Source organism: Podarcis melisellensis (assembly GCF_964234715.1).
Source record: "Podarcis melisellensis genome assembly, chromosome: 4".
Lineage (NCBI taxonomy): Eukaryota > Metazoa > Chordata > Lepidosauria > Squamata > Lacertidae > Podarcis > Podarcis melisellensis.
In genome coordinates this window covers 28,468,856-28,540,944 of record NC_138531.1, presented here as the reverse complement: position 1 = coordinate 28,540,944, position 72,089 = coordinate 28,468,856, and the positions used below count along the sequence as shown (strand labels likewise).

Sequence of the window (72,089 nt, the reverse complement as noted above, 5' to 3'; positions counted from 1 at the left end):
CTTCTCAAAATACACTGTACCAGAATGAATCAACCCCCCAAACTGCCCCAGGAAGCTTTGGTAGAACACTAGGAACGAAAAATCATCATGTTAGTCTGTCAAAATCCTTGGGGAAAGGGGAAGGCCTCTCAAACAACGAAGTCACCAGGCAGACCTCACCAATGAGAGAAGGGGTGCCAACTTGAATAAAATATAGGGGGGAGGGGCCAGGTAAGTCCTGCCCCACATAACTGATCACAAGCACACACACATACGCCATTTGAACGGCAATGCCCATCAACTTTGGGAGGCTCTTGGCTCCCTAAATATTTTAGTGGGGACGAAGGGACTTCGGCCCCTAAGAGTTGGCTCCTAGGCAGAGAGCCACCACTGTAAAGGCCCTCTCCCTTATCACCACCTGCCGAGCCTCCCTCAGAGGGGGGGGGGAATGGGAACCGAGCCTCTGAAGAAGATCTAAGAGTCCAGGTATGTTCATATCTGAAGTGATATTCTAAAATATATTGGGGTTCTGAGCCGTAAAGTCCTTTATGGGTCAAAAACATCACCTGAAAAGCATGCAACCAGCCAATGTAGTTATATCAGAGAATTGGTGTTATATACCTGTTTGCCTCAAAACTGTCAATAATCAGGCAGCCGCATTCAATACCGACAGAAGCTTCTGAACCATTTTCAAAGGCAGCTCTGTGTAAAGTGCATTGCAATAGCCCAATCTTGAGGTTACCACCAGAGCACAGATTTGTTGTTGTTGTTTAGTAATTTAGTCATGTCCGACTCTTTGTGACCCCATGGACCAGAGCACGCCAGGCACTCCTGTCTTCCACTGCCTCCCGCAGTTTGGTCAAACTCATGCTGGTAGCTTCAAGAACGCTATCCAACCATCTTGTCCTCTGCCGTCCCCTTCTCCTTGTGCCCTCAATCTATCCCAACATCAGGGTCTTTTCCAGGGAGTCTTCTCTTGAGGTGGCCAAAGTATTTGAGCCTCAGCTTCACGATCTGTCTTTCCAGTGAGCACTCAGGGCTGATTTCCTTCAGAATGGATAGGTTTGATCTTCTTGCAGTCCGTGGGACTCTCAGGAGTCTCCTCCAGCACCATAATTCAAAAGCATCAATTCTTTGGCGATCAGCCTTCTTTATGGTCCAGCTCTCACTTCCATACATCACTACTGGGAAAACTATAGCTTTAACTATACAGACCTTTGTTGGCAAGGTGATGTCTCTGCTTTTTTAAAAAGAGCACAGATTACTTTGCCAAATTATCCCTATAAGCCCAGATAGGGTTATAGTTGGGCCACCAGGCTATGCACACTAGCCCATCAAGGCCACCTGTGCCTCACGTGACAGCAATGGATGGTTTTAGATGAGTGGGAGAGCCTATTTCATTTATTAATTATCCTTTTTTTACTTGCAAATACCTATTTCAGCAGAGTTAAAAAAAAACAATGGCGATGCACAGCTTATCTTTAGAAGCTTTTAGAGACAAGGCTTTAGAGCCATTTAGAAAGAATTATGATATCCAGGAGGCTTAGGCAGACTTGGATCACCTCCCTTCTATCTTTCCCTCTTAACAAAGAAATCAATCCCAGACTGTAAACAAGAAAATATAAGATTCGCTCACATTAAAAGACTTGCCAGGACTCAAACAGATACAGCGATGAAAATTAGGAAGGCAATAATCTTTAAAAGTCCATAGTCCAATGCAAAATGCAATGTGCTCCTTACTGCCATCTTTACCTCATCACAGGCAGGAAGAAGAGGGTGAGAGGAAGAAGATTAAGTTTTCTATTGTTCCCCTTCACAAAAGTTTAGAGGATGCAACATCATACAGTCCCCCTGATTCTGGCTCTCTGGCAATCATGTGTTTGTGATTTGGCCTGCAGATACTCTTGCACAGGAGAACCCCCAAACCTCACCAAAAATTGAATCCCAAAGTTTGGGTGCTGTCACCAAAAAGACCCTATTCTATAGACCAGGGTTGGGGAACCTCATGTGTTTGGCTCCAGGACTCTCCCCAGGAACTCCTCCCCAATTACACCTACTGTATCTTTGCAGACCACATCCTCTGAGGTTTCCTTAAAAAACAACAAGCAGCCCTTCCAGGAAGAAAGTTACGGAGCCAAACATAGCACTTGTAAATGCTTTCTGTGAAATGAGAGGGAGGGTGGTCTGGTCACCTTGTCTATTTTTCCTGGTACTGAGGACATAGCTGAATTTCCATGGTAAGCATAAGGTTGTCAGGGTGGCTGTCTCTCTAATTTTGTGTTATGCCTAGGTTCCTCATGGCAGCCATTTTGTGCAATGACCCTAGTACCCACACCCCACCCAGGTACCAGCTATTTTGTGACTGGCACCCCGCATAGCTCTCTAAAAACAGTACCCACTGTTGCAAAGAGGTTGGTTGGCAACTCCTGGTATAGAGAAACTCGAGAATAAGTGAATATACATCTCTCCTAAATATACATCTTTCTCCTAAATTGGCAGAGGTTCAGCTTGGCTCATAGGGCTGTTTTGATAGAGCTTCTTTCTGTTTTGTGATCTGGTAAGCCAGAGAAGTCTGTTCAGCGTTGGCAATTACGCTCTGCTGGTCTCTAAATTCACATTTTCATTTCTTGGCAAAATACTACTTGCCTCATGGCACAATGCTCCAGAGATGCATTACCTTATTGCTCATCACATCTGATGATTAGCCAAAGTCATATTTTTGCCTGTACCTTGGCCCAGTCAAGTCAAAGGAATCTATTCAGAAAGCTATTCTGACTGTTTTTCATGTTCCAGCCTCATTCCCTGAATTTTGCCTGACTCATAAGGAAAAAGTATCCCCCAATGGTGTTTGATAAAATAATAATCATCATCATTTTCAAAGCAAGCTTTGAGAGGAGTGTTTTCTGCAACAGAAAGTTGTGAGCTGTAAATAGAGATGATGATTCCCAGATTTTCTTCTTATAATTTGTTTTAATTGGCAAAATACAGCTTCTGTAACTAAGAAGTGACAGCAAGCTCATTAAGTGAAAACAGATCTTGGAGACATGCTGTCCCCAATTATTGCTAAATTATATAAGCTGAACAGCCTATCCCCTTCCCAGTCACTGAATAAATGCACAAGCACTGAATCTAGTTTTGCACACTATGGATTCTGGAGGGGAAATCATATTATTCAGCTTCCTTTTTGAATTTGGGGATGTTTCTCTCTTCTCATAAGAAGTTGGTTTTGGGGGGAAAATCTCCCCCCTAATTTGTTGAGCTTTAATATAACTTACAGCACAGTTCTATCATGTTCTGTATTGTCCTCTTAGAAGGAAATCCCATTAAGTTCACCTCGACTTTCTCCCAGGAAAGTCTGGAGCAGTGGTGTTGTTTTTTTAAAAAATCAAGGTTTCACTGTGTAAAGCAGAACCCAACCTGGAGATAAAAGAATAAATGATTTAAGGAGAGAGCAGAAGAAGCCCAAGATAGGAAAGGAGGTGACAAGGGAACACCTAGCTACCTGAATTCAAATGTCCCGATGATCTGCACCCAAAAGTACTAAAGGAGTTTGCAGGTGTACTCTTAGAGCCTCTGTCTATAATCTTGGAGAATGGGTGAGGTCCCTGCAGATTGGAAAGAAGACCCAGGTAACTACTGACCAGTAAGCTTGACATCAATACTAGGAAAGGAGCCTTAGAACAGAGAATAGCCATATCCTTAACAGTTAGCAACAGTGGGCTGGATCCAAACCTTGCTCCCACCAGTAGGAACAAGTTCTGAGTAGAGTTCTACTCAGGAGACATTCCCATCTACAGACAAGGGAGGTCATTTCAGGCTTCAGTGCCGCCTCCCATACTGCAATGGAGAAATTTAGGACCTTTGGGAATACTGAGTTTGGTGGAAATGGGATTCAGGAGGAGGGAGAAACCTCGATCAACAGTCTTCCACATATCCTCCGACATTTCTCTGATGAAAATAGGGATTTTCCATAATAATATTATTAATTTTAGTATTAATACTCTACTGACTGGGTTGCCCCAGCCACTCTGGGTGTCTTCCAATATATATAAAAGCATAATAAAACATTAAACATTTAAAAACTTCCATATAAAAGGCTGTCTTCAGATGGCTCGGGGGTCGGATAGCTCCAATGCCTCCAACATTTCTCCGATGGAAATAGGGACGTCCTAAGGGAAAGCGGGACAGTGCGGGATCAGATTAGAAACTGGGACGGCTTCTGTAAATCCAGGACTGTCCCTGGAAAATAGGGACACTTTTCCATGCACAGAACCTAAAGCCTAGATCTAATCCGAGGTTTCTAAAAAATGCCTATGCTGTAAAGTATATATGTTTTTTTAATCTCACAAAAGAATTAGAAGCACAAGAGCAAAAATTAAATAAAAAATGGCTCACCCACGTGCACACATTTTTAATTGTTGATCTTGGTTTTCGCTTTCCATCTCTTAGCCCTTGCACAATAGAACAGAATCGCAAGAAAATGTCGTGTGATTTCTCCTATTTTTGTCTTTAGGGTTTGCTTTTATTTTTCACACCAGCCTGGAGACGAAAGCTAAAAAGGTGGCTGTTAGCTGAAAGAGATCTGTGCTGTGCCCCCACATCAGCAGGAGAGTCTTTTGGGGAAGGAGGGGGGGGGGAATGTTCCCAAAAGGATTCTGGAGAGCTCTGTAATGAAAATGAGGCAGTAATTCTCATCTAGTCTACTCTCTGTAGTTGCTTTTGAAGTGGAATACAATAGAACTAGCTGACGAACAAAGCCAAGCATGAATGCCTGCGTCCAATACGTACATTTCTTATAAAGGCATCAATTTTTCATTTTTCATTTTTAAAAATATATGTATATAATGCTGCTGCACACTTTTACACGGTCTGTGGCTAAGCACTGCAGTTTGCTGACATGAGCAACCGTGAGTCTGTAAACTTTACTTTTGCAATGGCAGGTAATGCCTATAGGGAATTTGATCAATAAATAAGCTCCCTCTTCTCTGGAGCTGAATAGGCCTGCCACCAGATGACTCTGTTTAATGCCCTAAATGTGGCCAATTCTAGTTTGTAATTCAGGAAGGCGGAGGGGCAGGAGTGGAGGGAGACCTGGATATGAAAGCCACAAGCCTACAGACAACAACCATTTCCCTGGAGATCTATCAAAGGGTTTGTGGATAACCATAGAGGCAAGAGAAGCTATGGTCTAGTCATAATCTGCAGAAAGATTGAAAGGCAAAAATAAATGTGTCATATGTAAATAATGGGGTGTATCAACACAGAAAGTTAACTCTTTCCTCTCAGGACAGACATAATAAAACAGAAGTTTGGAAATGGGCATAGGGAATTCTTCCATTAGGGTCTAAGTGGACAGACCTTATTTTATTTCATATTATTTTATTTTTATTTATGCCCCTTTCCCAGGTCTTGTCTATGTAGCTATTCTATTTATTTATTTTTTAAAAAATACATAAAACTTTCCACATAAAAAATTCCAAAGCAATTTCCAATGAAAGGATATTCAAAACATTGCCACAATACAACTAAAATCCCAATAATGAAACTACAAGAAATACAACAATATGGGAAGATAGGCAGAATCAATTTAAACATAGCCTCTGAAAGCATGGGAGAACACACGGCACTTCACTATGCAGTGAAATCCCACAAAGGTTGGAGCCATCTGTGCTTCTAAGGGGAGGGAGTTCCGTAACTAAGGCACCACCACAGAGAAGACCCTGCTCTGGGTGCCTACACAACGATCTACACCCTTTGGTAAAACTGCAGGACACACATTCCTGACCAATATCAGGGCTCGGGGTGGTTGATATGGGGAGAGGCACTCTGTCACATAACTAGGTCATTAAGGGCTTTATATGTTAGCACACTGAATCAGGACTGATAGCAAATAAGTAGCCAGTGCAGATCCTGCAAAGTAGCTGTTATATGACACTGCACACATGCTAGTCAGTACTCTTACAGTATTCTGCACAGTTGCAGTTTTCATACATGTTCAAATAGAGAGCACATTACAGTAGTGTGAATCGGAGGTAAGCAGAGCATGCGCAACTAGGGCAAGGTGATCTCAATCCAGGAACAGCCATAGCTAGTGAACCAACCGAAGTCAGAAAAAGGCACTCCAGAAAGTGGCAGGCCTTGGGGTCCCAAATTTCAACAGCATCCTGTGCAGTGCCAAAATTCAGTGTCCCCCTCCTCTCATGCTCCATTCTACATCATAGTTGTGGTGCCTCTGAGCTCTCCTAAATCTGTTCCCCTAAATGTGCCCCTGAGCCTTGAATGACAGGGCTGGATACAGGAGTACCCTCAAACTGCTTACTGTACCTGTTCCTTCAGGGAGAGTGTGACTCCTTTTAGATCAGGCCAAGTCCCCAGCTCCAGACATGAGAAATGTCTACCAAGTGTGCTGCTGCCTTGTTAGGATTCAGTTTATTGGCTCTCAACTAATCCAATTCCACAGCCAGGGACCAGCTCAACTCCAACAGAGCTTCAGGTGATACAGAGAGATAGAACTAGGTGGCATCAGCATAATTTGGGAGGTGATAAATAAGAAGCCGTCAAGTACAACATTCCTTGTTCTCCTAGAGTGGACATGCAGGGGAATGTTTGGTCCAGCCAGTCCACAACTTCCTGTTTCCTCCTGGGCTGGAACATCCTTCTTTTGCATGTGACTAGAGGTGGGTGTGTCCTTACCTGTCCAGGTAACAAAAGGATAAGGCACACAGCACTCTCTCTCTCTCTCTCTTTGACTTCCTCCATCGTTGGAGCAGCTTTTTAGCTAGAAATGCTCTGTTGGCTTTCTGCCCACAGAGGACACTGGGATTATCTCCATATGGGATAGATCCACATGTATATATCTGTAACTAAGTCTGCCATCAGGGATACCATTGTGAACTGATGTGAGTAAACTTCATTTATTTACTTTAAACAAGATTGTGGTGTGTTTATTCTTTTAAGGGGGATATAAGGGAACTTACCAGGAACCGAATAATGAGAGGCTTACACAAGCCTGCAACCAGCTATCCGCTGTGCATTTAAAAGGGGAATGTAAAGCTCTGCTAAGTAAAAGAACTTGCTAACGCAAGTTAGGAAGAATGCTAATAAACAATATATCCTCTCCTGCCTCCCTGAACATTCCCATACATACTGATGTTTTTTTATGTGCTCTGGGTTGTGTGAATTTAACTTAAATTTGGGAGAAAGACAGAGAGCCCTCCCCATCTACTGTGATATCTGTTGGAGGCCCTTTTGTATTCCTCAACACCTTCGGAAATACATTTAGGGGCAACCATGCAAACGGCGTTTTCAGAGACACTACACGCTTAGAGCTTCTGAAAATTTTTTGAACCGGAACATTTTCAGATGCCCTAAAATAGAGCATAATCTGATTTAGTGTGTTTATTTGACTTATATTTAGTTATGTCCCAACAGCTGTAAGTATTTGAACTGCAATATTTGATTAGGGAGAAATAAAATAAAACAAAGTACATCTACCCATGTGGCTTAAATGCCATAACCAAACAAATTCAAAGCTTTAAGTGGAAATTATTTTTATTGGAATACTTAGGGGAAACGTACTCAATGGCATGCATTACCCCTACATTTATTGTTTGAATTTAAACTGGGAGGAGAAAGAAAGCCCTGGAAACTGTTGACACATCCAAAGAACTTTTAGCACTTGCATGGAGTCTATGCACAGTTCCAAAATTGCATATTTCATTGGAAGCAGAATTACTCATTTCCCCAGGCTGAAAATTTTGTATGATCTAGTTGAGATTTCTGCATTGCAGGGGGTTAGACTAGATGAACACTGGGGTACCTTCTATTTTTTTTTTCCGATATGAATTTTTATTAGTTATTCCATGAAAAAAAAAAAAAACAAACAAAGGTTAACACACAGGTAAAGGAAAAGGTACACAAAAAGGGATAAAAAAAAAAACAATATACAATCAAAATAAATAAAAAATACAAAAATACACAAAATTATTATTTTCTTAACTCTCCTAATTCGTGGCTATATCTTTCAGGACTTCCTTCAGCTTGGCCGCAAATCATTCGAAGCAGTAGATAGGGTTACACGTTTCATCGTTGATATTGCCATTATACCTACTTTTGTTCTCTATTTTCCTTACACAATATCCCATAATCTATCACAGTACATCTTTAAATCCCTTTAGCGTTATTTGCCCTTCACTTATACATTCCAGATAATCTACGTACTTTCCCCAGTCCTTAGTGAACACTTGGTCTTTTATATATCTAATTTTCCCCGTTAATTTATCGAGCTCTGCATATTCCGATAGTTTAACTCTCCACTCCTCCACTGTTGGGGTTTCCTGCTGTTTCCACCTCTGAGCTATTACAACCCTTGCTGCCGCGAGCGCATAGTATACCAATCTGTGATCTTCCTTTTTTATCTCTTGTCGTAGTATCCCTAATAGGAAGATTTCCGGTTTTTTTATAAACGTGTACTTTAGTATCTTTTTTAATTCCGTATATACCTTCTCCCAAAACTGTTTTATTTTTCGGCATTCCCACCACATGTGGTAGAAGGAGCCCTCCACCTCTTTGCACCTCCAACACTTGTTATCCACCTTGTACATTTTTGAGAGTTTCATAGGTGTCAGGTGCCACCTATAAAACATCTTCATAACGTTCTCTTTTATCACAGTACACGCCGTAAAGTTCAACCCGTCCTTCCATAACCTTTCCCAATCCTCGAATTGTATACTGGGGTACCTTCTAATTCTGTGATTCTGTGAGTAATCAGAGGTTAAGTATAACAGTTGAGCACTGTCAGAATTGAGTGAGGCTGATCAGGAAATGAATTTTGTGAAAATGTTTTGTCGCTGAAGATGCCCCATGCACATATGACTTCATAACCAGCTGCTAAGTTGACTCTTAAAAACACACATTTTAAGTGTTGTCAGTTGCGTGGAGTCCGTAAAGCTGCCAAAAGGAAGGATCTGCATTTCTCAGGAAGCATCTGAATTATTGTTGTTTAGTGTTTAGAATCCACATTTTGTACGAGTCTTTCTTTTCTTCCAAGAGCTTTTGAAAGAACCTTTCCAGTGCCATATTGCTGTAGAAAAACTGTACTGCCCCCTATGACCTGAACGCCAGCATGTGTTGTCGAAAAGATGTGACTCCTTCAGTTTCCTATGAAAACAGTGCTTTATGCATTTGGAAAAAAAATCAGAAAGGAATAGAAGCAGCATTGCTTTGAAACAAATGCCTTAGTCCCCTGGCGTAGTATTCACATTTATTGAAACTGAGTGTTTGTCAAGGTCAATACGAGAAAGGCTAAAGCTACAGGCATACGCATTGTTTTTCCGAAAGCAGATATCAGTGATTTTCTTCTTGCATTTAACACATACATCTGCACAGTATGATATTCTGAAAGATGTAAACCCTCTGCCGCAGATGCTGAGGTTCTTTGGCTTCCATATACCAATGGAGCAAAGATACTTTACAAGCATCTGTTATTATAAACTTGGGGACGAGTCAGGCAACAGTATCTCTTGAAAGCACCTAGTACAGCCAATAAGATTTTTCTAGAACAGGTATGGCTGCAGTTCATAGCTCCCTTGACCTTAAAAAGAGAGAGAGAGAGAGATCTAAAACTATGTGACCTGATAATTTGCTGTTCTTTTGACAATGAAATTTATATCTGCTTAAGAGGTATAACAGCTTATGAGACATAGGCTGCTGTCCCTAGGCTGCTGTCTCATTTCTAAATTTGATCCTGTGCTTAACATTTATTTTTTTTGAAGGGGTACCATTCAGAAGATTTCAGTCACAATTCCAAGTCATATCTTTTGGAAGGCAAGGGTAGAGAAAGTCAAGGTGACTTTTAAAGGGCTTTGTTGTTGGTTTTGTTTTGTTCTTTTTAAAGGATGCCACATAGTAGACCCTCCAAGTGTCCCTATTTTTCAGGGACAGTCCTGGATTTACAGAAGCCGTTCCAATTTCTGATTTGATCCTGGATTGTCCCGCCTTTCCTTAGGATGTCCCCATTTTCACTGGATAAATTTTGGAGGATCTGGAATAGGACATCCCTATTTTCATAAGAGAAATGTTGGAGGGTATGTGAATGACCAACAGAAGATCTGGTCTTAAAACCATAGAGCTGGCGAGAACCTTGTAGGCCATGTGGTCTAACTTCCTGCTCAATGTAGGAAACTCAGAGCTAGAGCTTCTCCAACAGATGCCTGTCTTGTCAGTCCTTAAAGATACTGACTCTGACAATTTACCCACCATGGCTAGTAGATAATTGGGTCTACTGTTGTTTTTATTACGATGAAGCTTCTTCCCGTGTTCAATCAAAATGTCATCTCCTGTAACTCCAATGGTGGGACATTTAAAAGCTTTAAACATCCTTGAGCAGGTATCTCAAGGAGAATAACACATGATTGACAAGCAAGGTCTTTAAAAACAGATAAGACAGCCAGGAGGCAGGTTGTTCAAGGGGACTTTAGGTGAGATGCAGAAGTTTTAGTGAGCCTTGGAGGAAGGCTTCAAGGAACAGAGAGAGACTGATGAGTTCAGGGTCTATTTTGGACTATAGCACAGGTATTCTGTTTAACCAGTTATGATTTGTTTTGCTCCAAGCGGAATATTTTGGGTTTCTGTCATTTTGGGGCATCCCATTTCTTTCTCTGCGGCATTTGCAGGTCTTAGGATGCAATCAGATGGCGGTTTAGCCTATCTTTCCTCCCCTCCCTTTCCTGCTTTTTTCATGGTGTTTTCAGATGACGCTGTGGTGCTTCCCTTGTATTTCCCCCCTGGTTTCCCAGTTTCGTGTGTCATGGAGAAAATCTGTTTTGTTTTTTCATGTTGCTAATTTAGCGCATAGGTTCCGCCCTCTGCTTACCTCCTGATGTTTCCAATGGTGAGGCAGCATTTTGGAATTTCACATGACCCAGATTCTTCCTCCTCTTCAGCTTCTATTCTGATGCTAAGATAATCTCTCCCCCACCTCCCAGTTCATAAAACCTTGTCATCCACAAGCGGGAAAGGTCGGGATACCAGAGATAAAATATTAACCTTTTGTCTCGCTTTCTAATTTCCTTTAACATTTCCTCTGGACCTTTCTCCCCAGGAGAGGAAGACATTGCTCCCCTCACTGCCCCTATTCTTCTGCTTTACAGCCACCTTTACTCAGTGTGCAAGGAATAGCTACTACTGGCATCAATTCAACCAAAAGACTGTGGCATGACTAGGAGGTGGGGCAGACAAGTGAGGTGGTACTGGGCAGGCTGTGGTGCTGAGGCCCACCTGAAAGTGACCCAAGGACTCTTGACTGTAGCTTCCATGGCAGCATTGCATTATAGAAAAAATAATAAACCAGGGAAAGGCTCATAGAACCGAGCCTCTCTTGATGTCTGAGCTAGTAATTTGCTGCTAGAGTGGAAAGACAGATACTACTGTATGTTTTTGTGAGCACAGCGTCGGAGAAAGGGGGCAGAGAGGTGGAAATTCATTGGATTTATAACAGTCCCATATCCTTTTGTTTGCGTTTGCTCTCAATGTCACTATTGTTCCAGATGACTGGGGTGCAGAGTGGCTAGGCAGATTTAAAAAATAAATAAAGGGGGGGAGGGACAGGAGCCTGATCACAATACAGGGTCATGGACAGCAGTAAAATCACTGAAGGCAAATGGAAATTAACAGCCTCAGGTGAGATGGTCAGATAAAAGGGAGCTCTGATTTCTTTCTGCTTCAGACTCCCTGTTTGGGAACTGAAATTATTTTTCTTAACAGTACATCTACTCATGCGTGCTATAAAAACTTGGCTATAAAAGCAAAGCAAAAGAATTAAATACATAATTATATTTAGGCACTTTCAGCGACAAGCATAAATGGAAATTATACACAAATGCAAGAGGCGGGGGGTGAGATAATATCTGCTTCCAGTTTTGTTTGGGCTTTTTGATATATATATATTTTTAAAAATCTTGCTCAATACAGTAATGTGGCTAATGCACTAAATGTTATCGGCAATGATGCGATTTTAGCAGCAATTTAGTTTGCCATTTATTTCAAAGTCTGAAGTGAAGCACGTGGCAGAGAAACACCTCTGTTCAGGATTGCTATGCTGACTGATTATGAAGAATTTTGTATCACTTGCTTGCATCTTGGGATGGGTGAATCTGTCAGGTTTTTGTTTGTTTGTTTGTTTCAGTCTCTCATTTTTCCAATCTTAAATTCACTTTACCACATTCCCACATCAGCTTGAGTTAAACAGAAGAAGGAAAGATGTCCCTGCATCAGTTCAGCAGCATTTTAGTATACAGTTCTCCAAATATATACATTTTTGTATGCAATCAGCTGGTGCAGTGATGGCCAAACTTGGGTCTCTAGCTGTTTTGGGACTACAACTCCCATCATCCATAGCTATCAGGACCAGTGGTCAAGGGTGATGGGAATTGTAGTCCCAAAACAGCTGGAGAGCCATGTTTGGCCATCACTGAGTTGTTGGGTCATGGTGTGGCCTAAGGTGGGTTGCAGCAGCAACAAATTGTGCAGCTGTGGAGGGCAGGACCTGAACCAATGGGTTGAGATTGGAGAAAGATTCCAACTGAACATTAGGAAGAGCTTTCTCATGCTTAACAATGGAATGTTTGATAATGGAATGGACAACCTCGGAAAGTGGTAGACTCTCCTTCATCGGAAGTTCTTAAACAGAGGTTTGATGGCGACACTTTCAGAGGTTTGATGGCCACACTGCTTTGCACGACTACCGCACAAATATATGGTGTACAAACAAGAAGTGGTTTCCCAGAGGCCTGTTTGGATGAAAGATGGGGCCCTAGTTTGAAAAGAGTGAGGGCTGTTGGCATATTTTTGCAAGCACGTTTCCATAACGAGATGCATTCTTGGTATGCTATTTTCACTAATATATTATTTTGTATTCACACTTGCCCCCCTGGCACTCTCCAGTTATGCACATTCTTGTACATGTTGCTTGGTTGGAGAACTGCATCGCAACATTCACAGAAGCTTTCATTTTAAAAGATAGCTGCATTTTGGTTAGCATATTGTTTCAGAGAGTGTGAATTAGGCAGCTTCCCATTAATATGCAAACAAAGCTGAATTTCTCCTCAGCCCCTGCGTCCATCATTCTGTCAGGCTGGTATCCTTCAAAATGATTATTCTGCATTATCTAATATTCAGCCTGAGGGAACAATTTTTTATCCTGAGCTGGGTTCTTAACACCAGATGTAAAAGGTGGCCCTTAATAAAAAAAAAATTGAAAGAGGACGGCAGTTGAAAAACAAATTTAATATGATCCCTCTACCCTCCACAGGTGAGTTTATACTCATGTGCAGGTGATGACAACCAATGCATACATATAAATTAATGCTTAAGATCTCTCATGTTTGTTTTGTGGCATAGAAATTACAGCTGGAGAACAAAGCAAGAGTCTTACATCGTAAGGTCATCTTTTCTAAATATAAGGTGCATCTCTCCTGGCAGTTATAGATAAAACTGTGCCAACTGTATGATTCAAAGCTTGGTTTTCTGGCCAGCCTAGATCAAACTAATAACAATAACCAAAGTCAAAACAAAAAAAAATCTTTCCAGTAGCACCTTAAAGACCAACTAAGTTAGTTCTTGGTATGAGCTTTCGTGTGCATGCACACTTCTTCAGATACACTGAAACAGAAGTTTCCAGACCCTTCTATATAGTGAGAAGGTGGGGAGGGGTATTACTCAGAAGGGTGGTGGGAAATGGGTGATTGGCAGATAGCTGTGATGAGCCTGTTGACGCCTGTTGAGTAATACCCCTCCCCACCTTCTCACTATATAGAAGGGTCTGGAAACTTCTGTTTCAGTGTATCTGAAGAAGGGTGCATGCACACGAAAGCTCATACCAAGAACTAACTTAGTTGGTCTTTAAGGTGCTACTGGAAGGATTTTGTTTTGTTTTGACTATGGCAGACCAACACGGCTACCTATCTGTAACTGGAACAATAACCAAAGATTCCTAAGCACCATATATTCCTTCCTTCTGGAGGTCTGGCCCCTTAGTTTATTGGACAATAATATGTCCAGGAGCAACTCTGATAACTGCATACAATGTCTCAGTGTAAGAGTTCAACCTAGAGGTTCTGGACTCACTTCCATGCATAGGTATGTCATCATCCCTGGCCAAGTATGGATTTGGCCTATTCTGAGTCTCTTTACAGTACTCTTGCGTGTAACCACTTGATTGTTCAATATTTCAGGATTTGCAGCTGAATAAATAAACCGACTCCATGAAAAAGCATTGTGGAGATAAGTTTTATTTATTTATCTAATGTGCATTCTGCAATTCCTCAAGGAGCTTTGGGTACTTGGACTTACTACTCCCCCCCAATAGTTTTTATTAAGTTTTAAACAAATATAACACATACTGCAACAAACGTTGCACAACCAAAAAAGAAAAGAGGGGAAAAAGATAGAAAAAAGAAGTAATAAAAACAAAGAATATAACAACAAACAAATAAACACCAACAATTAGCTTAATTATTTAAACTTCCAACCTTATAAACATGTTACTTGACTTCCTCTAGTCCCTCCCTTCTGAATTTCCTTGTATCTGAATGTAACAGTTTTCCAGTATCATTATTAAAGCACAATATTCCAGGTATGATCAAATTTCTTAACTTTTCTTAATGTTCTAAATCCCATTTATTTAACTAACTTCTAATTTAATCCTAGGCCTATTTGGTACTTTAAAGTAACTTCTAATTTTTAATACTACAATATTTATTCAAATAGTCCTTAAATATCCTCCAATCTTCTTGATATTCCTCATCTTTCTGGTCGCGGATTCTTCCAGTAAGGTCAGCTAGCTCTATAAAGTCCATCATCTTCATCTGCCATTCTTCCACAGTTGGTAGTTCTTGTGTTTTCTACTTCTTGGCTAATAAAATTCGAGCAGCAGCTGTGACATACAAAAATAGCTTTACATCTTTCTTGGGCAATTCCAAACCTGTTATTCCAAGAAGAAAGGCTTCTGGTTTCTTCATAAATGCTGGAGTTATTCCTTTTTAGTTCCAAAAGATTATAACAATCTCTGGCAGGCAAGCGGCCTGATAAGCAGCAAGGACTCTCCGTCAGTTTTACGTAAGTCTATTTACAAGAAAAACACATCCAGAGCATAACATTCCACATGCTCTCATTAACAGTAGTTGCTCAGTCTGACTCATTGTCCCTTCCCCAACAAGAAGAACGCCAAAACCCCACTTTTCTTCTCCTTCCCTTCCATTGTTCTCTAAGCTTCTCCAGTATCCTCGTACAGGGACTGAAGGGCTTCCCCAGAAGACACAGCCTCAGACTCTGGCTTATCTGCTGGTTGCCTGGCAAAGCTTTGGCTAACTTCCAACTCTTCCTCTCCTTGGGAGTTAACTGTGTCTTCCCTGGGAAGGAGGGGGACTAGGCTGTCCTCTCTAAACTCTAACAGACAGCTCTCATCTGCAGAGTCAGCCCCTTGCTCGCTCAGCTCAATTTCTGAAGCTGACACTTCTCCTGCGCTCTGGGTGGGGGGCACGTTCCTGACACAGATGTGATTAATCCAGCTTGAAACTGTGAGAGGTCTGAACCTAGGCTTTCCTTGTCCAACTAAGACATTCTATGAACCATATCATGCCATACTCAGTCTCTGTGATACGAAACCTCCATCTCTGGTGTTTGTTCTATGACAGCCTTTCGCACCTGCAGTCACCACCTGGTGCTGAAATATGCAAATGGTGAACGTGCATGTGTAAATGAGTGCTAACTTTCTTCCTCTCTCTCTAGAAATACGATGGCAATTTCCCACCTGGCAGAGCTCTCCTAGTGAGAATGACTGAAACAGGATATCGAAAGGGCTAGGTAATAACAATTTGTTCTGCTCTGCATTTTTAAAGTATCAAGTGTGTAGCAAGTCTGCACTCTGGCTCATTAGCACCTTTCAGAGCCACACTAGTCAAGCTCAGAACAAACTTGTGATAAACAGCAACTACCACCGAATTCTTTTCTGCCAGCCTTTTAAACCTTTCCTCTCGCGCCAGTGAGTTATCATAGCCTGACCTTTTCTTCCTTTTGGGTGTAATGAGCTTGATCCGTAAAGCGAAGATCTGAGACATGTGTCTCTGTGTAGAAAACACAATACATTAACAGGGCAGGCACTACTTATGAGCCACATACTTTTCCAGGACTGCTTACCAGCAAGAACACAAAGTCTTCAGCAGAAGATGCAATTTTCCTGCCTGGACACCATCATTTTTTAAACATAATCAGTAATCTCTCCAAACACATTATCCTGCTATCCTAAACTTTGTAAGGTTACCGCCCCCTGAAATCATCAAGACACATTCCTTTATTCCAAACTGGTTCAATATGCTGCTATAACACATTGAAACAAGAACAGTAAAAAACAATCACCACCTCAGTTTTGAAATATGCTGTTAATATATTTCCTGAAGGATCATCTCCACCCCCATTGTTCTGCCCAGACGCTGAGGTCCAGCACTGAGGGCCTTCTGTCGGTTCCCTCACTACAAGAAGCAAAGCGACAGGGAACCAGGCAGAGGGCCTTCTTGGTAGTGGCGCCCGCCCTGTGGAATGCCCTCCCATCAGATGTCAAAGTGATAAACAACTACTTGACATTTAGAAGACATCTGAAGGCAGCCCTGTTCAGGGAAGTTTTTAATGTGTGACATTTTAATGTATTCTTAATCTTTGTTGGAAGCCGCCCAGAGTGGCTGGGAAAACCTAGCCAGATGGGTGGGGTACAAATAATATAATATATTATTATTATTATTATTATTATTATTATTACTACTACTACTACTATTCCCAGACTTTTATGTTAGCAATTGTCACTTAACTGGAGGCTGTGGGGTGGCAGTGGTTGTGGTCTGGCATGGGCTGTGGGAGCAGGTGTCTGTCCAGCTTTGGCATGGCTGGAGGAGGACATTACTTCCTCCTCTTCCACCAGCTGCACTGACTGCTGGGACTTGCTCACGGTTGCTGCCAATTGCTTGGGGGCATGGCCTGAGGGCCGGCCAGAGAGAAGACTTTGTCTCTTTGACTTCCCTCTGGTCCACTCCCTGGCTATATAAGTGAGCCATGACTAGGCGCTGGTCTCAGTTGGAGCTTGGTCTCTCCACCCATCCAACCGGCTCTCTATGAGCTTGACTGCCTGAGGGTAAGTGGCCCTGCATGAGACCTTACCATGGAAGTCTTTGGTCGCTGTATTCAGGACCAGGAATTTGCCTTCAGACCAAATGCACCCACCTGGGGTTGTGCCTTCCTCATGGCAATCATCACAACTTGATGGCAGCTAAGGCACTGGCAGGATGCAGGGGAATGGTGGGAAGGAACCAGCTAGGGAACCCCCAAAGGAAGAAGGCTCAGAGCCTAGGGATTGGTGGTGGGATGACAATGAGTGGCCACAGGGAGAAGACTGGGAGGAGGAGGTGTCAGAAGTTGAACAGGTAGCAGGGCTTAGTGAGAAAGGAGAGACGGTGCCAGAGAGAAGTCCAGAACCAGAATTGGAAGCAGCAGAGTGGGATGAGGGAGGCCAAGAGGCAGAGAGTCGGGATGGTGAAGAAGCGTGGGTGTCTCCTCCTCCTGCTATGACAGGCTCTCCTCCCCCTGGTCTCCCAGGACCCAGAGAGGCATGAAGCGGGAAGAGCAAAGACAGGCGCAGTCTCTGATCACTTGGGGAAAACCTTGGAGGGGACTTAGGTAGCTGTGGGACAGTGGGGACCTTCAGTCTCAGCAGCTGCCTCATAGGGGTAAGACTACTGAAGAAGAGTTGCTGTGTTCATTAGGCTCGGCAATCTTGTGCAGTTCCTGTTTTTGTTTTCTAATAAAGAGTTAACTTACCCAGTGTGATTTACTGCAGGCTCACTCCTGTCAGTTGGAATGGAGCTTAGTCTAGTTGGAAGGCGGGATCAGAACCCAATGCCTGTATCAAGACCTACTGACACCTGCAATCAATAAAGCTGTGGCTTGTTTAAATTCTGTGTGGTTGCCCTGTGTTTATTTCAATGTCATCATGCTTAGGCCTTGCTGCCCGTTGCTTTGCTGCACCGGGGCCATAGCTGTCAACTTTCCCCTTTTCTTGCGAGGAATCCTATTCGGAATAAGGGAATTCCCCTTAAAAAAGGGGGAAAGTTGACAGCTATTACCTGGGCTCCACAATGTGTTTAAATATTTCTGATATCACACACTATTGTCCTGGACCACATCAAACATGCCAGTCTAATTCATATTCAGTATAATGTTTCAAGAAGAAGAGGTAGCAAGAAATGTGTATGAGCAGAATACAAGCCATATTTTATGGTCTCTTTCTCTCCATCTTTTTTGCTGAGCCTAATATCTGCAGGACTGTCAGCAAAAGAAACTTATCCATGGGGTTTGGTACTGGGGAAATGCAGATAGGTTTCCTCAAGCTGGCAGTGATGGCAGAGCTGAGAAGTCTTAACAGTTTTCAATAGCTATTCAGGTAGTGCAGCCAGCTCTTCCCAGCTCTCTGCATACACTCAGCCATGCAGATAGACATACCCTCTCTTTCACATGCAAACACATGCACACACAAAGAGACACAGTAATAAACTCTGAGCATAATTGAGACACAGCTCATTTCTACAAATTATAGCAGAGAACAACTTCCCATAGCAGTCTATGAATGTGATCTCTTTGGAAAAGACACATTTCCTTGGGAATCATCCATCTTACACGTTTTTATTTTCTTTTGCATCCGAGTCCTCTCATGGGAGCAATGTCATTGATGTATTTCATGTGGCTGTGTTTTTTCTTTGCAGTTGTGATTTTCTCCCCTCCCCTCCCCTCCCTCCCTCTCTCTTTTTTAACGATTAAAGCTTTATTGTGGAATTCAATCTCGTTTGTAGGCAAATGAGAACCATCTCTGGTTTTTATAGAGGCTGCAGCCTTCCAGAAAGGCAGTTCAGATCAATAGCTATGTGCCTTTAATGTTAGTATTTCTCCAGGAAAGTGTCTTGACTCTTTGGTAACAAATTCAGCCGTCAGGCAGGTTAAGTAGGTTATGGTTCAGCAAAGGTAGCTATTGTATCATGCATGCCCATGTGTTACTTCACTTCTTAAGGAAACAGTGTGGTGTAGTGGTGAGGGTGCTGGACTAGGGAGAAGACAGGGTTGTGGTTCCCCTCTCTGCCCTTCCAGCTCTTAATGTGCGGAGTGGCAATTGCAGTAGCCCTCTGGAGAACTACCTTTCCCCCAGTTTCCCATGTGTAGGACAGGATTCAACTAAGATCTGGCATGCACAGAACGTGGTCCACTCGCTCAACAGAACTTTCTGCCCCTCTTCTACCCTCAGTGGCTCTGCAGGTTTAGGGGGATCCAGAACAGAATTCAGCACGTGCCGCAGAGGGGAGATGCAGGGGGAGAGTCTCATTGCATGAACCAACTGAATTATGAGCACTCATACACCACTTAGCAGATTTAGCTGAGTGTCCAGTCAGCGTCTATGGAAAGGGGTGGAGCACCATCCTGTTTTTCACCTTGGTGGCAAAATGTATTTGGGTGGGCACTTATTAAGCTGGGCAAAGAAGCAGGGAGTCATATATTCAGGTAGGCTTCATGCCCACTTTATTCTATATTCTCGCTTGGACTACTGCAATGCGCTGAAAGGAAAGAAACTGGATGTACATTTTCAAAATATATGATAAAAAACAAATAAAATAAAACCTACATACAGCAAGAGTGTTTTGTGTTGTAACTAATGGGCCCCGCCTGCTAGACTGCTCCCTAAAATATCACTGGTTTGCTCATTTCTATATATAGGGTGCCTACATTCTGCATGGACTGGTTGCACGGCAACATGTAGCATGCAGCTGCAAGCTGCAGTGCAGCACAGTTGAGCGTAGGTCAAGCTGTTGTACCTGTTATCTAATATTAAAGAGTGCTTGTAGACTGATGACCAGGGTATGAGCATCTATTCAACACAAAAAACAGTGACAATTTCTTGTTGACAAAGGGCAGCTGGACATATAAAGGGCCCCATTACCTTCAGTAGCTTAGGGCCTCGTCAAACCCAAATCCGGCCCTGGCAGCAGGGCAAGGTTCAGGTCATCCTTCCAAGGCTTCAGGTGTCATCTGTTGGCTCTGTGTTTATTTAATATTTATTCAGTGCAATGGGTGGAAATCACTATCACTGCAGCTTGCCAGATGGGACAATCTCTCCTCTCCTCCTCCTGCATACAGTTCTTGGAAGCGGAGGGGAGGTTCCTCTGACCCTTCCTGAGCCAATTTGTGGTCTCTGTGTGTGTGTGTGTGTGTGTGTGTGCTAGGGGTACAAGGAGAGGAGAGCCTTGTGCAAGCAGAAGTGCTCATGCAGGACTCATACTAATTGGACTTGTGTATCCCACCCATTGGGACGCAGGTGGCGCTGTGGGTTAAAGCCTCAGCGCCTAGGACTTGCCGATTGAAAGGTCGGCGGTTCGAATCCCTGCGGCGGGGTGCGCTCCCGCTGCTCTGTCCCAGCGCCTGCCAACCTAGCAGTTCGAAAGCACCTCTGGGTGCAAGTAGATAAATAGGGACCGCTTACCAGCGGGAAGGTAAACGGCGTTTCCGTGTGCGGCTCTGGCTCGCCAGAGCAGCGATGTCACGCTGGCCACGTGACCCGGAAGTGTCTCCGGACAGCGCTGGCCCCTGGCCTCTTAAGTGAGATGGGTGCACAACCCCAGAGTCTGTCAAGACTGGCCCGTACGGGCAGGGGTACCTTTACCTTTACCTTTATCCCACCCATTATGATTATGATTTATTTTCAGCATTTTATTTTAAATATATATATTCTGGAAGTCCTTTGCAGAAGAGGCACACCTAATACTCTTTGTGCTTCAGGAAATTTGCTTTTACACACACACACACACACACACACACACACACACATATATATATATATATATATATATATATATATATATATATGGTAGGGACGCGGGTCTCCTATGGTAGGGACGTGGGTTAAACCACAGAGCCTAGGACTTGCCAATCAAAAGGTTGGCAGTTTGAATCCCCGCAATGGGGTGAGCTTCCGTTGCTCGGTCCCTGCTCCTGCCAACCTAGTAGTTCGAAAGCACATCAAAGTGCAAGTAGATAAATAGGTACTGCTCCGGCAGGAAGGTAAATGGTGTTTCTGTGCGCTTCTCTGGTTTGCCAGAAGCAGCTTAGTCATGCTGGCCACATGACCCAGAAGCTGTACGCTGCCTCCCTCGGCCACTAAAGTGAGATGAGCGCCGCAACCCCAGAGTCGGCCATGACTGGAACTAATGGTCAGGGGTCCCCCCCCTCTCTCTATATATATATATATTGTATGTGCATTTTAAAAAGTGTTTGTTTTATTTCCTGCATTTCCTAATCCACCTTTCAATCAAAGAGATAAGAGCACACAGCGGTTTGCTGAGCCCAAGGCAGTGAAAACTTTTCTTTTCAATAAAGCTTTGAATGATCTCATCTGATGTGCAATGCATTAGTATGCTTTTATGGAATATTCCATGTTTTGATTTTTTTGGTTTTTAATCATTTTGAGCTTAGGTTAGGTCTTCTTTTCCTAGAGAAGAATGCCAGAAATTTGTCATTAAGTTAATAAAAGCTTAGTCTTGATTGCACCAATTGATCTCAGCACACATTTAGGGATATATTCAGAATGGATAGAAATATTAGAAGAATAACTACTTTGCTTTTCTCATTGTGTCTTTAGTAATGGTTCAGAGGAAGAAGGCAGTGAGTGGGGGTCTCGGGGATGGGGAAATAAAGCCAAAGAATTGCCATTCCGTGCACAATTATATGGAAGCAATGATTACAAAAAATAGGGGGAAAGTGTGGTGCTTTTTTATATACAGAATTTGTATTCAGAAAGCATTACATTGTCTACCAGCTCCACCTGGTATGCAGACTGAGACCCTACCTGCCTGCGGACTATCTTGCCAGAGTAGTGCATGCTCTAGTTATCTCCTGCTTGGACTACTGCAATGCGCTGTACATGGGGCTAGACCCGGAAACTGCAACTAATCCAGAATGCAGCAGCTAGACTGGTGACTGGGAGTGGCCACTGGGACCAAATAACACTGGTCCTGGGAGATCTGCATTGGCTCCCAGTACGTTTCCGAGCACAATTCAAAGTGTTGATGCTGACATTTAAAGCCCTAAATGGTCTCGGTCCTGTATACCTGAAGGAGTGTCTCTACACTGAGATCCAGCGTCGAGGGCCTTCTGGCGGTTCCCTCACTGCGAGAAGTGAGGTTACAGGGAACCAGACAGAGAGCCTTCTCAGTAGTGGCACCCGCCCTGTGGAATGCCCTCCCATCAGATGTCAAGGAAATAAGCAGCTATCCTATTTTTAAAAGACATCTGAAGGCAGCCCTGTTTAGGGAAGTTTTTAATATTTAATGCTGTATTGTTTTTAACACTTGATTGGGAGCCGCCCAGAGCGGCTGGGGAAACTCAGCCAGATGGGCAGGGTATAAATAATATATTATTATTATTATTATTATTATTATTATTATTATTATTATTATTATTATTGCTTTGAAATTAGAGAGTCTTATCTCTGAGTAAGCATGCTTAGGATCAAATTGCACATTTTTCTTTTTTGAAATTCTACGCTTGGCAGCTATGAATTACTTGTTTAGACTCCTGGGCAGGCAGTGATCATAGACCACATTTATATACTACTTTGGGCACCTAGGTAAAGCACCATATAAATACCAATATATAACAGCACATACCATATAGAAATATCAGTATGCAGTAGTACCTCTGGTTAAGAACTTAATTCGTTCTGGAGGTCCGTTCTTAACCTGAAACTGTTCTTAATCTGAAGCACCACTTTAGCTAATGGGGCCTCCCACTGCTGCTGCGCCGCCACCACACGATTTCTGTTCTTATTCTGAAGCAAAGTTCTTAACCCAAGGTAATATTTCTGGGTTAGTGGAGTCTGTAACCTGAAGCGTATGCAATCTGAAGCGTCTGTAACCCGGGGTACCACTGTATAACATATAGAAATTACCACTGTTCCTATATCACTATAAGGAACCTATAGATGGTATTATTATTATTATTATTATTATTATTATTATTATTATTATTATTAATTTCCCCTTGACATGCAGGTCCTAGTGTGGGTTACAGCAATTTAAAACTGAGACTTAAAAACAGTTACAGGAATAGGGTGGGCCCTGAAAACGCACACCTCAGGTGTAGATGGTCTGTGTAAAGAGCTGCATCCCAGCCTTTGCTGATTCCTGTATAGTTAAGAAGCCAGACACACCTCTGTGGGAAGACAATTCCACAGCATTGGAGCTGCCACAGAGAATGACCTCTCCTGGGCTGTAATCACTTGAGCTTCTGAGGGCTGTGGAGCTACCAAGAGGGCCCTTTCTGCTGAACTTTGCACTCAGGAGAATCTGTAGGGAAGGAGGTGATCTTTCAGATAAGGTAAAAAGGTAAAAGGTAAAAGGTAAAGGACCCCTGGACGGTTAAGTCCAGTCAAAGGTGACTATGGGGTTGCGGCGCTCATCTCGCTTTCAGGCCGAGAGAGCTGGCGTTTGTCCACAGACAGCTTTCTGGGTCCTATGGCCAGCAAGACTAAAATGCTTCTGGCGCAATGGAACACTGTGACGGAAACCAGAGCGCACGGAAATGCTGTTTACCTTCCCACCACAGCGGTACCTATTTATCTACTTGCACCGGCATGCTTTCGAACTGCTAGGTTGGCAGGAGCTGGGACAGAGCAACGGGAGCTCACCCTGTCATGGCGATTCGAACTGCTGACCTTCTGATTGGCAAAGGCAAGAGACTCAGTTGTTTAGACCACAGCATCCCTGTATTTGGGGTTTAAACATGAACATGTTAAATTGAAGCTGGAAACAATGACCTGTTTTATAAAGGGGTTATATGAGTTCTAAAGGCAAAGCCAACCAGTAATCTTGCTACTGCATTTTGGACTGCCGGCAGTGTCTGAGTCATCTTCAACGGCATATAGAGTGCATTATATCAGGACAAGGCAGTGAAGAGTTGTTTGGGGAAATACACACCACATGAAAGTGACTTCTTTTCTTTCACGTGCTTGCAGCAAATTAAATTCGCACATCCTGTAAAATCATACACCCCCTGCTAATCTATTCTAACCAGCCTGCATATTGTGATGGCTGCAAGACCTAAAGTTATAGTCACATAGCGCGATCCCAAGCATAGTTACTCAGAAGTAAGTCCTAGTGAGTTCAAAGGGACTTACTCCCTTGTAAGTGTGTTTAGGATTGCCGCTTCCAGTTTGGGATAAAGTAACTCAACTCAGGTTGCACCTGGAGGAAAGCAGAATGCTTTGTGACCTCAGCTGGCCTTCCTGTAATTTATGCTATCCAGTGACACACATTTAAGTGTGTGGCAAAGCATGCCTGGATTTTAATGTAAAACAGCAGAGAAGATTTTATGCCCCAGATTGCAAGTGATTTACAGCAAAAGAGAGGTGCCTTCGGTTAGTCTAGAGGAAACTGTGGGCAGATTCCCCCACCCCTTCATTTGCATGATTATAAAGCTGGGATAATTCCACTGGCTTTACTGGAACACTTCCCAATTTGGACTTATGCAAATAGGAATAGAAAGTGCCCTGCAGCAGCATAATAGAAAAATAAGCAACTTCTTGCTGACAAGTCTATATAATAGCATATTAAAGGATAGATTTCCCAGTCGGTAAGCAAACTCTGAACATCTCTAAATATTTGCTCGCGGCTTTCGTAGCTTAAAGGGGTGAGCGAAGAATCATCATTGCGAATGTTCAGAATGTCAGCTCTCAGCCTTTGCTCCTAAAATCCCCAGAATTACTCTTTGGTGCAGTTGCATCGGAAGAACTTTTCCCGCTCCCAAAGAAGGGAAGGGATAGCAGAGATGCTACCAGTTAAATGGCCGTCATTGAGTCTAAAGTAGGAGCTTAATGCTCTCCTAAGTACCGGATGCAGCCATTATGACCAAATTCAGTAATGATGAATTTAAATTCTTCACCCATTGATGCACCTGTGAAATAATAACAGGTGAGGAACCAGAGGTGACAGGAATGTGTTTCAGGATGTCTGCACTACAGGTGCTGTAAATTGTAGCAGGGATTGTGTTTCAAGGCAAGAAGCCACATGTCATGTTGACTGAAATTGTCATGTTGACTGAATTTTGCAGTCTCTTCCATGAGCTAAGTCTGCAATACCGTCCATGCCTACTGTGAGGAAGTAAATCTTAATAATGTGTTTGGGGCCAACACTAGACAAGTTGTCCTCCTCCCGCCTTTCATGGGATGCCTGTGACCAAGAAAGTGTAGCATTGCCTCCATACAGTCCAAGATTTTTGGATCTGAAACCAGGATGTGTGTCTTCTCAGGCATGCCATATGACCCACGCTACACTCTAGCTCTCCCAAAAGCACACTTTCAGGGCTAGAGGGCAGCCTGAGAGCGAGCGAGATTGAAGCACCCAAAATGGCCTTCAAGACCTCATGTGGAAAATATGGGATATCCCATTTTTTCCCCAGGGCAATTTTCAGGTATGTACTCCACTTGACAGCAGAAATGCACTAGCCCCGCAGCCCTTAATACTTGCGCCGGAAGTGACTCTATGCATATACCAACCCTCCCTCACATTCTGCATTCATAGGCTCTCATTCTGCGCGTATAATTGAATGATATATGCATATGGCTGCTTCACACATTGGCCAATCTGGTAAGGAGAGAAGAACATGTCCTAAAAGTGCTGGGCTGGCTGCTAGTGATCTGCCAGGTCCAAATCAAGTGTTAGTATGAAGGCCTGAATGGCTGCGGCAACCCAATCAGATGGGTGGCATATAAATTGTTGTTGTTATTAAACAGCTTGAGACCCAGGTACCCATGAGAGCGCTTTCTTCAGTATCAACCATCTTGGCAGCATCAGATTTTGGGCTGTGTGGGCAAAAGGACACCAAGCTGAGCTGGCACAAATTTGAGAATATCCATAATTGGGGGTACCAAATGTTGGCCTTGCTCAGGGTGCCATATTACCAAAGATTAACAAAGTCCACTCCTGATCTTGCATTATGATTGGCGGATGGGGCAGTTCCACATTTATTGAATGCCTTCCCTTGTGAAGTGTGGCTGTTTCCCTCATTATTCACATTCAGGGGGAATCTCAGGAATCTGGTGGCTGAAAGATACCCCCAGCACTCAGCCTGGACACTGAGATCCGGCATGGAGGGCCTTCTGGCAGTTCCCTCACTTCAAAAAGTGAAGTTACAGGGAACCAGGCAAAGGGCCTTCTCAGCAGTGGCACCCCCACTCCCTGTGGATCACCCTCCCATCAGATGTCAAAGGGATATATAACTACACAACTCTTAGAAGACAACTGAAGGCAGCCCTGTATTGGGAAGGTTTTAATATTTGATGTTTTACTGTGCTTTTATATCTTCTGAAAGCTGCCTAGAGTGGCTGGGAAAACCCAACCAGATGGGTGGGGTAAAACAACAACAACAACTGCTGCTGCTCCTGACAACCCTGAGATAATGTTTTTAACCTGTTTTAGGATGTTTTTAGTTATAACGAAAACTATAAATGTAGTTATAACCTAGAACAATAGGATTCAGAATGCAGCAGTCTGATTGGTTCTAGAACAATAGGACCCAGAATGCAGCAGTCTGATTGGTCCACAGGAGCCACCCAATCCAGCTCCAGGTGGAAGTGAATCCGCAACCTGATTGGCCTACAGGAGAATCCCGGAATTAGCCAATCCCGTGGGGCCCATTGTGTAAAAAATGTATATAAAGCAGATATTCTGGGGGAACTTCCATTCCTCCTCACCACTATGAGCTGAATTAAGAGCATGAAATCCACTCTCGACTCCGAGTATATTTCAGGCAGGATACAAACAGAGTAATGCTAATGCTAATACTGATACTAATAATTGGCAAAGGACTGGGCACAACCATACTTCCTCATCAGTTTGTGAGTGGTTTCCATAGGTCTGCTCTTCTTGAGGGGAGCTAAAATTATGATACTAGCTTGTAAGACTTAAGAGCACTTTGTAGGGGCGTGGGGAGTGTTGTTTTGGCTTATTCCAGCAGAACTTTATTTCTCCACTCAGCTGCTATGACCAATCTTGCGTCTAAGGGTTCACTTGGCAGGTCAGTGTGGACGGAAGCAGCTGCTCTGTGTTGTATGTTTCTCCACAGAAGTTGCAGACAGTCAGTGAAGGTCTTCTGGAGACGTTGACCCTACATTCATAATCACTAGGAACTTCATGAATAAATAAAGGGAACAGTTGTCTGCATTCTTTTTATCAGTAAGCATGTTGCTTTAAAGTGCAAATGTACTCTGTAAAGCAGAACTAAAAATATACTTGCTGTATTCTCACTCAATTGCCTATGTTCCATTTGCAACTTAGAGCTGAGTAGCTGCTTTCTGTTCAGCTGAACTGTGGGTCTAGGTTTCCAGACTGAACTTACTAGAATTCTGGGTTGTTTTCTAAGCGAAACTGTGATTTGAATGCAACATTTCCTTATACATCCTATGTAAACGAGATGATGTGATGATGATGATTATTATTCCAGGGTCGGTAACAGCAATCTAAAATTTGAAATTATTTTAAATCAGTTAAAATAATTTGCAATCAGAACAATAAAGTGGGTACTATCTATCTATGTTTTCAAAGCCCAGAGAAAAGATGTCTTCTTCTTCTTTGGCGATCACTCGTAGCTGAGTAAGATTGTCTTCTGTGATGGGACGATGAGCTGCTTGTGCGTAAAATGCAAGTCCCTCAGAGTTTGATCAGGTTTTCAAACCTCTGCCTGTGACGGAGCCCCTCCAGCATGGCTGCGTCAATCACTAGTAGAATCCGAAAGTGGCTGCTTTCGGAAACGTTTCCAACATAAAAGCTCCTTAACGGAAACACGTCGTCTGGCCTCTCGGCGTGACAGTTTCCGTCGAGGTGTGGGTGTCCCTATAGGAGGTCCTGAGACCTCCCCACTGGTTTCGCTTGAAGCGTCTCTGAGCCATCCCTCCGACTCACTTTCCCTTGGAGTTCTTGCTCGCCCTCTACTGGTTCCCTCTTCCGCTGCTACTGCTCTCTCAACCTCAGGGAGCCTTTGCACCTGCGGCGCTTTAGATGTCAGTTCCCTGACATCCACCTCCCCTCCAGGGCCCCCTTCACCCCCTCCCGTCTCCTCTCCTACTGGCGGTGAGGAGGTAAAACCCCTGAAAGAACCTCCCTCATCTTCCGACGTCGCGAACACTTCCTTCCACTTGTTGCTGTTCCTACTCTCTAGGTACTCTTCGTCATCAGAGTCCACTCCATCTTCCAACTCCGACTCCGCGAACCCTTCCATTTCCTCTTCCTCATCGGTGGTGCCGAAATACTCCCTCCTAAACCTTGCTATAGGCTGAGGTTTCCTCGGGAACCTTTGGTGGAACGTTTCTGTTAAAACCTCATCATTGACTTCCTCTGCACTTACCCAGGTGTTTTCTGACTCCGGTTCCCCTTCCCACGCCACCAAATACTCCACCTGATTACCCTTCCACCTGGAATCGAGGATTTCCGCTACATGGTTGCGGCGTTCCCTCTCTTCCAAGGCTGGTCCCCTGACGTGCTCCCCTTCACGTCCCCCCCTGTATGGTGACAGTAACGACCTGTGGAACACTGGGTGCAATTTCATGTGGTTGGGTAATCGGAGTTTGAAAGCTACCGGGTTGACCTGCTGAATCACCTCAAAGGGTCCCAATCTTCTGGGCCTCAGTTTCTTACAACCCCCTTTGAACGGCAACCCTTGGGTTGACAACCACACTTGATCCCCCACCCTTATGGTTTCACCTTCCCTTCTGTTCTTGTCTGCCTGCTTCTTATATTGTGCCTTGGCCCTTTCTAAGTTGAGCTGGAGCTGCTGATGGATGGCTTCCATCTCTTCTACAAAATGTTCAGCCGCTGGAACGCTCCATCTCTCCCCTCCTTCCCCTGGAAATGCCCTGGGGTGACACCCGTAATTAGCCAAAAAGGGACTCATCCCTGTGGACACATTCTCCGCATTATTGTAGGCAAATTCTGCCAACGCCAACTTTTCGACCCAATCGTTCTCTCTGTCATTGACATAACACCTAAGATATTGTTGAAGAATGCCATTTGCCCTTTCCGCCTGCCCGTTGGTTTCAGGGTGCCGGGCAGTTGAAAAATTAACTTCCACGTGTAGCAAGCTCATGAGCTTCCTCCAGAACCTGGAAGTAAATTGTTTGCCTCGATCTGAGATCACCCTCGAGGGAGCCCCGTGCAACCTAAAGATATGTTCCACAAACAACTTCGCCGTTTCTTCCGCTGTGACTGCATGTGAGCATGCTACAAAATGGCACATCTTAGTTAACAGGTCTACTACTACCATGATGGCTGTTTTCCCCTTGGACCTTGGCAGATCCGTCATAAAATCTATTGATATCGCTTCCCAAGGCCGTTCTGGTGTGGGTAAAGGTTCTAATAACCCTGCCGGCGCCCTTCTTTCCCCTTTGGCTCGCCGACATTGGTCACACCCTCTTACATACTCCCTTACATCTTCCCTCACCTTAGGCCACCAAAATTCCCTGGTAACCAACCACATGGTTTTGTGTTGCCCAAAATGTCCCGCCGTGGGGCTATCATGCAACTGCTTGAGTACTCTCCCCCTCAATTCACCTTCGGGTATATACAGTGCCCCTTTGTAATACAATGCCCCATTTCTTTCCTCAAAACCTCCGGGGCTCTCGCCCTCCCCCCTGAGACCTCTGAGCTTATCCTGGGCATATTCATCATTTTCCGTTTCCTCCACCAGTTCCCGTTGCCCCACCAGCGCCGCCCCACACACCCAGCGGTCCTCCGGGATGACATGTCTCTCTTCGATCACCTCCTCCCCTTCCCAATATTCTGGTTTGCGTGAGAGCGCATCCGCCCTGACGTTTTCTGGGCCTGGCACATAACAAATCTCAAAGTTAAATTTGGAGAATTCCTGTGCCCATCTCACTTGTCGTTGGTTGAGCACTCGAGCTGTTCTCCAATACTCTAAATTTTTGTGGTCGGTGCACACTTGCACCTTGTGTTGTGCCCCAATTAATAAATGTCTCCACCTCCGGAATGCTTCGTGAATGGCAAGTAGTTCCCTGTCATACACCGTGTAATTCCTCTCGGACTTATTCAGTTTCCGCGAGAAGAATGCACACGGTCTCCACTCCGACGCACTCCTCCCCGGTTGAAGAAGGACCGCCCCTATAGCCCGGTCGGATGCATCTGTTTCCACTCTCATGGGTTTTTGTAAATCCACATGCAGAAGTTGTTCTTCCGAGGCGAAAGCCCTTTTCAGTTCTTCAAAGGCTCGATCCGCCTCCACCGTCCAAACAAATTTCTTCTTGCTGCTGAGGCAGTCGGTGATGGGCGCCGTCAAGTGGGCAAAGTTCTTGATGAACTTCCGATAAAAGTTCCCAAACCCCAAGAATCTTTGCACGTCCTTCTTGGTCTTCGGTGTCTTCCATTCCAGTACCGCTTGAACCTTGCCTGGATCCATGGCCAATCCCTTGTCTGACAAGCGGTACCCCAGGAATTCCACCTCCTTGGTATGAAACTGGCACTTCTCCAGTTTCACCCACAGCTGGTTGGCTTGCAGCCTGCCCAACACTTCTCGAACGTCCCTCACATGCTGTTCCTCATCTTCCGAATACACCAACACGTCGTCTAAAAAGGCCACACAGTTCTTGTAGAGCAAAGGTCCCAGAACGTGGTTTATAAAAGCTTGAAAACAGGCGGAGCCCCCTTGTAGACCGAAGGGCATAACGAGGTATTCAAAGGCTCCCAAAGGGGTAAACATGGTGGTCTTCCATTCATCTCCCTTCCTTATGCGTATCAGATTGTACGCCCCCCGCAGGTCCAGTTTTGTAAAAATCTTTCCCTTCCTTACTCTGGTCAAAATGTCGTCAATTCAGGGCATAGGGAAAGCCAGGGGCTCCGACACTGCATTGAGGGCCCTAAAGTCACACACCAGTCTCGGTTTGTCTGTGTTCTTTTTGTCCACAAAAAACACTGGGCTGCCCCCCACCGCTCGGGACTCTCTGATGAAACCTCGCTTCAAGTTTTTGTCAATGAACTCCCTCAGCTCCTGCATCTCCCTGTCTGACATGGCGTACAGCTTGCCTACTGGGAGTTGGGCCCCTGGGAGTAGGTTGATTTGACAGTCAAAGGGTCTATGCGGTGGCAGTTTGTCTGCTTCCCTTTCGCTGAATACGTTGCTCAGATCTGCGTATTGCGGGGGCACCTTCCCTTTGCCCATCACTTCCATCCCCGCTAGGGTGACTCTGTCTCCTCCCGAGACCTTCCCCTCCTTGCAGTGTTCTAGGCAATGCGCTGACCCAAAGGAGACCACCCTCTGATGCCAGCCCACTAGCGGATCGTGTAGCGCCAGCCAGCTCATCCCCAAAATGATGGGCGCTCCTCCCAGGATGGCCACATTAAACGCTATCTGTTCGGTGTGCCTTGCCACTCTCATTATCATCGGGACAGTCTGTTGGCTAACTTCTCCCCCCAACAGCTCTCTGCCGTCAATCGTAGTCACCTGCAAGGGGTTACTTAAAGGGATGGTCTGTATCTGGTGCTCAGCTGCAAACTCCTTACTCATGAAATTACAGGAGCTGCCTGAATCCAAAAGCGCCTTGACCTTTAGTGGGTGTCCGTTTGGCAGTTCTAGTAACACCTCTATCACTAAAGCAGGTCTGGGAGGTTCTGGCATGGGCACTTTCATTGCTCTTTGGCCTGGCTGCTGTGCCCCGACGGTGGCAGCCAGGCGTTGGCTTTTACTTGCTCCTTGCTTTCCTCTTCCTTTCCCCCAACAGCTCCTGCCATCCCTTGCCATTCCTTTCTTTGTGGGCAGACTCTGGCAAAGTGCCCTGGCTGTTGGCAGAGATAACATCTCTTGGCGCTCTTTCCCTCCTTCTTCCGCCCTTCACTGGGATTTGAAACTGCGCGCGCCCGCGCTGTTCCAACTTCCATCGGCTCTGCCGGCGGGAAAGATGGCTCTGGAATGTCTGGAATGCGGAACTCCCTCCAACGGTCTCCTTTCCCTTCCCGCCTTTCCAAAGCCCTCGCCTCCTGGCGCGCTCCTATGGCCAGCGCAGATTTGGTTAATTGGTCCATAGACTCCGCCCTGGGCCCCCGGGAAAGCTCATCTTTGACGGTTGAAGAAAGCCCCTCTTCGAAAAGCATTTGGATGGGCTCCGCCGATAGGTCCCACCCCAATTTATGAATCAGCATAGTAAATTCAGTCCAGTACTCACGGACAGATCTGCTTCCTTGCTGGCAAGCCATTAACTGCCTTCGCACCACCCCCTGCTCAATATCGCTGGAAAACATCAGGTCCATGGCACGAAAAAACTTCCTCGTGTCCTTTAAGATCTCATTATTCGCTGCCATCAGGGGTCTAACCCAATCTTTCGCCCCGGATTCGAGATGGCCAATCACATACGCCACTCGCGATTCCTCGTCGGGGAAGTCATCAAACTGCAAGTTTAGAGCGTATTGCATCTCTGTTCTAAAGGCATGATAGTTCCTGGGATCCCCCCCGAATTTCTGCACCAATCCTGGTACCTTTCTGGCGAGGGGGTGGTTTTCTCCTTTCCCTTTTCTGCATCCTGAGCCCTCCTCTCCTCAAGCCTCGCCGTTTGCAGCGCCAACTGGATCTCCAACGCTCTGTACCTTTCTTCCAGGCTTGGACCCCCTCCAGCTGCTCCTGCACCCCCGGTTCCGGCTGGGTTGCTCATGATGCTTCTCTCTGCACAAGCTGGCTTTCGGTGACTTTCGGATTGCTGTGATGGGACGATGAGCTGCTTGTGCGTAAAATGCAAGTCCCTCAGAGTTTGATCAGGTTTTCAAACCTCTGCCTGTGACGGAGCCCCTCCAGCATGGCTGCGTCAATCACTAGTAGAATCCGAAAGTGGCTGCTTTCGGAAACGTTTCCAACATAAAAGCTCCTTAACGGAAACACGTCGTCTGGCCTCTCGGCGTGACAGTTTCCGTCGAGGTGTGGGTGTCCCTATAGGAGGTCCTGAGACCTCCCCACTGGTTTCGCTTGAAGCGTCTCTGAGCCATCCCTCCGACTCACTTTCCCTTGGAGTTCTTGCTCGCCCTCTACTGGTTCCCTCTTCCGCTGCTACTGCTCTCTCAACCTCAGGGAGCCTTTGCACCTGCGGCGCTTTAGATGTCAGTTCCCTGACATCTTCCATGAACACGGTTTTAACAGTGAGTCCGTAAGTGACTGTGGAGGCCAATTCTGGATCCACACGTCCTTCCACACTGGGGACATTGGTTTCTGGGCAGGAATTGTACACAGTGTGGATTTGCTAAGCGTGCCTTCCTCTTAGCACCTTTCTCCCTTGCGTCCTGAGTTCAAGCGTCTTCAAAACCCATGGCACTTTTGGTAAAGGCTGTTCTCCGATTGCAGAGCGCTTGCAGGCCTGTGTTTCCCAGTTGTCAGTCTTTATACTACATTTTTAAAGATTTGCCATGAGAGAGTCTTTAAACCTCCTTTGTTGACCACCAGCATTACGCTTTCCATTTTAAAGTTCGAAATAGAGTAGTTGCTTCGGAACACGATAATCAGGTGTTTGCACAAGATGTGGTATATGGCAGAATATATACCGTATTTTTCGCTCTATAACACGCACCCGACCATAACACGCACATAGTTTTTAGAGGAGGAAAATCCGTAGGCATGCCACCTGTAGGCATTTCCGCCATAACACGCACAGACATTTCCCCTTACTGTCTAGGAGGAAAAAAGTGAGTGTTATGGTGCAAAAAATACAGTAAATACTATGATGTTAGACAGACTCCCATGGGGAGGTTGGTGTGGTGCAAACACACTGGCAAGCCAATTTGGCTGTCTGCTGGTGTGGTTGCACAGTGCCAAGGTCTCCACACACCCCTCACTGCCTTGCTCCCCCCTCTCTCCCAGCAAGCAACAGCAGCCTGCCTGTCAGGAAGCTAGCATATCCAATCCGCCCCACCTGGTGAGTCGCTTCTGGCTGAATTCATTTGAACAGCGTACAGCCATGTCTGGCACCAGCACAGCCGTCATGGCGCCCACAGTAAAAGGCAACTCTAGAGACTTACCTTTCAGCTGGCTTGCAAGCCCATTGTATTTTTTTAAAAGAAAAACGTAAGTACAAAAACACATGAAAAAATAAAAAATAAAAAAATAAAAGTACAACATACAAAGGGCAAAAAGAAAATAAGAAAAAATTTAAAACAATTCCATTTTTCATAACTTTAAACTCATTTGCTTGTTTCTTTGACCTCCTCACACCTCCCCTTCTTGTATTCCCATTTACATAATCAAATCAGCAAATCCTTACCCTCTTTCATTTATCTTAACTCTATATCTTAACATTTTATAACTATATTTTCATCCATTATCAATTCATTTTTGCATATTCTTATTAACTTTGTTGCTAATGCCACTTATTTTCAATCCAACATCATTTTAACATTCATTAATTTTACAGTGTTTCTGCAGATAGTCTTTAAATTTCTTCCAATCTTCTTCCACCAACTCTTCTCCCAGGTCTCGGATTCTGCCAGTCATTTCCGCCAATTCCATATAGTCTATCACCTTCATCTGCAACTCTTCCAGGGTGGGTAGATCTTGTGTCTTCCAATACTTTGCAATAAGTATTCTTGCTGCTGTTGTTGCATACATAAAGAAAGTTCTATCCTTCTTTGGCACCAATTGGCCGACTATGCCCAGGAGAAAGGCCTCTGGTTTCTTCAGAAAGGTATATTTAAATACCTTTTTCATTTCATTATAGATCATCTCCCAGAAAGCCTTAATCTTTGGGCAGCAAGCCCATGGCAAATGACTTGTTCACAATGACTTATCCATAAGGTATGTTCTTTTAACCTTTATAGCAGTCGTGGTTTGATGTGCAGAGTTTATTTATTTATCTAAAAGCATTCATAAACTGCTTAATATTTCAAAAAAAACAACTCTAAGCAGCGTACAGTCTGGAAACAAACAATATATCGTTAAAATAGTAAAGCAAAAACACAGCCTAAATCCAATGAAGCAGCAATATAAAAACACTTCAGAGTGCATAAAGGGGGAAAGTTGGTTCAGCTACTACTGCAGCTAGAATCCTGTATGTGCAGAAGGGGAAAGAAGGGATGGATTTTAGTCCCAATGAAAGAAGAATGGATTTTAAATTTATTTTACTATGCAGAAATGGAAAAAGCTGACAGCAAAAATAAGAGATCGAAAAGATGAAAACTTTGTTGAAGAGTGGAGTTTCTTTTCGGACTATCTGAGAAAAAAATAGTCAAATGAAATCCTGAGAAAGATCTGAATAATAGGCAAGGGAAGGAGAATAAATAAATGTTAATTTAAGTTATAATTGAAAAGAAATTGTAGTTATGGCAGCAGATAAAGGAGTACAACAGGAACATCATGGACACAAGAATGGGAAATCAAGATGTAAGAAATGATTATAAGTGAAATGAAAAATGTTAAATTTTGTGTAAACAACTAATAAAAATGTATTATTAAAAAATAAAAAAGAGCATATAAAAGTGAGATTCAGAGGATTCAGTCCTGTAAAGCAGAGTCCAGTGTTATAGGTCAGGGAGAGCCTGGGCAAAAAGGTAAATCATCACAAGCTGTCTGAAGCAACTGATGGTTGCTACTTCACGTGTATAGCAGTGAATGCCTGTTTTTGGATCACCGCCCTATGGTACTCTGTTGGGTGTGGTGCCATGAGTAGAATTCTGCCAGATGAACTAAGCGATTTTACAGATTTATGCAGAGGCAGGCTGACTTGTAGTTCTGGTTTGTAGTGGCAGATAGTATGCCAAATCACTAAGTCAGAGGCGATCAAGTAGGATTTATCATACAGTCAAATGTCGGCATCTTATCTCCATGCCCAAGGACATCAAAATCCAGTGCTATCTTGCATCCTCTCAGTCTGACTGTACGCAGAAGAGAAATCTTCACAACATAGATGGCACAGTGCTAACATTATTTTCCTTATTTACTGCCTAGTAGAATAAGAAGATGAATCATAAGATAGAGAGGGGGAAAACTGGAAAAGAAGGTGTCATGGATTCATGTTGCTGCCAACTACACACCACACATTCACACAGATTTTTCTTCCTGGGAGCTGCAAAAAATGATTGTTGCCACCATCAAAAGTGCTATTTCTAGCTAGCATGAAACCTTGAGCTATACTGTTGCTGGGAAGCTTCTAGCAGAGCACCCTTGAAATCCTGAACAGAAAGTTGTCGCAGCCACAGCATCTTCACGTCAAAACAGAAAGTGCCCATTATTTTAGAGCATTTACCTATTCTCTCCATATATTAATGCTTCCAATATATTAGTCTCTTCATAGAAACCATATGCATCCCTATGCTATTTAAAATCCTTTCACCAACTCCTGTAATCTTACAAACCAGCTTTGTTTACTCATACCATGTTATTTACAGCAATATATACATTTAGGCACACTTTACCTTGGTGTTTGCATTTATGTGTATTTGTGTCAGGGACTGGCTAGATGACAAGGAGTGGTGGGAGGCATAGCTGGGGAATCCCCTAGAGAAGTCCCAGTAGAGGAAGAGCTAGAACTTAAGTCACAGGATGTCACCCAGAGTAGCTGGGGCAACCCAGGCAGATGGGTAAAAGGTAAAGGTAAAGGGACCCCTGACCATTAGATCCAGTCACAGACGACTCTGGGGTTGCGGCGCTCATCTCGCTTTATTGGCCGAGGGAGCCAGCGTACAGCTTCCGGGTCATGTGGCCAGCATGACTAAGCCGCTTCTGGTGAACCAGAGCAGTGCACAGAAACGCTGTTTACTTTCCCACTGGAGTGGTACCTATTTATCTACTTCACTTTGATGTGCTTTTGAACTTCTAGGTTGGCAGGAGCAGGGACTGAGCAACGGAAGCTCACCCCGTCGCGGGGATTCGAACCACGACCTTCTGATTGGCAAGCCTTAGGCTCTGTGGTTTAACCCACAGCGCCACCTGTGTCCCAGACAGATGGGTAGGGTACATAATAAAATTGTTGTTGTTGTTGCTGTTATCCAGCTGAGGGGAGCACTTAGTGGGGAGTAAGAGGCACAGATAATCAGTCCTGGCAATTGTTTGATAGGAGCCAGTCCTGTTTGCAGGCCTTGTATACTGCTTCCTTGAATAAAGAGCTAACTCTGCTGCTCGTCTCTGCATCTTGAGTGCCGACCCGCCTCTGAACCAGCCCTGACAATTTGCAAGGAAGGAGACTGGGGAGAAAACCTAACCTCCTAGGCTGTCCCGCCTATGCGACCTGACCTAGCTGCCCCACCAAGTCAAGGGGTCGCCAGCCACCACTTACTTTAAATGCATGACAAAGTGCACCTTTTCACCCAAGCTTTTGGGAAAGTTTGGGTGTTTGCTCACCCTGTTATTAGCGGTTTTATACCAGTTAACGGTGAAGTGAGTTTAACTGTTATTGGACTGAATTGATATATTGTTTTGTAACTCGCAATGGGACTTTCTGGTAAAGAGTCTGTACTTAAGGCATCCAATAAAACAAAGAAAGAAACTTGATTTCAATACACAAAAAGACCATGTATATAGTTGGGGGAAAGAGATCCATTTGTAGAGTGAAAAAAGCAAAAACCATCTGTGTTCTTGCAACACCAAATGTTGTATTGCATTCAAATGACAGGAAAACCCAAAGAATTTAGAGAGGAGAGTCATGGTCGTGTTTTGACTCTTCAGTCAATTATTTGTTTTCCACAATTCATTCCACTAAAGTAATATTTGAGTACAGAAGTTTTCCCATTATGCATATTTACCGAGTATCACCTAATTTTTACATTATTTATTTTATGTAAGAAGTATTATATCCTGCATATTTACACAATTCAACAGAATTGTCCCCCATACAATGAATTCTGATGTGTGCGGGCAGACCAGTGCTCAAAGTAGTCAAATCCAGCCAGACACAAAGGACCTGTCATGGTGGAGAAGAATCATTGACACCTCTCAGTTTATGCTTCAAAGCTTCTTCTGGAAGCAATCCCTATTCACGTTGATTCAGCCTGCACTGAATAACTTTTAGTTTGAAAGCTTTAAAAGACTAGCTGGTCTAATTATAGGCACAGTTGCTACTTTCCCCCCACCTTGGCAAGTCAGAAATAAATAGTCTGTTAATTTAGAAGAAAATTCTGTGGCGGTTCTTCAGTTACCATGTACTGGAATCAACTAGCCCAGAAAAAATTGGATGAAGCTTCTTTTAATCCACAGTTTGACACTAACTGTACATTATTGTTCTTTCTGTCATTTCTCTTTTCATTTCGACCTTTTTAACTTCTGTAGGTCGGGACTAACATACACATATGTAAACCACTGGTAGATAATATTTCAATTTTATGTTTTATGTTTTATTGTGTTTTAATTTGCTGGAAGCTGCCCAGAGTGGCTGGGGTAACCCAGTCAGATGGGCAGCATATTAATAGTAATAATAATAATAAGGTAGAGATTATTATTATTGCTATTGTTATTAGGTAGAAAGCGTGAAAGCAAAGTTTGAACCCAGAATCACACCTGAAAGGTGACTATTGACACAGGAGCTAGGGCAAGATTTTTAAACAGAAAGATAATGCACAGGTTTCAGCAGGAAATACATTATGATACGTATGTACAGATACATGTACAGATACATGGGGGAACAGGGGTCCATGTGTACTGTTGAAGCGTAAAATGATGATATAATATGTTTTGGTCTGGAGCAAACAGAATAGGGGAAATATCAGGGAACAGGATGGAAGAAAAGGAGGCTTATCTGTCTGTTCTCTGACAAGTGTTTCCAGGATGATGGAAAAACACTGCCAGGAAGTAGGATTAGGGAGGGAATTTGATTCAGTTGGCATTTAAAAATGATTCCATCAAATCCACACTTTCCAAAACAATATGAGAAAAGAAGCACAGCTATTCTCTGAAATTTGCACTCATCTGAATTTTGCAATGCAGTTCTCTAACCAACCAGTTTTTACAAAAATGTATATATTAAGAATAGGCATGCATAAAGTTGAACACATTAGTAAAAAAAAAAAACTATAAGAATGCATTATAGCAGGGAAAATCAATTGCAAAACTGTTCAGTAGCCAAAACTGCATGCAAAAATGTGTGTGTTAGGAGAAATTTGCACTATTTTTTTTTCTTTGTAAATTGCTGCAAAAATGTGGATTAGTGAATCTGAGATTGGGGGAAAACCAGAGAGAAACTGATTTCTCTTTTGGTTCTGGTTTGGGACCAGGACACCTGAAACATAATCTCATCCCTTATATATCCAATCAATTACTGAAAGAGAGGGCCTCCTGCAGCTTCCATCTTATCAGGAAGTCTGTACTGCATAAAATAGAAATTGAGTCATTAGTTGTGTGATACCTACCCTTTGTATAACAGTTAATGGGAGGAAATCCCAAACTACTGTTTGGTTGAAAGTCATTTTGAGTTGACTTGGGCAAGAGAAAGTGACTAACAAAATTAATTAATAATAAGAGTAAAAATAATAGACAATCTCTTGCCTCTTTGGTGCCTACTGAAAAACTTCCTTCAACACGCCTTTAAAAAAATGTATTGGTTTTTTTAAACCAATGACAACAGCAATGAACAATAAGAAAATTACTAAGAACCGAGGAGAGAGAGGTCAAGATTGTTCCAGAAATATATCACAAATTATGGGCTGTCAACCAAAAGAAGCCTTCCAGAGATGGCTATGAGTCAAAGCAGGGTGAAATCCGTGTTCCAGAACAGCTGCATGTTGTATGAAAACAAGCTGTTCCATAAAATTTTACAGACATATGTTGAATCCTTCTGTCCCTTAATTGCCATGTCAGTTTCTCGAAGAGGGCAAGATGCCACATTTGCTCATGCCAGTCTTTCATCAAATCCACATTCATAGAGCTCCAACTTTTTAGCAATAATCAATTTTGCGGCTGTTCGTAAAAATGAAATTAAATCCTTCTCCATTTGTGACCGTGTTAAATCAGAATAAACTGTTAGCAGAGATAATTTAGGAGCAGGGGCAATCTCTTGACTTATAATTACCCACTTTCTCTGAAAATCTTTACCCAAAAAGAATAAACTTTAGGAGATAACCACCATAAATGGAAATAGGATCCCTCACCGAACTGCACATTCACCAATACTTATTATCAACAGATTTAGTAGTAATTTTGCACACCAGGCATGGGGTCGTTATACCAGAGATGCAAAACTTTCTGGAAGCTGCTCTGGGGAAGATTGTTTTAAATGATGCAAAATGATAGATTTCTTCCCATTCACCAGCAGGAATCTCATCTCTTAAATCATGCTTTCATAAGTGTATAAGGGAAACATACTCAATACCAGAATGTCTAATGGTAGGGCCAGCTGTGTTCTTCCAGTGCTAATTCTTCACTCCTGCCTTCTGGAATAAAGAAAACGGACATTTTTTTCCCACAGCAGGCGGGAAGGGAGAGTTGAGCCAGTGGGGAAAATAAGCCTGGAGAAAACATTTTCTTATTACTGTGACCTGCAACCTTAGTCCTTCCTAATCTTGTCTATCAAAGTTAAAATGTCAGCATTTTGAGTGGAATCTTTCATTTCTGTGTTCTCTGTCCAGCACCTAAATGTCATTGACATAAACTAAACATGTAGTCTACCATCGTATGCCCACTTGCCTGGGAGTAAGGGTCCTGTTGTGGTCAATGAGACTTACTCCCGAGTAGACATGCTCAGGGCTCTACTAATAGTACAGCAGCTCGAGCAAAGAAAATTTTTGGTTTTTGAATCAGTAATAGATTCCTTATGCAAAATAGAATATTTAATGGACAGCTTACCAGTTCAATTTGCAGGAACTGTGCCTAGCTAAATTCCCACAAGTGAAATAAAGCAATGACCTGGGTAAGAACTGCCACATTATAGCAGGGCCACAGATAAATTACTAGTCATCTCACTAGCTTCGCCTTGCTTCCTATTCTTTCAGAAATGTGTGATATTGCTGACGACCGCAATCTCGGAAAAAGTGGAGAAAGTTATTAAGCAGGAAGAGAGCTTTTAGAATAAAGGTTCACCAAAGTCCAGAGAGATGTCTGAATTTTTTAAATAATTTTTTTTTGCTCCCATGTCATGAGATGTTGTTCAGAGCCACAACAGTTTGTTGCGGTTGCATTTTTATGCCATCACCAAGCCCCTTGCACATAGGTAAAGCTGTATTCACACACACGGGGCATAAATCATCTTTGTTCCGAAAACATGTGTAAAAATTCAGGCTGGGCTGTAATTCAATTACGTTTTCCAACATTAGCAGCATTCGTACTTGACACACAAAGCACGGTGGAGTCTGTTGGAGTCACTTATGAAAAAGCTTCCTGGTTGCTGCTGGTATGGAACCTGTGCACCCACCTGTGTTAATTAAGAACTAGATGTGTGTTGTGGGGCTTGTCAGACTGGGCCTGAAGACTTTAATTCACTCAAATGCTCCACACTGACAGATGGTGATTTATTTCCTATGTTGGAACAGCTGTACAGCTTGAGGTAGTATCTAATTGGGTCACGATGGAACCTAGACATTAGATATTCGTTTTTAAAAGTATTTTATACATTCTTTATTTCAACAGTGCCCACATAAACTAGGCCCTGCACAAAACAAAATAAAGACACAGAACCAGGACTTAAGAGACAACTCCGTGGGGCTGAGGTCCCTTCGCCCCCCCTCCCTAATAAAATATTTGAGTAATAATAATAATAATTTGTTATTTTTACACCGCCCATCTAGCTTGGTTTCCCTAGCCACTCTGGGCAGCTCCCAACAGAATATTAAAAACACTATAAAACATCAAACATCAAAAACTTCTCTAAAAGGGCTGTCTTCAGATGTCTTCTAAAAGTCAGATAGTAGTTTATTTCCTTGACATCTGATGGGAGGGCGTTCCACAGGGTGGGTGCCAGTACTGAGAAGGCCCTCTGCCTGGTTCCCTGTAGCTTTGCTTCTCGCAATGAGGGAACCACCAGAAGGCCCTTGGAGCTGGACCTCAGTGTCCTGGCTGAATGATGGGGGTGGAGACGCACCTTCATGTATACTGGGCTGAGGCTGTTTAGGGCTTTGAAGATCAGCACCAACACTGTGTACTAGGAGCCAATGTAGGTCTTTCAGGACCAGTGTTTTATGGTCTCGGTGGCTACTGCCAGTCACTAGTCTAGCTGCTGCATTCTGGATTAGTTGAAGTTTCCGGGTCACTTTCAAAGGTATCCCCCACCAAGTTGATGGGCAATGCCATTCAAATGGTGTGTGTCTTGGGATTGATTGTGGGGGGCGAGCTTACCTGTCCCTCCCTATTCAAGTTGGCACGTCTGATCAGGCATCAGGCTTACAATCTGAGGCCAAGGGAATGGAAGGGGGAAAGAGAAAGTACTTAGAGAAGGATACAAGAAGAGGTTTTACACCAGGACTTGCACCAGCGTGCCTTTTTTTGGAGTAGCTCCAGGCACCACAATGTAAGAATGAGACATAAATGCAACAGGTGCATTGGAGGGCAATGAAGGTGGCAGTCTGGAAGATAAGTCATGTGGGGAAAGGACAATGGAAGTGGGTATGTTTACCCTCAAGAAGGGACAACTCAGGGGGAATAGTACTCTTCAAATGCTTGAAGTGGTGTCACAGAAAAAGGCAGGGACTAGTTCACTGCTGAACCAGATGGCAGAAGTAGAACTTAAGTCACAGGAGGTTAGATGAAACTTTATGATCGGAGCAGTTTGACAATGGATCCAACAATCTAGGGAGTAGAATCTCCCTCCCTGGAGGTCTTATTCAGAGGCTGGGCAGCCATGGGTTGAAGATGCTCTAGCTCCAGGTGTTCTGCATCAGCAAAGGATTGCACTAGAGCTCCATGGAAAACAGCCATACTCAGAAAATAGACCCACTGAAACCAATGGTTGGTAGTATCTTTAGTCAATTGATTTCAAGGGCTTCCTCTGTGCGTGACTTAGTTGGTTCTCACACCACGATTCTATGATTTATAAGCATTTGTTATATGAACACCCCTCCACACACAAAAATCATATATGTATATCTCTAGAAAGGGCACGATTTTGAAATGTTAATAAATTGAAGCTGTGACCTTTTAGAACACTCCAAATTATGCCTCATTTGTACAGTCATTTGCACATTTACGATTACAGGAACATTTCCCACAACAATTCATTTAAACTGTAAGCTTGTGCTACAACCACTTAGGCACCTTTGACTCATTTTTTTATCAGGACCAAGCTTAAGTGTGTCCCACTGAAGTAAGTATCAGTTACAACTGCTTCACTTTGACAACGCTGCACACACAGTACAGCTGTATTGCAGCTATATCATCATTAAAGCATTATGAACAATTATTGATCAGAAAACTTAATTCATATGTTTTTATTCACAGTTTGGCTTACTGCCAGCCTCATACTCAGTATCCCCAGCATTGCTTGGGAATCCTTAAATGCTAAAAAAAATTAAAATTCAGCACAGTTTTCAAATTAGCAGTTAAAATCAGTACATATTTGAAAGGTTCAGTCCACCATCTGTATCCAAAAATAGATGAAAACCTGATCCCTGATCTCAGAAACCATCATGCAAAATGTGGGATGATACCTTAAGGATGTTCCAAATGGACAGTGAACAATAAGCTTTTCAAAATATATAAAGTAGAAATTTGAAATGCTAACAGAGGAAGACGGTGACCTTTCGGGATATTGTGAATATTTCCTATGCTCCCTTATTTGCACTGTCAGCAACATTTTATGCAACTATTCAAGTGAACACCAATTCCTTAACACCATTTGTTAACAACCAGCATTCTTGCTGCTGTTAGGAGATTCTGTACTGCATAATAATAATCCATTTTGAGGACATTAAACAAGTGATAAGACAATTAGGAACATTAGTTCTCCTTGGAATGACACTGCGTAGGTGAAAAACAATCCTAACGCCAGGTACACTTTATGTTACAAATATAGAGAATGTGGGGAAGAATGTTTTCAAAGGAAAGGCTATGAGATGGCTCTTCCTTATTTACCCAGGAAATAGTTCTCCTTCTAATTCACTATTTTTGACCTGAAAATCAAAACTGGAGAGTATTCAGTGTAGTCCCAATTATAACTATTTTGTCTATAACTTGACACAAATTAATCCCTTGTTATGGATATTTTCACAACGTATTGAGAAATCACTGAACACGGGGCATATGCAGCACTGCTTAAAATGTTTGCAACCCTTACCTCCCAACCCCTATAAAATTAACAAAATTCTTCAGATAATTTCTCAAAATTCACTTTGATAGTCTCTAAATTAAAATTTGCAAATCAAATGTTTTTTTTAAAAAAAATTAAATGGGACTACCGATGAAGAAGCTTGTTCACCAATGTGAACTCTCATTTTCTCCAAACATCTATCTGTCTTGGGTCAATAACCAGCTACCAAGTTAAGATGATAGATACTCTACCATTGTATAACATAAAAATTACTTCCATTTCAATTCATACATCTACAATTTGACGTCCTCCATGGATCTGTGGGTGCCATTGACTTTCCTCCATTTTTAAAACTGTTGTTGTTCGCACACTACACTGAACACATCTACAAGCTGTATCTATGCACCTCCAGGTGTTGTGTGGAAGAGTGTACACTCATTATTTTGTAGAGTTCAAGTGTTGTGTGCACAGGCAGTGCACAGATTGTACATTCACTGAAGAATACACATGAATAGCTGTAGGAGTATACAAGCTACAGTAGTTGGGTACACAGGTACGTAGATTATACACTCATTGAATGCAACATGTGAGCCCCCTGAGTGGGTCAATGCAGATGTTATTTGTGCTAACTAAGCAACTCAGAATAACATCTGTGCTGACTCACTAGGGGTAGTGATCGACTCATGTGACATCAAAGGGGCTCATGGAAGATTGCCGCAGCTGCTTTTGTAAGCAGATAATGTTCAGCAAGCAGCTTTCACCCACACAAAACTGCTGCAGTGGTCTATTTTTCTAATGATACACTGTTTGTATAAGTAGACTATGTGAACCAAGTGCTTATTTACACGGGTAAACTCTGAAAAATAATGTCGGCACCAGCTCTCTATGAAACCCCAATGAGATAGCAATTCAGTCCTCCTGTTCTAGCTGATAACTAAATACTGCCAGAGGGGAAATGTGATGGCCCAGGATTAACTGTGCAGTGCTTATTTGAACACCAAATATAATTGTGTGTGGTGCATTCTTTAAGAAGAAACAGTTCAGTTGTTGACAAGAGATTTTCATCTAAGTAGGGCATTCCACGACTCCGTTCAGCTGGGGATGCTGTGATTATAATTCACAGAACAACTTAATTAAAGGTAATCTGTGAAACATTTATGAATGCAATTTCCTCCTAACAACTTTCTCTCCCTTTCTCATTTTTTCGGTGTCACTTTGTTGGTACATATGCAACAGTTAATAGCCTGATAGCTCTCAAAATGAGAAGAATCGATTTATTCCCCAAGTCAATTCATTCTAGTATTATAACTTGAACTTCCTTTTGGCTAACCCAGCGGTGATCTCAGTCCTGACCTCCAAGTGCAAGATGCAATTTAGTTGCTTGTTGTGCCAATAGACAGCTTGCTATCTTCTTTTTGGCTATTGGAGAAGCTGCATCAAGGGAATCCTTGTATCCTTTTTGCTAGCAAAAACAGAAGAGAAGAAATGGGAAATGTTATTAAAGACCACCGGGGGCATTATTTATGATTCAGACGTTACAGACGTGGGTGAAAGTTCATTCATTCCTTGCACCACCCTCCAAAATGTCGAGTGTCAAGGGGAAGTGAATCCACAGGGACAGTAAAATGATAACTTTGTTAAAACCAAAGTTCTGAATGTGGCAAGTGAGTCTTTAAGTTGTACAGAACTCTACCTCAAGTTGGCTATTTCAAACATATAATAGTGAGGCACAGTCAGCAATCAGGAATGTTTAGAGTTGAATTCTAGCAACTTCTGTAAAGCCACAGATTCTGCACCAGTCCTGTAAAGGGCTAATTGGACTGGCAAATTTAACTGATCTTTGCAGTTTAGCAAATTATTTTTTAAACACACAAACACATTATGTGAACGTTCTGAAATAGGAATCTTTGCTTTTACTATAAAAAAGAAAGCCCAGCAGATGCCTAATGATAATAAATAAATATGTAGCATCACGGTCTCCCTAAAACGGGGAGGCTGTCAGCTAATACAGATCTGCCTTTGGTACTGTAGCAACTGCATGTTTATTTTTAGTGATTTTCACTGTTCTCTCTCTTTCCTTCCCCTCCCACCCTCCTTTCTTCCTTTGTGTTTTTCCTCTTCTCCCCTGGTTGCCCAATTTGTGATGTCTCCAGCCGTCGCAAGCAATATTGTTTCTGGAACTTGCATTATTTATTTAGATGCTGGCTAATGGCGCAATGTTTTACCTGTCAAAAGAACTTGATGCCTAGACTTAACGCTTTATTTTAATCTGCATGATAAATAACGTTGCACATGGTGAACGGGGAGAGAGAGAGAGAGAGAGAGAGAGAGAGAGAGAGAGAGAGAGAGAGAGAGAGAGAGAGAGAACCTGAAGAAAGCTGAATAATGGCCTGTTCGACAGCTTATCAGACCTACCTCAGGGGAAGAGCTTTGCTCCATAATATTGAACAAACAATCTCTCTTCTGCTGCATGAAAAGAAGTGGCTTACAGAGGTGGCTTTTTCTTTCTTTTTAACTTGGAAAGCCATCAGACGAATTCCTCTCTCCCTCCGAAAATAAAGGGAGGCTTCCCAAACTTTCACTGACTGTAAGGGGATCCTTAGGGACAGCGCTTGTGTTAGATGTGGATAGAGGAGACATGGATTAAAACTGTTTCTCAAGTATGGAGCTCACTAAGGTGACCTTGGACAAATCACTCTTACTCACTCCAGCTTTCCTCTGCAAGCCTTTTCTGAGGATAAATAAGAGCTGGGATGAAGCTGAACGCTGCTTTCCCCTTTTTGTCTTCTTCTCTGCCCCCTTAAAAAAAAATAATCCCTGCCTCTTTTTGGCTCCCTTCTTGAAATGGCCCTTTGCAAACTGTACGTTTTAAAAATATATATTAAAAGGCTATCTAAATGATGAATTGAAACAGCGATAAAAGTAAAGTTGCCATTTCTTGAAACTGAAAAGGAAATCATTGGGAATAATTCCATTGTTCAAAAGTGTGTTAGATGTCTACAACCTTTTTATAGGCAGACTCTCTAGGGCTGTTCAGCAGAAAGAAAGAAAGAAAGAAAGAAAGAAAGAAAGAAAGAAAGAAAGAAAGAAAGAAAGAAAGCAGGGAGGGAGGGAGGGAGGGAGGGAGGGAGGGAGGGAGGGAGGGGAGAACTGTTCCTGCTAGCCTTGCCCCCAACACTTAAGTGTGCATCATGCTCCTCCAGAAGACATACATACAATGTTACTATGGTCACATCAGCAGTACACACTGAAAGCACCACTTTGTTAACAGTCATGGCTTCCCCCAAAGAATCCTGGGAAATGTAGTTTGATAATGGTGCCGTGAGTTGTTAGGAGACCCCTAGTTCCCTCATAGAGGTACAAGTCCTAGAACTTCCCTGGGAACGGGAGATGGTTAAACTGCTCCAAGTTGTCTAAGTGTTGTGGCAACTCAGGACTGGTCTCACCGCCAGTCTAGAGGGTGGTTGCTGAAGCCCATTGGGATTGGCAGAGAATGCTGGGAGGCCAACAGTAGGTGGAGCCAGAGGCAACCAAGTGTCCTCTGGCCTGGGACCAACAAGTGGCAGCAGTAGCTGCTTATTGAATTTAAGGAAGGACACACCTCTCAGTCTTGTTTACCTCATAAGAGATGTGTGGGAGTGAGTTCTCGTTTGCTGAAACCATAAAGGAACAACTCATCGGAACTGACAACATTAAAAGAGCGAGGCCAGTCCAGTGAGAATAATCGAATGACACCATTTAACTTTCAGAAGATGTGGCTTTTTCAACGCTTATTTTGGTATGCATTTCCCAGGAACTGCTTTATCTTAACTGATGTGAGATGCCCCCTGCTTCCTCCCAGCCCTGAAATATTAGCAATATATTGACATTGCACCCTGGGTTTCCCAGGCTTGGCTTTTGCTTTAAATCTGTGCTAGCGTCTCCAAAAATTGTTTGAAGATGTCTTAAAAGGATGTGAAACGACCCAATGATTGCTGATTAGGGCTTAAAGGGCCGCAACTTAAAGAATGCCTGACAACTTTGCTGTTCTTAAGGGACCTAATTAAGAACATGTAAATCTCATTCTTATTCTTGCTCTAGTTCAGTGGAATTTGCTGCTGCTCCTCCCCCCAGCTGTCTAACAATAGCAATTTTGGTGCAGAAAGAGTGTGGGGTGTGTGTGGGGGGGTGTGTGTTTCATGTACATGTATGTGTGATACACCTACAGCGGATTTTATTTTTTCAGGTAGAAATCAACCAATTGATTAATATTATGCCTCAGTAGGGGCCCAGGTAGGGCCCAGCTTGTACAGTTGAAATCTCTTCCTCCTCCTTTGCATTAGGAGGAGGAGGAGATTTCAGCTGTACAAGCTGACTGAGAATGTCCTCAATTAGGCTCCCCTAGCAAGCAAAGTTTTTTGCTTTACTTCCAGAAGTAGTTTTCCAAAGTGGCCTTCCGTAATGCAGCATCCACACCAGGCATAGGCAAACTCAGGCGCTCCAGATGTTTGGGACTACAATTCCCATCATCCCTAGCTAACAGAACCAGTGGTCAGGGATGATGGGAATTGTAGTCCCATACATCTGGAGGGCCAGAGTTTGCCTATGCCTGACCCACACTAACACATGGATAGGGAACAGGGCGAGTGCTTGCAAACTGTGGCTGACTTCATCCATTATTTCACCAATACAAATATCGTAATGAAAAATCAAGATTCTCCTATGGATTAAAAAAAGAAATATTCCCTGTGGGAGACCACAAAACATGAGTCCATTTAAGTCAGATGTTGTGGACTCCAGTGCCCATTGTCTCTGACCATGACATGCTGATCGGGGCTGATGGGAGTTGGAGCCCAGTAACATCTGGATGACAAAAATACTTGCTACTACTGTTTTAAGTGTTCCTGACTAACCCAAGGAAGATTGCAAACATGGAGATGGGCAAGGGAAATGGCTGGAGAGACTAAGGCCGGGAGCTAACTGGAGTTGGAGCAGCTCACCCTGGTTTGTCCTATGCAGGGCCAAGCAAAATGAACTCATGGGAATCTGGGCAATTTTGAGCAATGTGGTCTCTCTCAGGAGACATGACTTTCTGGGATGAAAGTTAATTAGATAGAGAATGAGACTACTGGGGGAAAAGGTAGCAAAAGGTGGTACGCTAATTGATGAGGTGCAAATTTCCCATCAGGTTTAAGGGACAAAGGTGAGTGTCATGACCCAACAGAGACGGAATGTCTTTAGATGGTGCCATATTTGGAGAATGACAAGAATGCAGAGGTGGAGATAGACATAAGCATTGTTTAGGTTACTTGGTAAGGTAATGCCAGTGAGAACGAGGTTTTCGTTCTAATAAGAGCTAATTAGTTGCTAAATAGAGGTTCATGCCCATGTTAGCATTTAGCGAATGGATCAGGTACAAATTAGGCAGAAGCAAACATCTGGGGGGTTTGTCCAGTAAGGGCAGGCTTATCTACTGTCAGTGAGGGCAACCAACCTATGCCAAGGTCTGCTTCCTCGGTGTACTTGTAAGAGTCTTCTCTCATTGGACAGTTACCCATTGAGTGAAATTAAATGAGCCAAGGAGTTTTAGGTCATGCACAGAGTACCAGCTGAAATGAGGACCTTGGTAACAGACCAAGAGCTGCAGGCTTGGAAGCTTAGTCAGGAAAAAACCAATAACAATAGCTCTTTCTGTCACAAGCTGCTCTAAGTTTCTCCTCATTACTGTAGTTGTCAAAGTTGGGAGAAATTAAAGACTTGGATGCCTGGCTGCGGCCTTGGGATATACAGTGCTACCTTCGGAAGGTAATGGCTTCTCATCAGTCTGTGTTGTCTTGAGTCTAAATGCCCTGGCAGTGGAAAGACTTCCTAACTACCTCCCAAGGCCAGTTTATTCAATTGGTGGTATATTTCCCATCAGAGAAGAATCATGCAACGGACATTAAAGCAAATACTATGTGAAAAATCACTCTCCTGGTTTCGCTGCAAGAGCCTGAGCTTCCACAGATATAATTTCAACTCCTCATGCATTGCATTAATAGCTTCCTACTCTTTTCAAAATCCTGCTCTTGGAAGTGGGCCAGTGGAGAGACACTTTGGTCCAGTGCAGTGCTCACAGTGTGGGGAGAGGGATTGGGAAGAATTGGCATAGCTTTGTCTCAAATTACACCAGATTCAGTTTAGCTTGTGTGTTCCATTTACCATCTGCAGCATATCTGTGCAGAAGGGCTGGTTTTGGATCTTTGAGATACGGGTAGGCACTCAGATAAACAGTTTCTGTTCCCTCCAAGGTCTAATACAGTCGTACCTTGGGTTACAGACACCTCAGGTTACAGACGCTTCAGGTTAAAGACTCCTCTAACCCAGAAATAGGGACGCGGGTGGCGCTGTGGGTTAAACCACAGAGCCTAGGACTTGCCGATCAGAAGGTCGGCGATTCGAATCCCCGTGACAGGGTGAGCAAATGTGGTGGTCATGTAAGGTAGCAAAAGCTTTCTGGGAAATGATTTATAATGATTTGGAAAAAATGCTGAAGAGAACCTTTGTTTTAAAAAACAAAACCAGAACTTTTTCTTTGCGGTATAATTGGTAGAGAGGTACCCAAAGAACAGGGTGGGGGGAATATTTATGTATGCTACTAAGGCTGCCCAAATGATTTATGTCTAGAGATGGAAAGAAGAAAGAGTTCCAATGAAGAAGGACTGGGAATTAAAACTGATGGAGTATGCAGAAATGGTGAAACGTACCGGAAGAATAAGAAACCGAGGAGAGAGACTTTTTAAAACAGAATGGGGAAATTTATTGATTATTTGAAGATGTAAACAACTTAAAACATTAGCAAGATTGACATAAACACGTGCAGTAAGAAATAACTAAAAGGGAATACAAGGGGGAAATTAGTAAATAGGTTTAAACTGGATATGCAGCAGCAAAATATATCAAATAAATAACTGCAGGAGGAAGGGGAGGGGATTATGTAAAAAAAAATTTTTGTTAAAATATTTCTAAAACGAGAAAATGAAAAATGAAATTATTTTTTAAAAATAGTGACCAGTTATTGGAGGAAGAGGAAGAGGAAGCTGGCTGTTCAAACGACTTCATTTCCCAGCTCCACAAACAACTTTGGCCTGGCTCAACTGACTTTTCTCTCTAAGATGGGTTGGAGATGGGTGGCAAGGTATCAGTCATTTGACAAGAGAGTGTTTCCTTCAAGGCTAATCAGTAGCCTAGCTTTAAGGAGCACCAGTCAGAAAACCTTCTATGTATGCCATTGTGAACCTATACCTATCTAATTTATATCACAAATGGCACTTTTATTTCTATTCTTCTACACGTTTGGACTAATGAAATCTATAACTGATATTGATATGGATTGTACGACTGCTCTGTATTGTTTTGTCACATTTTGTGCTGCTTTTAAGTGTTATTATAACTATGTTATTAAAGGAAAAAGCTTCCTGTGTGGTTTGCAACCAATACAGGCAGGAAAACAGTATCATATACTGATATATGTATCTTGCCTACTTGCCTGTTGAGAAAATGCATTGCTGTTCTTCATGGGAGGAATAAAGACTCAGATACCTGGTCTTTTTATTGTGCTCATCAATTCTGGCTCATGACTTCAATAAATCATATCAGTTAGAAGTCTTCAAAATGGTGAGCTTGAAACAACCGATGAATCCTGGACTCATTCAAAAAGGAACCAATAAGAAATCTTTTGATTACTTCTGAGTCAGTGTGGCGTCCTTGGTCTATGCTGTGCCACGAACACAATTTATATGTGGATTGGAGAGGGCTAATCCCCAGTTCCCTTTAGCTCAGCAGTCTGACGTTTCATATCGGAATACACTGCTAATCAGCTAATGGACACATTCTCCAAAGTGCAGTGGGAGCCCTGCCAAATAACTTGTAAAACTGTTGGGTTTTTTAATAAATAAAAAAGAAGGGGGGAAAGAAAAAGTAAACTACACACACATAAACACAGGAGAAAAGGCCCAGCTTGAGAATTAAAGCATCTTTCATGCAGAGGAATTAATCCCCTCCTTTCAAATGTTTATGTCAATGATCAGATAATCAGATTCTTTGTTCTAAGCAACTGCTCTGATGCCAAATTGTTCAATCAATCACTTCTGCTTGCTTTGCACACTGATGTTTATTGGTACTTTGAATGTGCCATTTCAATTAATGGGCTTGTGCTGAGACTAAAGGGAGTATTGGCGTGACTTTCCAGCTAGTTACTGTGCTTTGATTCAAATGCTGGACTCTTTCACACATGCATGTTTATTCTTTGACGATGGGAGCATCAGTTGGTCATCTGCGTGATTAGTTGTAATATATTCACGTGTAAGGAAATCATGGAAGACTGAAGACCGGTGGTCTAACAACCTATATTCCTAGGGCTGTGCTGCAGTGTCACTTTTATGAGTTTAATACTCTGCTACTGGGGATCTCTGTGCGCAAGCCCCTCATTTTGAATCCAGGCACCCACCTGATTATTTTGGGTCCGCACGTAGGTCCACTGGGATTCATATATTTTAATTTCCCACAAGGATGCTACAAGTGCATGGCTAGCTGCCTGTTCTGAAGTCAGTCCCCTGTGAGCCACAGCCAGCCAGCCAGCAAACACACTTGCAGCATGCTGAATGAAACTCCCCTGGCAAAAATGTATAAGACAAGTACAAATACCTGCTGGAAATGTAAAGAAAAAGAAGGTACCTTTCATCATATGTGGTGGACGTGTAAGATGGTAAAAAGATTTCTGAGAGATGATATACAATGAATTGAAAAGAATGTTTAAAATAACTTTTGTTGAAAAACCAGAAGCTTTTTTATTGGGAATTACAGGTACCGACATCCCAAAATAAAATAATAATAATAATAATAATAATAATAATAATAATAATAATAATAATAATTTGTTGTTTATACCCCACCCATCTGGCTGGGCTTCACCAGCCACTTTGGGCGGCTTCCAACAGAATATTAAAATACTCTATTAAACATTAAAAGCTTCCCTAAACAGGGCTGCCTTCAGATGTCTTCTAAAAGTCTGGTAGTTGTTTTCCTCTTTGACATTTGTTGGGAGGGCGTTCCACAGGGAGGGCGCCACTACCGAGAAGGCCCTCTGCCTGGTTCCCTGTAACTTGGCTTTTTGCAGCGAGGGAACCGCCAGAAGGCCCTCACCGCTGGACCTCAGTGTCCGGGCACAATGGGGGTGGAGACACTCCTTTAGGTATACAGGACCGAGGCCGTTTAGGGCTTTAAAGGTCAGCACCAACACTTTGAATTGTGCTCGGAAGCATACTGGGAAAAGACCAGAAGAGACTCTTTATATATGGAACAACAGCTGCCCAGGTGTTATTAGCCCAGAGATGGAAAGAAGACAAAGTCCCAACCGGAGAAGAATGGCAAACTAAGCTGATGGACTATCAAATAAAAATGTTTTTCAAAAAAAAGGGGGGAGAGAATGAGACTCCCCTTGCTACCACATACTGCTTTCTGGTAAGTTTGGGGGTTCCTGTTTCCCATTCCTGCAATAACAGCTAGCTCCTCCTACTACCAGGCCACTTTGCTGTCTTCTCTTGTGACCTATTGATATTGATAATACATCTTTAATTGTCTCACAATATACCTTTGGCTCTGTGTTGGACAATTGTATGACTTATCATCATCGGCAAATAAGGCAGTCACCCTTTTAAAGGATCAAGGCAAGCATGGGAGGTGAGTCAGACAAAGAAGCCTCATTACTTAAAGAGTCTTGATGGGAGCTTTGATTTTAGTACTTCTGTTCCAGACTGACATTGGCAAAGGAGGAGGCTCATTAGTTCAGCTCTTTTTATTTTTCAATATGTCAAATAATTATTACCAGGATGTTATTAATAACAACGAAAAAGGAAAGAGAGCCTCCTTTGGGTACCATAAGCTTAAAAAGAAATAAACGCTGCTGGTTTCCAATTAAAAATTTAAGAATATAATTAAAATACATACTGCTATTTTTAAAAATTATGAATAACTTATGGCACAGTTAGGCTTTTGCCAGAACACTGTCTTCAAAATATTTAGAAAACTTTTCTCTGAGAGTAATCTGTCATTAGTTCAGTTTTGGTTTCTCTCCTACAAAAATATTTAACTATCTTAGTACATTGTGTAATGTGCAAAAGCCCACTCTGGGTTTTTCCAAAAGTTCTAGCAAACCAGAATCTGGAGCATTTCCAGTCCAGGTTTAACTTAGGACTCAGGACTCCCCCACTCTTTATAAGCCTCACTCTAAGTACTGATTAATTCTAAAGTTTTGTGTCATCTGCAATTTGGATACAGTTTCCCTCCACCTCTGCTCTTAAGCCATCAGTAAAAAAAAAGTTGAAGAGTACCAGACCAGGACACAGTCCAATGGCACCCCACTGCAGCTTCCCTCCAGTCTGATGAGGCACCATGTATTAGCACTATTCAACTATGGTTTTCTAGCCTCCTCCGAATCCACTATCATCTAACCCTAATTTAACCAGTTTGCTAACCAAACTATCATAGAAGGGACGCGGGTGGCGCTGTGGGTTAAACCAATCAGAAGGTTGGTGGTTCGAATCCCCGCAACAGGGTGAGCTCCCGTTGCTCGGTCCCTGCTCCTGCCAACCTAGCAGTTCGAAAGCACATCAGAGTGCAAGTAGATAAATAGGTACTGCTCCGGCGGGAAGGTAAACGGCGTTTCCGTGCGCTGCTCTGGTTCAGCAGAAGGGGCTTAATCATGCTGCCCACATGACCCGGAAGCTGTCTGTGGACAAACAACGGCTCCCTCGGCCTATAGATCGAGATGAGCGCTGCAAACTATCATAGGGGATTTTGCCACATTTTTTACTGAAATCAAGATAAATTATGTCCACAGCATTCCTTCAATATACTATGTTAGGAACCCAATTAAGAAAAAAAGATAATGACAGGACAATGGCACGCAGGCTCCTACTTATCATTGCGTTATTATCGAGATACTTGCAATTTGACTCCTTTATGATCTCTTTTATTGTTATTTTTCCAGTACTGAAGTCAGACTGACTGACTTGAATTTTCTTAGATCTTCATTTCCACCCTTTTGAAGACTGGGACATTTGCCTATCTCCAGTCCTGTTGCACCTCAAATATTCTCCAGGATTTCTTACATATGGTAGACAGAGATTCTGAGAGTACACTTATCAGCAAATGCTTTTACAACCTTTAGCACGTCAGCATATTCCCAGCTGACAAACAATAATATTACCACAACACAACTGCCCCTTCCTTAGAAAAGCATTCAGTCCAAATGTGTAACATACTTCCCAACATTTCACAGGTGGAAGAGATACTCTTGTAGAGTGTGTGATGAGCTGGCCAATCTTTGAGAGCTGCCACTAGTCAGTGTTACCATTTGATCCTTCATGTTGCCATTTGATCCTTCCCAGGCCTCCAAATATGAACGGCTTAGAAATGTTGTATCTATAGAATGTTTCCAATAACCACTTCCAAAAGACAATCTTATTAGAATTCACATGAAGTCCAGGCATTTTATTTTATTTTATTTTATTAAAAGCAACATTCTTCTTCAAAAGACTTAATGCAATCCTTTCATCCGAAGCCATTTAACAACATTCTTTTTCTAGAATTGTGGCCAACATACAAAAAAATAAATGCTTATGATGTGGTTTCCTAAGGAAAAGAGAAAACCATGAGACATGTGCACACACCATCAGTGGCCAGTCAGGGACACTAATGTATGACCTGTACCAATATATAACCAAGCCCTAATAAGATGTGCGTTTTTTATTATGTCATCATTGCAATAATTAGTCATAGGTGCAAGAATACAAGAAAATTAATGACTGTTAGAAAAAAGGTGGAATGATATTGTGTGGATTTAGCAGAAATGTTATAAGAAGTTAAGTATATATAAGTAATTTCGTTTTAAAGGGAAATAAGGTTTAAAAATATGTTATATATAAGATGATAGAAGATAGAGAAAGATGGAAAGGATTTGCTGAAACAATTCGTAGAACTGGAATACAAAAAGGGAGGTGTGAGGAGGTTGAGGAAACAAGGAAATGAAGGATAGAATATGGAAAAGGAGAGATTTTTTTTTAAAAAAAATGTTTTTGTTTTGCTTTATTTAGGTTTTTAGTTTAATGGGTTTAGGTTGGGTTTTATATTGTTTGTATACTGTATTGTATTGTTGTGTTTTTCTTCTTTTTTGTTTTCTTTCTTTCTTGTCTTTATATTTCTTTCTTTTCCTTTTTTTGTAACTTTTAAAAGTAATAAATATTATTTTAATAAAAGAATACAAGAAACCTTAATGCTGCCAACATAGGTCCTGCATTTAAAAGAGTTTGCATTTTTTTGGTAGAGTCTATAACATCTGGATAGCATCAGAGCTATCTTTTTTCTCCTTCATATAAGCTCTTCATAAGTTTCTACAAGCAGGGAAGCCACAATAGGTATCAGTTATTGCAGCAGCTATATTGAAAAGGAAATTAGTATATCTCAGAAATAATGGAAGCCTGATGTAATGAAAACTGATGTGCCGTAAGTGCAACGAATATGAAAAACTACTGACTTTTGAAGCATTTCCAGGCCTGCTGCAAAGCTCTTGCATTCTTGCAATGTTGTCTTACGTAAGGGTGGAACTAAACATTATGGCTGACATGAGGCTTCTGCCCTCTCCCCCGGGTTATGTTAAGGATCACTTTCCCTGTGTCACGCAGCAGCATCACAGTGTGCAGTTCCCTTGCCCTGACTCTCACTACCACTTTGGGTGGTGGAGAAATCCACAGTGTGATGGAATCACACCATGGGCGAGGGGAACAAGCTGATTCTACATGTTACAGTGGTACCTCAGGTTAAGAACTTAATTCGTTCTGGAGGTCCGTTCTTAACCTGAAACTGTTCTTAACCTGAGGTACCACTTTAGCTAATGGGGCCTCCCACTGCCACCGTGCCACTGGCGCACAAGTTCTGTTCTCATCCTGAAGCAAAGTTCTTAACTCAAGGTACTATTTCTGGGTTAGCGGAGTCTTTAACCTGAAGCGTCTGTAACCTGAAGCGTCTGTAACCTGAAGCGTCTGTAACTCGGGGTACCACTGTATGGAGGAGAAGGGAAAAGGTGACTTTCAGTGGTGGACCCACTTCATGAATCATGTGTCATTCCATTGTCAATGCGTGCTTCTTCTTGGAGATCTCGAAGGTCACCTCTGCATGCAAAACAGCTATTTTTGGTGTGTCTTCTGTGGTTGGTGAGGACCTCTTAGTCCCATGGTAGAGCATCTGCTTTGGTCCCACATTCAACCCCTCACATCTCCACCTAAAACAGCAAGGCTGAAATAGACATCTGCTTGAGCCTCTGAGGAACCGTTGCCACTCAGAGTAGGGCTAGCTCAGGGCTGGGGAACCTCAGGGCCAGAGCAGAATGTTGCCCTCCCCTGGCCTTTCTATGTGGCCCTCAGAACTCTCTCTAGGCTATGCCCTCTTCCCAGGCCACATTCCACACTAGCCCTACTGTGCTGTCTCCTCATATGCCTTTTTGTTGCTGGGATGTGTCCCTGAGATGCGACAATGCTTCTTCCTTGCATGGATGGAAGATGGAAAAGGCTGTGAGTGTGAAGAAACCTCTGGTTTGTGAGTGGCTGGAATGTAAACTACCATATAAAGGTAAGAGTCACATCCACCCACGTTTGTATGTGGGCCCTGGAAGCTTCTCCCATGAAGGAATGTAGCTCTCAGGCTGGGCTAGACAGTCCTGGGCTAGACGAATAAATATTATGACCTGATGCAAGAGGTTTTGGGCAAGAGAAATGCAGCTCCCCCTCTCCAGGAGCTTCTCAGCATCTTTTGCGCAACTTTTGTCCAAATGGCTTGGGTGATGAGCTGCGCATTCATCTAAGCATTGTATTATTATTTTTTAAAAATCTGTCCATGGCCCTCTGCACTATGGCTGCTTATTATCTCTCTTTTTCATCAGTTACTACATCAATTGCAATCTGTCGTCTATAAGAACACAGAATTAATAGGTCTTTCTGCCATGCAACCCCGGCTATTAACAAGGGGCAGGAGCCCCAAAAGAAAAAGTCCCTATACCATTCTTTACTTTTCTAAGGAGGCAATTACATTCTGTACAATGGGAACAAATTGCCAATAGCAGAACACTTTGGTTTCAGCAGCAGTAGCTCCTAAATAGGGATGTGTCAACTGCTCTATTTGCATGATATTTTTGTGTAAATGGTGCAATTTTTCAAGTACCGCCAAGTACACACCACTTAATTGGAATGTGCTTAATCAGTAAAGTCATTTAATTGGGACATCACTCAGGGATCCGTTTTAAGCCCAGTGATAATTAATAGCAATGAGTGCTGGGTAATCGGGAGTGTAATTCTGTTTTCTGGAATGCTCTCCAAAGATTCAGTGCTTCTAACGTCTTTTCTGCCTCAATTACTGTTTGTTCTAGCAATTTACATCTCAAAGAACAGGTTTCAATCTGTTGAAGGATTGGAAAAAGGGGAGGGGATGGATCAGTGACTGATCGATAACTGCTGCTATCTTCAGGACACGTGTTTCTCATGGAGCAATCCAGGATTCAGCAAAGTCGTGGGGCAACTGTAGCTTGTTTGACTCTATATCCCATCAACCCCAGCCAGCATGGCTAACAGTCAGGGATGATGAGATTTGCAGTCCAGCAACACATGAAGAACCACAGGTTTCCTGCTTAACTATTTTAAACATAATACAGTGGTACCTTGGGTTACAGACGCTTCAGGTTACAGACTCCTCTAACCCAGAAATAGTATCTCGGGTTCAGAACTTTGCTTCAGGATGAGAACAGAAATCGTTCGGTGGCGATGCAAGGCTCCATTAGCCAAAGTGGTGCCTCAGGTTAAGAACAGTTTCAGGTTAAGAACGGACCTCCGGAACGAATTAAGTTCTTAACCCAAGGTACAGTGGTGCCCCGCAAGACGAAATTAATTCGTTCCGCAATTTTTGTCGTCTAGCGAATTTTTCGTCTTGCGAAGCACGAAATCCCATAGGAATGCATTGAAAATCAATTAATGCGTTCCTATGGTCAAAAAAGGTCTAAACAAAGCCAAATTTGGTACAACAACAGTTTATTAACTGCTCTTTAAAGTCACACATACTGTAAAGAGCAGTTCAAAAACTGAAGGGAAAATAAATTAACTTTATAAACAAAACATGTCTTTGTTTTTAGACGTCGCGAGACGTTTTCGTCTTGCGAAGCAAGCCCATAGGGGAAATTCGTCTTGCGAGGCAAATCGAAAACGGAAAAACCTTTCGTCTAGCGAGTTTTTTGTCTTGCGAGGCATTCGTCTTGCGAGGTACCACTGTACCACTGTATTTAAAGGCTATTCATCGCTCTTAACCATGATGGCTATGCTCTGACTCTATGGCCCAAGGCAGTAGTGCTTCTGAATCTGAATTGCTGGAAGCCACAGGAGGAGGAGATGTTATTGTGCTTTGATCCTGCTTCCTGGGCTCCCACAGACATCTGGTTGGCCGTTGGGCAAGTAGGATGCTGGACTGGCTAGGCCATTGGCTTGATCAAGCAGGCTCTTCTGAGGTTGTCATATCTGAGTCCAGGGTTCCATTGTATGACTTGCTACTGGAAAATATATACACACGAAGATTAGTCTTAAACATAGAAGAACATTTCACTAGGGCCAAAGGCCCTTGTGTCACCAAGCAATGGAGCCCAACACAATCGTTTTCGTAAAAGAACATCTGGAGTGAGGATATGAGAGAACAATTTTAAGTTTTAAAAATAATATATTACATTTACAACTCCAAGAGTATTCAGTACTTCATCTTATCAAGATCCTGCTTATTTAACAAATTAATATTTCAGAAAGGATTATTTTTAAACCATCTAAATCATCTTCATATAAAATGCATTGTAAGTTCAGATAACTGTCAGGAAGGAGGCAGCACAAAGGAACAAACTTCTGGGTTTTTCTTGGTACATTTCCAGATCTTCTTAAAAACACGAAGAACATTTTGTAAAAGATCTAAAAAAAAAAAAAAATCTTGGAAGCTTTTGTTTCTAAAAACTGTCAGAACAGCTTGAAATGCGATCACTGAAGAAATTACCAGGGAAGAAATGATATCTGAAGGGCACATTTTACACAGCTTTCAAAGAAGAGACATAAAAACCCTACTCAAAAGAATGCTTAATTTTTACACCTCCAGTTTTATAATGTGCATTGTGTCTACTGAAAAAGAAACACTTAGAAGCAGCTTGTCTATAAATGACCTGGATTCAGTCATATACATGCATTCTGAGCTTGTAAAGAAAGGCAGGCGTTCATTCCTCTTAAATAAATCACATTAGTAGGTGTCACTGAAACATTACATAATTTGCCACTGTTATGGTACCTTATATGAAACCTTCATTCTGCCCCTTGCACTCCACTAAAACTGACCTTATGAAATTCAGTAATGACTTCCTTGTTGCCAAATCCAAAGGTATGAAATCAGTCCTTACCTTCTCAGATCTCTCATACAACTGTTATATCTCTCTTGCTCAGATCCCTTGGTTTCTGTGATTTTGTCCTCAGCTAGTTGTCTTCCTTCAAAATGGCTCTTTGGTGTCTAAAATGATACCAAAGTCAATGATATGAAAAGCCACCAAGATATCCAGAAGAATCAACACTTCTTCCTCTCTCTTTTAATGCTTAGGTCATCCCACAAGGTGACCAAGGCAAGTTCAGAACAAAAACCTGAACTCCAGTTGGAATGGATCTTACAGAATCAGTTCCTTTCAAGAATGTATAGATTTGATCAGCAACCATGTATTCGACCACAAGAAGAGGACAGAGATGGAAAGAAGACAAAGTCCCCCCAGAGAAGAATGGCAAACCAAACTGATGGACTATGCCGAAATGGCAAAGCTGACTGGAAAACTCAGGAATCAAGAGGACATTTTTTATTTTTATTTTTTACAAAAGAACGGGACAAATTTATAACCTAAGAGACCAAAGTAAGCAGATGGAAACATTGGCAGGATTTTGACTTCACCTGTAGTGTAATAATTACCATGGAAAATATGGATTGGTATAATAGTTAGAGTTTGTAGAAAATGCAGTTTTAAATGTTTTAAATGGGACTCCAGGGAGGGATGGGGAAAATCCTGATATTTGGAGGAATCTCTGTAAATGGATATGCATGTGTGTGTGTGTGTGTGTGTGTCACTTTGCATTGTAAAATCAAATAAAAATATTTTTCAAAAAATAAATAAAATAACAGTCTATACTTACTAAAATCTTACAAGTCCAAGAAAAGCTTCTTGAGCTCAAGAACAAAACGAGAGATCATAGCTCCTTCAATTCATTCCATACTTGGCTTCCTAGTTGAGCAAGCCATAATTTGCTATTACCGTACATCTGATTCATCAAGCTATAGTTTGCATTTGCTGTTCAAACCATAATTGGGAACCACATGTTAAGATGGGTTTCCATTTCTGGCTTTTAAGGTCAGACCAAACCACAGTTTGCTAGTTCAAATTTGATGAATAGCTAGGAAACAGGTGAGGTGGGTGAGATTCCTCCTCCTGAGAGGCTACAATACATACCTTGGTAGCGCTGGTGGTTTTGTTGGTCAGAAAAATGCAGTCCCAGTCTACAAACTACAGTGAGAACTCTGGGAAAGTATTTAAGAAGACTGCATTGATTTGAGGCAGTTGCATTGGAACTAAGCAAGCTGTGCAAGAAGAGAAGATGATTGCTTCTTGAATCTTTAGAGGGAAAGAATTGAAGTCTGAAGGCAGAACTGTAGGGGTCAAGATGGGCCTGTTACAAGCACCTTATAGGATTTTAGCCGGCATTGATTTTCTATCAGCTGCAGCACATTTGAAATATGGTCCTCTTCTTGCCGTTTTATTGCATTCATGCAAAGCTTGGGGAGACAGAAAATCCAAACTTTCTATTGAAATAAAAAACGATGTGAAGTGGTACCCAATCCCCAGCTGATTTCCACTATAATGCAGGTGTTGTTGTTTTTTGATAATATTGATGTTGATTTACAACACTAGGAAAAAACCAAGATGCTCTATTATCAAGGCAGGCTTCTGGGAAGGACAGAACTGCACAGAGGGTGTTTAACAGAAATGAAGACATGTTTTCTTCTTTTTAAAATAACACTGCCTTTGGTGAGGACAATGAACAGCCTTGCTGCTTTAAAAAAAATCATTTGAAAAATGATCTGGATAATTAAAAGTGGCAGGAGCTCAAGTTAACAGGGGGCAAGAAAGTGCCAAGAAAACCTAATAACTCAGAAGACAAAATGCAGGTGACATTGATGCTGTATGAATGCTCTATTGAGTAAATGTAATAACTGTGTCATTAGAAAATCAGGCTGTCCTGTTAGCAAATATCACCTGTATTTTGTGAGTGTCTGAGCTCTCAGATGACTGATGAAATGGTATGCTTTTAAAATGCATTTCAGATGTGACTTTAGCAGAGGTGAATGTGCTGCAATGCAGTTGTGTCCCATGTTTGGGTATGCACTTATTTTGCGTGCCCAGTTGCCCTGAGCCCACCACCCAGCACCGTGTGTGAGAGCGAATGACTACTCACGACATTATATCTGGTTAAAATTAGGCCACAACGTTATCGATTACAGATGTCAGGGACTTTGCCTTAGCTATTGTGTATCACCTGTATCAACCAGTATGCCTGCTGGTTAATTCACTGAGAGGTCGAGCCAATGGTGGCAGAGTCCTATGGCATACAGTGGTACCTCGGGTTAAGTACTTAATTCGTTCCAGAGGTCCATTCTTAACCTGAAACTGTTCTTAACCTGAAGCACCACTTTAGCTAATGGGGCCTCCTGCTGCTGCCGTGCCGCCGGAGCACGATTTCTGTTCTCATCCTGAAGCAAAGTTCTTAACCTGAAGCAATATTTCTGGGTTAGTCTGTAACCTGAAGCATATGTAACCTGAAGCGTATGTAACCCAAGGTACCACTGTACATCAAATGGGCACTACCCTGATCAATTCACCTTAGGAGGAGTGCTATGGGCCTCCCAACCCCCCACACACCCACACCCCCCCCCAAAATGTATTCTGTTGCCCGGAAGCCAATTTAATGAATGAATCCCAGCTATGTCCAGGAAATTCTGGGTTTAGGGCAGCCCTAAATAAAAACCCAATGTCAGTGACGTTAACTCTTTATTCAAAGAAACAAAACAGCTCATTCCTAGTGGTCACAGCAACCCTTCCCAGTAGGCCTTGCTCTAGTTGTGAGGCCTTCCCACCACTCTCTAAGGCTCCTGCCCTGGTTCCTTCCCCAGCAGCCTAAGGCTCTGTTATCTTGTCTTTCATTGCTCTGCTCTCTTCATTACTCTGCTTGTTCTGGGAGACTGGGGGGGGGGATGGGACTGGTTGCAATAGGAGGGGATTCTTCAGCAGCCTGCCTCATCTCTGTCTCCTGCATTTGAATCTGGACTGCCCTCTGCCCCAGCCTCTGTCTGCTCCCTAAACGCTGTTAACTCTTCAGCTTCAGACACTTCCAGACTGCTCCCTCTTCTCCCTCTGATCATCCATCGCCATCCTACCACCAACCCTCTGACTCTGAACCTCCTTCCCCTGGGGAATTCCCTCTGGGGTTCCCCGGCTGGTGCCTCCCAACACTTCTCCCGCATCCAGTCGGTCAGTCCATGACACAGACCAAATTGGAAGTTTCTCAGCTAGTGGGAGAGGCTGCCGCATCTCCCGTCGGCTGAATGACTTGGCTTTTGGGTGTTGCAGCTGCGACTGAACCAAAGCAGAAGCTCAAATGGGGTGAGAGCCCATAAACTATCTTGTGGAGGGCAAAAACTCTGCTTGATGCTGCTGTCCTCATGCAGGAGTCCCCCTGTCCGTTCACCCTGAGCCCTGTGGTTGTTCTCCTCTGTTGCAGATCAGAACTGTGTGTTCCACACACCCTGCCATGCACCCCCTAAAACTGGCTAGCGTTGAAGTACGATTCAAATCTATCACTACAGTTGGCCCAGCCCAATTTCCATCTCTACCCTTACACGCCCCAAGCTGATTCATAATTTTTGCAAGGCTATTACACTAATGCCACCTCCAAAAGTCCATAAAGGAGTGGCCATCGGTGGCCATCCCAAAAGCAAAAAACGGATGTAGTGCAGACAGTGTTCACTGTTCGGTTCATCACTACATGAGTCGTACTTGAAGAATTTTATAGTGTGCAGTGAAATCTACTGATGAGTTATATGCAGTAGCCTAGCAGAGACTGAGGCTAACAATGAAAATGTAGTAACCGCTGGGAGAAAAACCATGTCAGCTGCAGCTGCATCTGTCACACACAGCTTTGGTAGCATTGGCAGAAACAGTGGGGGAAAAAGGGAATAAGTCAGCCTTCCTAAGCCATCTGTGCCAGGCATGTGTTTTACTGTAGCTGAATCTGATTGAAAATCAACAGTTATCTATGTCAAGCTCAACTGTAAAGGCAAGCAACAAAAAGGGCAATATATTCTTGCAACAGCCAACGTATGAAAATCAAGGAGGGAATGGAGCCAATTAAAAAAATATCGGTTCACTTTTCAGCCTCTGCAAAGACTGGGTTTTTTTGCATTCAGTGGATGTGCACATCGCAAGTCAGCTGTATGCAGCAGGCAGCCCAGGGGCCTCTCAGGAGTAACTATGAGATGGACAAGGTAGCTTTCCTTGCATAACGCATCACAGGCCCATTGTCAGATTCCCATGTGGCAACAGTGAGCCACACACACACACACAACAAAGCCCTTCGACAAAAAACTATGAAGACTGATTTCAGCCCAGAATGAGCTTGCATGACTCAGGCAGGTGAATCCAAACTAAAATTCCCAGGGACAATAGGATCATGTGCACTGTCATTGCATGTGCACCAACAGTATGAGCGAGGAGAGAAGTCTTGGAAAACAGAGGAGCTGGGAAAATGCAAAGCCAATTCTAAAAGGAGCCACAGGGCATTTGCCTATCACTAGTTCCTGACCTGACTCACACAGATGGTGAGTCATTCCCCCCCCCCCATTTCGTTTTATGAAAAGCTACTGTAAGGTGGACTAATCAATTAGTTTCTACTTTGTGCCACTTCCACATGTGTTCACCCATATGTCCATTTCATCACATTTCTGCATTAGTCTATTTATATTTTTAATCTCCGCACAAATTTGCATTTAATCCACATTTAAGCCCGTATTTTGATAAAAGATTTTCAGAGTACACATTTCTAAACATAGTCCCTTCGCTTAATTGCCAAAAAAGCATTTTAAAGACATTTTGGTATTGTCTGGAGCTGAGAATTTATGCTGCAACACTCAGAGATGTGTGAAATTTGATGCACTGCAGAGTTCAGTTCTGCCCATTAGTCTGTGAGCTGCATCAATTTGCCTCAGAATTTACAAAGAGCAAATTCCTCAAGAGAAGACAACTGTGCCACAGTTCAAAGCAGGGGTAGGCAACCTAAGGCCCAGAGGCTAGATGCAGCCTTATTGCCTTCTAAATCCGGCCCACGGACAGTCCGGGAATCAGTGTGTTTTTATATGAGTAGAATGTGTCCTTTTATTTAAAATGCATCTCTGGGTTATTTGTGGGGCCCGTCTGCTGTTTTTACATGAGTAGAATGTGTGCTTTTATTTGAAATGCATCTCTGGGTTATTTGTGGGGCATAGGAATTCGCTCATTCCCCCCCCCCAAAAAAAAATATAGTCCGGCCCACCACATGGTCTGAGGGATGGTGGACCGGCTCATGGCTGAAAAAGGTAGCTGCTGACCCCTGATTTAAAGGTATCACATGTAGTGTGGTGATGAGATACACTGCTTCACATCCATATCTTTCAGTTAGGAGTGCCTGAAAACTGAATCTCTATGCGCAAACTCCAAATGAGCATTTCCAAAGGAATTCTGAAGGAATCGACATGCTGTAGTACTTTAGGCTAAAGTGATCAAGGCAACATCAAGTTACAAGGCAGGATCCGAAAACGGAAAGGAGATATATTAGCCTTGTCTTCAGACTCAAATGGCATAGTTGGCGGGGCTGCCAATGTTCTGTTTAGGGTCACTGCATAGAATAGCAATTTCTGAACTCTCCCCAATCAAAGGGTTAGCAGAAACTGAGGAGAAAAGAGAGAGAGAGAGAGAGAGAGAGAGAGAGAGAGAGAGAGAGAGAGAGAGAGAGAGAGAATTCATCCAAAGAATATTGATTTATGTTCCTTTTAATCCCAGCATGGTATGTACTGAGCTCAGTAGTAAGCATTGGGGCATGATTAATTTATCAGTGCTACAGGCATTTGCCATCACTGTTGTAACAGAGATCTAAACTGACATTGATGCGCATTTAGATCAAATTATGGCTGGTTCACACACAGCCTCTGCATGCACCCTTAGTGTAAACCTCTGGCATAGGTCTGCCTCTTAACCATGCCCAAAGTATAACTTATGATGTGAGTATAAGTGATACACCTCCCCTATGAGGGAAGGTTACGATGTTTTATGCTTCTTAGTTTAGCGAAGGAGCAAATTAAGGGAGGGGATAGGATGCATGTATTTTTAAAATTGCATGATGTGGAGAAACTGAAGAGAGACGCTTTTCTCACTCTTTCATAATACTGGAGCCCAGGGTCATCCAGAGAAGCTGACTGTTGGAAGATTCACAACAGAGAGGAATCCATCTCCACACAGCAAAAAGTTAACTCACCATTACAATAGGACAAAACACTTTTATTGACCCCCCCCCCATTTTACCTACAAATTAAAACAAATTCAATTAAAAAAATTCCAAAAATTGGTTTCCGTCCTTGATGTGTCCAAAGTTGCCTCTTGTTCCTACTTTATTTTCCTAGTTGTTCCTAAAACACATTCCATTCAACTTATTTGTCCTTAACCACCAGCTATCCACTTGCCAATTCCTGCACGTAAAATATTTTAACATTTGCAGTATCTATGAGTGAGTTTACTCCACAAATTATTGAATCCACGACAAATCAGCAATTATCATTTCTGAAATCAATTCCTTTCCTTCCTTCTGCAGGTACGAAGCTCAAGAGTTCACTTTTGCTAGATGTTTGTTCTTCTCACCTGCGCACTCCACTCTGTCGGAGGTTCTGTCCAGAGTTTGCCATGATAATATGTAGTGATGGCCACCAACTTGGGTAGCTTTAAAAGAAGATCAGCTAAATTCATGGAGGATAATAGCCACTGGTTGTAATAATAAGAATAAGTATAAGAATAATCTTATTATTTGTACCCCGCCCATCTGACTCAGTTGGCCCAGCCACTCTGGGCAACTCCCAACACATATAAAAGCATCATAAAATAGTTGTGCTGTTATTTTTCTCCTTCATATCTGATAGGAGGGCATTTCACATGGAGGGCACCATTACTGAGAAGGCCCTCTGCCTGGTTCCCTGTAACCTCACTTCTTGCAGTGAGGGAACTGCCAGAAGGCCCTCAGAGCTGGACCTCAGTGTCCGGGCTGAACAATGGGGATGGGTATGCTCCTTCAGGTATATAGGGTTGAGGCTGTTTAGGTTGTGGTGGTCTACCTTCACTGTCTGAGGCAGCAGGCCTCTGAATACTGGTTGCTGGTAACCACAAAAGGTAGAGAGTTGTAGCACATAGGTCCCACCTGAGGGCTTCCCACATGCCTCTTGTTGGCCACTGCAAGAGCAGGATGCTGGATTAAAGAAACCTATGGTCTGATCTGGCAGGGCTTTCATGTTCTTATTAGGCTGATACTCATAGGCTCTATGCCACCTTCATCAGGTTACTACTAACCAGTGTAATTACATGAGCTGAGCATATAGGAGGCTCCACGTTCAATCCTCAACTTCTCCGTGTAGAGCTGGGAGAGATTTCCATTCTGAAAGCCCTGAGAGCCAGTGGAGAGAATATTGAGCCTGATGGACTTGGAATAAAGTAGCTTCCTCCATTCCCTGTGCATGCGTAAGCAATTGCATCTGTTACCAGAAATTGTTGAATTAGAAACAATTCCTGACACCTCTCCCCAACTTACTTTTCAGAAGACAGGTGAGCCTTCGGGGGACAGTTGAGTAAAACCGATTTACCAAGGAGACCTTAATCTTTCAAACTGGGGCCACAGATGGAACAAGCAAATCGTTTATAGAAAAGTGGGGGGTTGGGAGTTTGCTCAGCAAATTTTTCACTCTTGCCGTAAGAAAATTAGAAAATTATTCATGTATGCTAGGCATTTGTCTTGTTAGCACTGTACCAAAAATAAACTTACAGAAGCTGCATATTGTGCACTGTAGGTTGGATTATGTAGGTTAAAGGAATGGTGTGTGTGTGTGTGTGTGTGTGTGTGTGTGTGTGTGTGTGTGATAAATTGATATACGAATCATCCTGCCTTCTCCTTGGAATTTATGACCTTCTGGTTATTTGAAGCTGTATTTTTCTACTGCCTTACAAATAGTGTGAACCAGTGACATACATTGGCCATGATGCTAAGGCTGCCCTTGTGATTACTGGCTTCCATTTCAAATAGAGCTGGGCCAGATTTTCTCACGAAAATCTTGGGGGAGGAGAATTGGGGCGGATGTTACATGAACCCCCTTACCTTATTCATGTGCTCTTCGTTGCCTGTTCTCAGCTTTGGGACCCTTTATAGATATGCAAAAAAGCATCATCATCTTGATGTGATCCCAGCCAATGGTGCAGCTGCCATGTCATGCAGCCCATCGGATCTCCTTATTTGATGACATCACAAAGCCAAATCAGAGTAAAGGCTGGATGCATTGCCTGTATTCTGAACAGGCTTCTTGATAATACCACAATGACAAAATCCGATCTGGTTAAATGGTGGCATCACAAAGCAAAGCCTGGGCAGAACCAATGCTTCCTACCCTTCATTCTATAGGGGGCTTGCATTTTTACCCTATTCTACAGTCTCCAAACTGATAAAGGGTGGGGGGAGAGACAGAACATTTTGTAGGGTGCGGTACTTTTAGTGAAAGAAGCTCACCCCAGTTCTAATAGGGCAAAACACTGCTGTGGGTCAAATTCATGAGGGGACCCTAAGACTTTGCTGGGACAGGTGGGATGGTCTCACACTCTAAAACAGTTCTTCCCCCAAGTGACCCATAATATCAACTCTTCTTTCCCTAATCGAGTGGGGGATGAGGTTTGAAATCCTTTTCAACAACTTTCGTGGCTAAAAATGCTGGGATGTGGAGAATTTTATTCTTTCACAAATGTAGCAAAGGGTTTCAAAACAGCAGGGGGGGGAGGGACTGGTATTTTGGAATTTAAGAAGCTGTCAGGATTTTAATCACATTTGTACTTAAGGCCCATTTAAGCTTGAGGAGACATACCTCATCTGCCTTGGTTTCCAGCTAGCTTTATTTCCTTATAAATGTCAGTTGTGACCCTCTTTACTGGAGAGACTAATCAGGGATGTAGCCTCTAATGAAGATGATCTTTTATTACCAGAGTTGTTTGACTTCATTAAGGCTGAGAGAAGGATGTCAGTTTCAATGAATGTGTCTTGCAGGAGGGAAATTGTTTTAAAATTCAACTTGAATTCTCTCTAATAGTGTGTTACAGAAATAATCTTATCTATGTACTGGATAACATAGTAGTAATTCATGTGTACATCTTCTACAGCAATGTAATCCCTTATGTTGACCTGCCACAACTTTATTTGACTTCAAAGATACTAGCCTGCTTCTAAACAATACAGAAGCTAATGTTGCATAATAATCAAAGCAAAGGCAGCCACCACGACCCATAAGGAAGATTCCAAAATCAACATTAAGGCAATACCTGTATTTGGCCAATGAATAGGATGTTAAATAGGGCACAAGCTTCGGAGTTATTAAAAACTCTTCATCAGGCTAGATGGCAAATGAGATGGGAGGAAGGTAGGAAGAAGTTGGCTCGTGATGGAGTCATGCATGGAGTATCTATTTAGTATTAAGAGGGATACATTCAAACAACGCTTTGTTATTTAATTAATCAAATAAATATATTCATCACATGCCCTTCACCCAAAGGCCCCAGGGCATTTTAAAAATAGAAAAGAACAATGCCACAACTCATAATATTTTTTTTAAAGTGCCCCAAAACAACCAGAGTCATTAAAACCTTAAACAGAAGGGTAAACAATCAATTAGAATTCCCAGAAGCGTGCATTTCAAGAATGGTGCTATGTAAATATCAAGCTGCAAAAATAGCTGCTGGGAAGAAGCATGAAGCCCAGAGAAACTCTAGATATTCTGTGTTAACCTCAAAGAAGAAAGGATCCCAAACTTCTGAATTGTTCATGTTTATGCTCATTTCAGGGATGCAGGTGGCGCTGTGGGTTAAACCACAGAGCCTAGGACTTGCCGATCAGAAGGTCAGCGGTTCAAATCCCTGCAACGGGGTGAGCTCCTGTTGCTCGGTCCCTGCTCCTGCCAACCTAGCAGTTCGAAAACACATCAAAAGTGCAAGTAGATAAATAGGTACCGTTCCGGCGGGAAGGTAAACTCAGTTTCCGTGTGCTGCTCTGGTTCGCCAGAAGCGGCTTAGTCATGCTGGCCACATGACCCGGAAGCTGTACCCCGGCTCCCTCGGCCAGTAAAGCGAGATGAGCGCCGCAACCCCAGAGTCAGTCACGACTGGACCTAATGGTCAGGGGTCCCTTTACCTTTATGCTCATTTCATTCATCTAATTTTTATGCCGCTTTCCCACAACAGATCATGTTCAACGTGGCTTACGACACAGGAAATTGCAACTTACCCATCCACCAACCCACTCCTGAATCCATCCACCAGGCCTTCTTCCGCAACATCTATCTCCTCTTTCCCTTCCCTTTAAAATGCCACTTAATGGGCCACTGGTAGCAACAGTAATTGTGGTATTGGCAGCCACGAAAGGAAGAAATGAGGGGAGTCTTCTCCTCACCTCTTCCCTCTCTGTGAGTTGGCTGGATGCTGCTGCTGCTGCTACTGGTACCCAATAAGTGATATTTAATGGGGAGGGGAGGGAGGGGAGCTGTTTGGGTGAAGAATGGGCATTATTAGGATGACAGGCAAAGCGAATGATTGCCTTGGAAATAAGGCAACCTGTTTCCCAAGACTGTTTTTTTGTTTTTGAATAAAGCCCCTTTCTAAATCAACACCCATCTTTTGGACATTTTCTGAGCCCTCCGGCGTCCTTTCCAAAATTAACATCACACATAGGGTGCTTTTTTAAAACGTGTACTGTAATCCTCACTTTCACCTACTGGGACCCATTTTCTAACCTGAGAGTGCTTTCTTTATAGATCCGCATAGCCCTTTCGCTATTGACCTGTCATCTCGGCATGATTGAGTTCTGCAACACCCCTCCACTGCCCTCTTCCTCTCTTCACTGTCCTCCAATCGGGGTGAGTTTCCAAGCCCATTCAACTTAACCGCATTAAATCAGAATGTCTTAACTGCTATAAACTTGTTCTGGTGGTTTGTCGCATCCTGAGTTAAGAGCTCCTTGACATAAGCCATAAAATGCGGCAATTGTTTTAAAAAGAAAGTCGCCCCTCCCCCAAAGAACTGTCTCCCACATTGAGGTTAATAATGCTTTCCTATGTCAGCCGAACCTTTAATTGTGTCTATGTGGCTGTCTACAGTGTAATGTTCATCAAATGTGATTTCCTCGTGCACCAAGAGCCCAGGGCATGTTGGAAAGGGCACCAAGTAAATCAAGGTTGTTGCCGACAAATGAATTCTGACACTCAGCATTTATCTCACTTATCGCCAATATGCATGAGAAGTACTTAGATAAGTAACAGAGAGAGTAGGTGAGTGGGAGGAGAGGAGAAACATCTGGAATGATATCATCTGAACGAAAGGGTCGTCTCCTTATAAGAAATGGAAAAC

The 72,089-nt window shown here is 42.9% G+C and overlaps 1 long non-coding RNA gene across 2 annotated transcripts; it reads right to left on the bottom strand.

Moving 5' to 3' along the window:
• Positions 1-45,575: 45,575 nt before the first annotated feature.
• Positions 45,576-68,883, bottom strand: LOC309367852. 2 transcript variants are annotated; one of them, XR_014167381.1, is made up of 4 exons: positions 68,809-68,883; positions 67,311-67,430; positions 60,735-60,841; positions 45,576-45,713 (listed from the first exon to the last, which is right to left on the bottom strand). It is a non-coding gene; the product is annotated as an uncharacterized lncRNA (long non-coding RNA). The 2 variants fall into 2 exon arrangements; XR_014167382.1 differs by lacking the exon at positions 45,576-45,713 and adding an exon at positions 58,422-58,718.
• Between the last annotated feature and the right edge of the window lie 3,206 nt (positions 68,884-72,089).